General features: G+C 34.8%; 2 protein-coding genes, 2 long non-coding RNA genes and 1 pseudogene across 4 annotated transcripts; 2 read left to right on the top strand and 3 right to left on the bottom strand.

The window, feature by feature from the left end:
• Positions 1–7012: 7012 nt before the first annotated feature.
• On the bottom strand, positions 7013–10719 carry LOC120195748. Its single transcript, XR_005523110.1, has 3 exons — positions 10708–10719; positions 9112–9116; positions 7013–7144 (listed from the first exon to the last, which is right to left on the bottom strand). It is a non-coding gene; the product is annotated as an uncharacterized LOC120195748 (long non-coding RNA).
• Positions 10720–16579: 5860 nt separating this feature from the next.
• On the top strand, positions 16580–17080 carry LOC120195657. The gene is made up of 2 exons (XM_039197612.1): positions 16580–16733; positions 16833–17080. Exons 1-2 carry the CDS (start codon positions 16580–16582, stop codon positions 17078–17080), a joined length of 402 nt encoding a protein of 133 aa, XP_039053543.1.
• A 21569-nt stretch (positions 17081–38649) lies between these two features.
• LOC120195656 lies at positions 38650–48342 on the top strand (annotated as a pseudogene).
• A 480-nt stretch (positions 48343–48822) lies between these two features.
• Positions 48823–62535, bottom strand: LOC120195689. The gene is made up of 3 exons (XR_005523090.1): positions 62521–62535; positions 61745–61747; positions 48823–49050 (listed from the first exon to the last, which is right to left on the bottom strand). It is a non-coding gene; the product is annotated as an uncharacterized LOC120195689 (long non-coding RNA).
• On the bottom strand, positions 49146–51452 carry LOC120195688. The gene is made up of 2 exons (XM_039197627.1): positions 50634–51452; positions 49146–49221 (listed from the first exon to the last, which is right to left on the bottom strand). The coding sequence occupies exon 1, from the start codon at positions 51210–51212 to the stop codon at positions 50661–50663; it is 552 nt and encodes a 183-aa protein (XP_039053558.1). The 5' UTR covers positions 51213–51452; the 3' UTR covers positions 49146–49221; positions 50634–50660.
• Positions 62536–72089: the final 9554 nt, after the last annotated feature.

The raw sequence follows: 72089 nt of genomic DNA, 5'->3' as shown, positions 1-72089 counted from the left end.
TTCAAAATATCATAGGTAAAATCTGAAACGGGGACACCCAATAGTTTTTCAAATTTTCATTTTTTTTCAAACCTTAAATTATCATACATGTTCCCACTTAATTCCATCCCCATTAAATTCAAATCAAGCAAGAGCGTCCAATCAATTACATATTTCATATCTATCGAATGTTAGTTTTTTTAATAGAATTTTCCACTATTTTGCTTATTTTTTTATTATTGTAAATTTTTAATGGATTTGCTTAAATGTTTGGATATGTACGAGTTTTTAATAGATGGGTTGTTCATAGTCGTAAAATTTATGAATGTTTATTCATAAATATATGAATTTTATGAACGACTTGTTCACAACCTTTAATATTGTTGTGATTTTTTTTAATATTTTTGTTCGAATTGATTCTTTCTTTGGATTTATGTCAGAGTATATGTTCCCTTTTTATTTGGGTTTCTAGTAACAAACTATGTTGATATGATGTTGAAATTCATATATTGATTTGTATATGATAAAAATTTATACTGTTGAGTAATGGAGACTTCTTTTTATTTGTTTGTAGTTGGAGAATTGGTCCCTCTATTTGTTTATCCAAAATTGTTGGTTTATGTGAATTGCTTTATTCAAATCAATAAATAATTAGATAAAACTATACTTAATGAGTTTGAAAGACCTCTTATATAGTTTATTTTAGTAAAATTATTAAATACTCAATGTAATTTTTATGTTTTGTGTTTAGTTGAAATCCTCTAATGGACAAGTTGAATTGTCCAAACACTTTAGTTCTTCTCAACGAGATTTTAGTTCTTCTCGACAAGATTTCATGTATGAGGTAGAGCATAAAAAATGTTATTTCAATAAATTGACTCTTTGACAAACTTCATGGAGCGATTTAAACCCATGAAGAAGATATTATGTATGCTAATATTTTTCAATAAAAAAATTGATATTTTAAAATTTTAATTGACTTGTAATAGAAAATTTGTGATGATTTAGGCTTAATAAACTATTTTATTGATTTAATAAAAAAAATGTATATTTTAGTCGGTAATGTACTTTTGTCCTTATTGTATCATGGATGTAGGTATCTTAAACGGTATGACGGTAACATGCTAGGCCAAGCAAGTTACTTACTATGAAAATTACATGATAATGAATAGAATTTAATGAAGGAGAATACAAGGCTTAAAAGATAGATTACGAATTGTGAGACTACTTCTATTAATCAAATCAACAATGTTTTTTTAGAGGAGAGTGGGGGTGTGCAAAGTGAAGCAAAAAAGAATGAGTGTTGAAGATATTTGAAATAATAATGAATCAATACGAATAGTTAAGAGTTTAAGTGAGAAATCTAAAGCATTAAAGAACTAAAAAGATTTTATAAAAATAATGAACATTTGCTATCTGTTATATGTTATATGAATTTTTGTAGAAATGGTACTTATAGTAGCAGTTTAGGGTTTAGGCATAATTATAATGTAATGTGTAGAAGTTATAGATATTTTCTGGTGTTTATGTATGTTTCTTTCAGTGTTCAATTTTATTTATTAAGTGGTTATGTATGTTGTTAAGTGTTGACTGCTAATTATTAAATTTAATTATTAAATTCAATTATTTCTCTAAGCTTTTAAGTTAGTACCCAGTTAGTAACTCAATTGAAGTGATAAACACGACAACTGATCTTCAATTGCAGTGATTCAAAAAAGGAAAGTTGTTTCATGCATTCTTCGATCCAAAATTAAAAAGGAACCTAACAACAGCTTAGGAATGCAATTAAACTTGTTTTTATCATACCCTGTCAACATTCATGCATCGAATAGTTGCAAAAAAATATTCTGAAGAGATGAATTAATTTATAATGTTTTTAGCTTACTTTAGGTGAAGGGATTTTACAAAGTTTAGGTATATTCTTTGTTATAAAGTATTTAATAAATCTATTTTTTATAATATTTTAATTGATATTAGTCTTTTTGTCTTTGATAATATTAATCCAAATTCTGAACATTCGATTTTATAATTTTTATTATGAGAATAAAAAGAGAAATAACAACATAATAAACTAAATATTTCACATTTTATTACATGCGTGTGTGCATATATTATACAATATTTTATTAATAAAAGAACTCGAAAAATAATTAATCTATGGAAGATATTTTTATAATAAAAGCATAAAAATAAAATTAAAATAATATAAATTAGAATTTAGAATATATGATTAATCGAGAGCGTATAGACAAATAAAAAGAAGACCCATCAGATTGTGCAAGTCTAACCCAAAAAGTAACGCTGTAAAGCTAGTCCAATTATATATATATTCTTATGTTAGTTCATATTAACGTACAAGCAAATGTCATATCCAAATATGTCACCTATATTGTCAATTTTGTCCCACTAAAAAGTTGGAATGAACGTACAACTTATAATTTGTATGTTTGCTATCCATAAATTCATGTATAAAATGATTGATAATATTTAACATATACAAAATAAGATGTTGATATGAGCTTTATATCCCTTTCCAATCATGATACCCAAAATTTATTTTATACCAAAAAGTATTCCATATCAAATTAGGCAAGTATTTGCAATACAAAAAGAAATAATAATAAAAAAAGTAATCATCACATAATTCATTTCCTTATCTTTAGTGCAATTGATTCTTGAGTTCTCATCGACTCTTCAATTTATTTCCTATTCTTGTTGGGATATTTATCTTTTGGGAAGATTTAACATTGTCTTTTTCAAATGACATTGTTAACTTGTACCTCGATTATCTTGTTTAAAAAAATATCTTCTTTTGCTTAATTTAATCAAGTTGTTTTTACCAGTAACAATGTTATTTGACACGGGGAGGAAACAACAATTGTATTACCTAAAACTGTTGAACTCTATAGAACATAAAACTTGACAGTCTTCCTCTACTCTTTCATCACAACAAGAGAAACCTTAACAATTTTTATAGCTCCACCTTTACTAGAGAATTTGTACGCTTTTGAATCTAGGGTACCTAACGAAATTATATTTCTGCTCAAATATGGGACATGTCTTACATTACCATATTTTTTAACAATCCCATTGAACATCTTATTTTTTTATTGTGCTAATACATGTGACTTTACAAGGGACATTATTTCCCAAATATATATCATATGAAGATACATCTTTATATGTCACACACCAGTCACAATTGGGGCTCATATGAAAAATGCTACTACATTCAAGTATACACTCACAATTGGTTATAAAGTTGTCGTTAGTCGCAACTATGAGTTCTCCGTCATTGTACTCCTCCACTACATTGGCCTCGTCAGATTTTCCAAAGTTCTACTATTCAACTTCTCTTTTAATATTATTATGTAACTTGTAACACTCTATTTTAATATGACATTTACTTTTACAAATGTGACAAGTTTTACCTCGATTAGAAGATTTCGATCTGTCGTTTCCTTTACTACCATAATAACTCTCGTCTTTTCTTCCACAATCTGAACTAGTCCATCCATACATCTTGACACCCTTTGTTTGGGGATTGGAATAAGATATAAGATGTTTCTTCTTGTTCAATGGTTGCAAGCCATTGTACACTTTTCAAGAGGGAGTGCTTCCCAACATACAAGATTGTGTCTTTAAAAGATCAACAGGAAGGAGATAGAGAACATAGGAGAATTAGCCCTGACTATTCTTGGTCTTAATTCACTTTTAAAGTCTTTATATTAGAGATAGTTTCCATGAATGCAGTCAGTTTCTCTTCAAGAGAATAACCTTCCACCAACTTGAGCGAATAAAGATGTTGTTTTAAGTGCAACTTGTTGGTCAACAATTTCTGCATGTATAAGTTCCCCCAATTTCGCCCATAAAGAAGCAGCCATTTCTTTCAATACATCATACAAGATTTTATTTAATAAATATAAATGAATTTGAGATAGGACCTTACAATCCTTTAGTTTTTTTTCGTTTCTCCAATATGAAGATATCTTCTTATCAAAATCTTCCAATACATCATCTAAGTCCAATTATGTAAGGACATTCTAAATCTTCACCTACCACAGCGAGAACATGGTGTTTCAATCCAACAGTGAAATATCATACTTCATTGTTTCCATAAATCTTGAACTTGAAGCTATAATATCAAATTCTTATAAAATCAAAATGGTTATCTACAAACAAATAATAATGGTCGAAAACTAAACAAAAAACAACAAGATTAATGCGAAAAACCCAAAAGAGAAAACCATGGGTAGAGGAGAAGAACTTCTCTAATATGAAAGAACAAAATATAAAAGAATTTTCTAGAAAGAAAAAATAAATATCTAACCATTACCCTTAGTATCTATTTATATGAATAAATACTTTATTACAAAGGAAACTTATAAATTATAAATATACTTAAAATAGATTTTCTACATAAAAGAAAAATAATGTTTCTACTTCTAATCAAACTAGGTTTCTTACTTTTCCTAATTAATTTCAATAGTTTATGCCACTTTGAATTCGATTTAAACTCTTTTAGCTCCTCTATGACAAAAAATATATATCTTACTTTCAACCGCTAAAAGTTTGCAAAGTGAAAGATACTCATGTATTTCTAAAACAATAAACATATAAGATTCCAACATTCCATAAATTTATATCTTACTTTCTCAACTACAAAAACTTTGAAGAAAGTAATTTGGAGTAAGATGGCATATATGAAAAAGCCTCTTCTGAAAGAGTAATATATTTTTAGTAATTTCAGCAATTATATCTACAATTCTTTTTATAAAATGAGAATTAAATATGCATATACATCATGCATTTACAAGTAGATTTTCAAGTTTTAACAAAATTCACCACAAAAATTGTAATACGATTCTCAATAAAAGCTGCAAAATTTTCTAATTTAAACATCTTGACAAAACAATCGTACTTACAAAGACTTGGCATGTAGGCCTTGAAAAGGCTTGGTTCTTGTTTTTTTCTTTTTGTTAAATAATTCATCAACAACTATGACATCAATCTTCAATAGTGTATATTTGTTCTCCTCCCATTCACTTTCAGTTGTGGACTTGACAATTTGTTAAAAAGCAAACTGATATACTTTTGTTCCTTTCCTTCTAGTTTAATTTGCAAACACATGTCGAGAACAATTCTTATGGTTTACTCATAGAAGAATATAATTTATAGCAATTTCAATACCATGTCGAACAACATATGAATAAAATTGAGATACATAAGTAAAAATCAACATCATATTGTCAATATATATATATGTGTGTACATTAAATATAAAATCAGTAATATATACATAAGAAAAATAACATCATGATATATGTCTATTAAATTTAAAAATCAAAAGTCTATACATAAGCAAAAATCAGTAATATATGCACAAGAAAAAAAATTAACAACTAATTAGCATATTAAATATAAAATTTAGCAGTATATATGTATATTAAATGTAAAAAATAGTAGTATATATGTATATTGAATATAAAAATTAATAGTATGTACATAAGTAAAAAATCAACAATATATAATAAAAAATAAATAGTATATATATGTATATATATTTTAAATTAACAATTTATCAGTACTAAAATTGGTGGGCTATGGATGAGTATAATAGGGTACCATGAAGAATTGGGTGGAGTTTGGAATTGTTTTTCCTTCAACTAAGCCCAAATGGTATTAAAAAGGGAATTTTAAATTTAATATTAAATGTTAAGACTCCATGTAAGAAACTAGACGTCCAACATTTGAAAGGTTGAAAATTAATTAAGAGTGGTGATGCAATCGAAAATGAGAAAGCTGAATCTCTCTCCTTATTTTCCCTCTCAAGCTTGTCTTATTCTCTATCTTTTTCTCTCTTCTCTCTACCGTTTAAGTTTTTCAAAGGAAAAAGCTTTCTTCCCCATCTGTAGTTTACAATTGTCAAGTTAATATCCTTAATCAGCATCTCTAGGGCTTCCATTTAAGCTCTCAACCTTAACGTTTGGTCATGATGGCCATGGTAGAGGTTCTAGAAGGGTTTTGGGTTTTAAGACTCTAGGATGATTCTAATCCATTTTTAGAGTTTGATAATCATGCTTATATTCCTTTTAAATTTTTAGATGAGTTTATAAATTATTCATTGTATTGTGATTAGTTAAAGATATTATAGAAGGCTCCAAAAACAAGAAAAATGAGAAGTTTCTGGTTGAGTGAACTTGAGGTTCTTTTCCAATAGCTCGGATCAAGCTAATGCACCTATAACTCTCTTGTAATGCTTTTACGTCATTATGTTTATTATGATGGCTTGTATGAGTGCATGAACATTTTGGGTGCATTTATGTTCATGGAAGGGATGAAGTGCTTTTGATGTTTTTCATCGGTAAATAAAGTATTATTGTTTTTAAGAGTTTCAAAACTTTCCCCAAAGTTTAAAAACTTTCTATGCAAGGTATCTTCAATTACAGGAAATAAAGACTTCTAACAACTCTAACTCATCCTCAACAGTGATAAACGACTAGGAACTTATTCATCACTTAAAACAATAACCTAGGGACACTTGAAGAAGGTTACTTGACAAGTGTCATTTTACTCGTCAAAAATAAAACCACTTCTCAAATAAAATAAATAGAATTAAGTATAGTATAGTGAAATAGTGTCGATTCAAAGAGACTTAGAAATTCCTAATGTAGTGTTGTGTTGATCCTATTCCAAGCGACTAAAACAAAACAGTAAAATAAAAATGGGGGAGTTTTACGATTGAGAGAAAAAAAGAAAGGTAAAAAATAAAGATTAAAATCAAAGTAAAAGAAATGGAAACGTAAATAAAGTTGAAAACAATAATGATGAAATCACCTCAAGATAGCTTTGTTTCAATTTCGTTTGATCTTCGAAATGGATTTTTTCTCCGGGATTCATGTCGGTTACAATCTACAAGGCCCAACCCATTGTAACTTACCTTTCTCTCTAGTAACCAATCTTCCCAAGTCACTCTTCGAAAGTCGATTCTTGAATGGGCTAACCACAACTATTGTCATTAGAACAAATAAAATTAAGTATTGAAAAGACTCAACTCGGATTATGTTGTCTCGTCGAGAATCAAATTTGATCTCGATTTTCCTTAGCGGACCACCGCTAAGTGTGTCCACAGGAAGTCAAATTTGCCACAGGTTAATCCTTCCTCCTAACTATAAATTAATACAACAACCAGACCAACGAGCTCGTTTTGACTTTAAAGTGTTTTAATTTTGTAGGTAAGGTCGATTGCCAAACTAATAAAACAAAAAATTGAAAATGTTTCCTGAAGGTATTTAATGCTTTTCAATTCTCACATATGGAATTGAGTCATCACTAGCTCTCTACTAATAAAGGAATTAGCTAAGCATAGTGGAAACCATACTTAGCATAGTTTATAAAAATGTTAAAAAAAGTGTAACTAAGTAAAGTGTAAATGAAAAAAATGAATTTTAATTAAAACAAAACAAAGTAAACTCGAGATAAAAGATTATGTTAAGCCTTACCCCATTGAGGGTATTTATAGGCTTCTAAATCCTAAAGATAACAAGGAATTCAAAATAAAAATAATCCTAGAAAATAAAACATAATTCAAATGTTTCAAATTCAAACTTAAAAACTAAATTCCTAAAATATCTCTCAATATCGTGCTAACTAGGATGCTTCCAGAATCTTCCTCCTAAAAACTGCCAAGTCAGACCTACGTCGTTCCCATGTCTCCAGCCGCAACCAAAAAATAAAAAACTATGCAGATTGCGCCATTTTTCTGCCAATTCCAGTAAACAGTTCATTGCACAGAAAATAAACAAAATACAATCCAAATAAGCAGTGATAAAGTCATAAAATAGGAGAATTAGCAAGTAAAACACGACAATTAAAAATGCTCATCAAATTCCCCCTCACTTGTCTCATGCTTGTCCTCAACATACTTTGATCAAACTACTTAAGACCTTAATATACTTCCCTTCGTTCATTTCATAACAAAACAAATTATGAAAGACAAGCTCAAAATAATCATTTGAATCAAAACACCAATCAAGTGAATGAAAACAAATAAGATTAAGTCAAATAACATTGTAACTTCTAATCATTCATCAATAAAAAATTCAACCTAACTTAATTCCTCAAAAGGATTCATGCAATCCACTAAATTGTGTTTTGGGTGCAAATACGCTCAAAATCGAAACTAAACAAGAATTTCCATAGGCTTGTAACATAATTAAATCTCCACTACTTAATAGAAATAAAATGCAAAGATCATTAGGTCTTTAAAAAGAGTGTAATGGGGTATAGATAATGATAGGGAAAAAGCTAGAAATGAGGTTTATAATCGAGACAAAGAAATATTTTAGATAATTTAACCAAGTCCACGAGAAAAACACGATAAATGAAACAATCAAATATATACAACAAAGACATCAAACAACCATTTTTATTCTATTTTTTTATTTTCTTTTTTGACTTATTTCGATTTTTATGCTTTTTCTGTTTATTTCGAATGCTACTATTGTTTTTATGTTTTTGCTTCTTTTCTTTTATGGAACAAAGCTACTCACATTCTTCAATTCTTTGTCTCTACAAGGGTGAAAAGAGAGTGAAAAAAAAGGCTTGGGTTTAAGATTAAGGTGAAAATAAAGAAGTGGAAAAAGGCTCAAAATGGTTCACTAATAGAGAAGAAAAGATTATGCTTTTTTTGGGTTTATAATGATGCGATTCCTAATGCCCAAATCATATAAAAGCATAAAATTTATTTTGTAGTCTCAAAATGTATTATGCCACAAGTTCTAGAGTTTCAAGATTTAGTTCGACACACTCAATAAAAAAAATTGCATAAAAATCAAGTAATATGTTAAAGGCTCAAAATCTCACCAAAATGTGTTCATCAATCAAGTTAGGAAAAATTCAATCAACCAAATCAAGGAATGTCACAATGAAGTCAAATTAAATTCCTACTCATGCAATTAAACTATCAAGAGTGTTCATATTCAGAATATTTGCATGAACTAAACAATCATAACATGCTAAAGATAATTGACGGAAACGAAACATTTCAACCAAGTATTCAACCAATTCAATCAAGCATACAATCAAACAATTTCACGACACAAGTAAAATGAAATTTAATGAAATATTTACCCCCTCTCTTAAATCGTATTGCCCCAATACGAAAATAAAATTGAAAGTGCAAGAGAAATGGTAAAGAATACTCTCCATGGTTATTGGCGATCACGGCCACACAACGGCTGCTTCTAGGGCGGAAGTAAGACAAAATCTTTGTGATGTTAACCTCAATGGAGTGGAGGCGATTATTGATATCATGCATTTTCTCTTGCAAGTTTTTAGGAGGTGGTTATGGAGACCGAGGAGGCGCATTATGGCAAGTGAAGACTCGTTCAGTACGTGGCATCATCACTCTCTGTGGAACAAAATAAGGTTGCGATGGCGGTTCTGGCAAGCAAACCGATCGAATTCAAGCATTATTCATCTAAGCCATCCACAGAGAACGCGTAAGTAAATTCCATAATATCAAAATTAGTAACACGAGAGGATGAATTTGTAATGTAGCGATCAAGGATTAAATGGTGATTGGATCAAATAACGATCTAGAATGCTCAGGCAAACCAAAAGCCTAAATTTACCTACCGAACATACACCAAAGGAATAAAAGTTCAGTCTTACTTAAAATATCGAAAGAATCATTCCAGACTTAATAGTTGTAAGCCAAGAAATGATGTATGTATCGTAAGGCCGAGTCGTGAAGGTGAATCACCTTGGTCGAACGTGATTCGAAGGGTTTGTCGTCGAAACCAGTAAGCAAAGAATATATCGAATACATGTAAAATTCTTTCGGCATCTCAGCTAAATCAGTTAGATAATCTAGACTCGTGACATCTAAATATAAAATCGACATTCCTGTTCAATTCTATTATTTGCAGATTTCGATAATTCATTCGGTAACTTACCCGTGACCAAGGAACTGAAGCATGCACCATCATCAAGCTTTCGTCTGTGAATTGTTATTGGACAGGTAGTTCAATTGTTGAGATCGACAATCAAGATGATTAACAACCAAGTTCTTGCTCCTTTTTTAAATTTCTAGATCAAATTCTCGGGGCAAGAGAATTGATAACTCTGTAAAAATATTATGTTTTGTGTCTTTTTACTTAAGTTAATTAGTATCTAAAAGCCATTGATTTAGTATTTTAGTTGTATTTAGGATATATTTTCATGTGGTGGATATGTTTTGCCAAGGTAAAGTTTATCTGAGTAATCTGATGCTGCTGAGGAGAAATGTTGTTTGTTAGTTGTGATGATGCATGAAATGAGTAAAGGAGAAATCATTTGTCGAGAAATATTATTTTTCTAGGGCCAGCGGAACATACGAAGACGACAGTGAGAAACAAATTTTCTTACTAAGGCAAGTTTTATCCTGCATGTCTGACACAACACAAAACGAAACTATTGACGTCACTTGGCCAGCTGTCCAAACTTTTCTGGTCACTTCACTTTATATTTTTTGTTACCATGACAATACTTTTCCATCTGTTCATATCATTTGATATTGTTTGCTTTTATTTTAGACAAGAATCTTAGTACTAATTAGTGACACTTAGTTCTACTTGTAGGAAACATTAAAAATTCCCACCAATCCTTGTGGAGACGATAACTCACTCACTACTATATTACTTGCATCGATTGTGTATACTTTCACAGATTTGCATGTCACAACACTTACATTTACACACGATCATGAATCCAATGTATCAATCTTGGTTTTGATTCTTTATTGTTCATCAAATATCTCAGCGCTGCATGATCATAGAAGAGATAAATTTAGTTCCTATGAAATAAGATCGAAATTTCTCTAATACAAAAACAACAACAAATAATTCTTTTTATGTAGTTGAGTAATTGCGCTAGCCAAATGTAGAGTTCTTGATGCGTAGGTAATGATGTGGGGTTCTTTTTGAATTATTTGGCCAATAATAGCTCCGACACTTAAATCTGAAGCATCGCACAAAATTTTGAAAGGCAAATCCCAGTTTGGTGGTTGAACAATCGACGCGGATACGAGTTTTTCTTTCAAGATGTTGAATGAATCTTTACAATCCTGATCAAACTCAAAGATAACATCTTTTTAAAGCAATCTACTTAATGGTTGTGCCACTTTGGAGAAGTCCTTGATAAACCTTTGGTAGAAACCTAAATAGCCAAGAAAAGATCAAATTTCCCTCACCTCAACAAACTTTTCCATCTATTCATATCATTTGATACTGCTTGTTTTTCTTTTTACACAAGAATCTTAATACTAATTAGTGACACTTATTTCTAGTTGTAGCAAACATCAAAAATTCCCACCAATCCTTGTGGAGATGATAAGTCACTCACTACTATATTACTTGCATCGATTGTGTATACTTGCACAGTTTACGTGCCACAACACATATATTTACACGTGATCAAGTTTTTGGCGTCATTGCCGGGGATTGGAAACTGGACTAATTTTGATAAATTTTACCATATAACTTTTATTTTCTTGTCATTTCTTTTAGTTAGTTTTACGTGTTTGTTTTTCTTATTTTCTTTTTTAGGTTTGTGTCATTACATGACCAAGAGATCTACTGATGGACCATTAGTACCATTCGAACCTGAGATCAAACGATTGTTCAGACAAAGGCAATGTGCTTAGCATGCTAGAAGCAATATGAATCAATTGCAGTTTCAGGCTAATAACCCTATGTAAGATTAAGCAGATCCTAATGTCGTAGCGAATAATGTTCCCCAAAATACTTCAAAACCATGAGTGATACGAGATCACATAAATCCTATTCTTGATGATCTCAACCCTGGAATAGTGACACCAAAAATACAGGCAACTCACTTTGAAGTCAAATCGATTATGTTCAACATGCCCAATTCTATCGGTTAGTTTAAAGGCTTGCCTAATTAAGATGCTAGATAACATGTATGTGTTTTCCTTGAAGTGTGTGACTCGTTTAGGAAACAAGGAGTGCACGAGGACGTACTGAAGAAAAAATTATTCCCTTACTCTTTGCACGATTGAGAGATAGCTTAGCTTAGTGCAGTCCCTTCCGGTTCAATGGAATCTTGGGCTAACTTATGCAAAAGTTTTCTACTTCGATATAACTGCCCAATATGAACACCCAGCTCACAATGACATTGCAAGTTTTTTCCAAGGTGATGATGAATCTATGTACGAATGATGGGACAGATATAAAAGTTTGCTTCGTAAGTGCACTGACCACGAATTCCACCACTGGACTCAAGTCGTCATGTTTTATAATAGAGTCAATACACCAACTCGTATGATATTGGATGCCTCGATAAATGACACTCTGCTTGACAAATCACCCAAGGAAGCATTTGATATCCTCGATTTGATAGCCAACAACGACTATCAATTCCCATCTGTAAGGCTTGGAACGGGCAGGAAAATGTCTGGGGCATATGAAATTGACGGTAAGGATTCAGTTTCTGCCCAACTTTTTGATATAACTAATATGTTCAAAAATTTGCAGCGTTCCAACGCGGTTAAAGAAGTCAAGTCATCTAGCTCAACATGCATTCTTTTCCATGCCAACCATCATGAGAGTGAATGCCTAGAAAACCATGAGTCCATCAATTTCGTGGGTAATTTAATAGAAGCAACAACAACCCTACTCTAATACATACAATCATGGATGGAGATAACATCCAAATTTTTCTTGGGGTAATTAAGGGGACAACAACAACCATGTAGGTAATTTTAGTAGGCCATAGCAAAATGCCTCTAAACATTCAAGTTTTCAGCATCAACATATGCCTTGGCAAAATAATAATAAGGGTTCTGCATCTTCCTCAAATTCTAACTCCCTTGAAGCTTCACTTCAATAACTTATGGCCTCGAGAAAAGATTTTATGGCTTCAACAAAGACCATGATACATGAACACTTACCGACAATAAAGAATCAAGGTGCTTTGTTACAAAGCCATAGATCATCATTGAGAGAGCTGAAGAATCAAGTGAGCCAAATTGCCACGACAATACATTCTCGCCCACCAGGAATTTTATTGCCAACGCAAAAGTTTCATCCCCACTTGCAATAGATGAAATTAGGCCCTACCACCTTTCCCTTAGTAGTTAAAGAAGCATAATGATGAGATCCAGTTCAGAAAGTTTGTAGATGTCCTCAACCAGTTGTATATCAGGATTCCACAGCTCGAATCCATTGATCAGATGTCTTCCTAATCCAAATTCTTGAAGTAAAATGTCACGAAAAAGAGAAAAGTGGAAAGAATAAAAATTGTTTCCACGAAGACAAAATATTGTTCGGTAATGAGTAAACTTCCAATGAAGCAAAAAGATCCTGGAAGCTTTATTATACCATGTTCCATTAGTGACAATTATGTTGGGAGAACCCTTTGTGACTTGGGGTCAAGTGTAAATTTGATGCCTAAGTCCATATTTTTAAAACTTTGAATGGGTAATGCTCGACCAACTACCCTGATTTTATAACTGGATGATCAATCACAAGTTCATTCTGGGAAAAAAATTGAAGATGTTATCGTTAAAGTGGAAAAGTTTGTCTTTCATGTAGATTTCCTTATTTTAGACTGTTAGACCGATGAAAATACACCTATTATTCTTGGGTGTCCCTTCTTATCTATAACCTCATTCTAATAGATTGTGAGAAGAGAGAGTTCATGATGAGGGTTGCTAATCAAAGCGTCACTATCAATATCTTCGAAACTCTTAAATATGTTGATGATTATGAAGAATGTCATTGCTTTAGAAATATGGAGTCAAATGAAGAAGACGGGCATATATCTTTGGCCACAACAAATTTTTACATCTAAAAGAGTATGATACTCTGTGCCAAGATAATATTTCTCAGAATGAGACATTTAAAAAAAATTCCACAGTGATATTTTAGAGTTAGAGGGATAATATAGTTTTGGCTCAGTCAAATTTTTTTAAAATGATGCATACAAAAACATTTGCCTAGGCAAAATTTTTCGATTGAGAAAAATGAAAGATTTGCTGAAGATAAAGCAAATGTGGAGTTCGAGGATTATTTATTGGAGGAGGAATAGTCTAACTTACTTCAAGCTAGACCATGTATGAGATTCAAACCCCTTGACTTTAATGAATTTATTCCTCTAAAACATTCGTTACAACATGTACCTACGTTAGAACTTAAACCTTTTCCATCATATTTGAAATATGCTTATCTAGGTAGTGATGATACTTTACCAGATATAATTTCTGCTACTCTAACAGCCGAGCAAGTGGGTAGTTTGTTGAATGTTTTGTTACAGCACAAAAAAACTCTCAGGTGAACTATGGTAGACTTGAAGGGAATCAACCCTACCATATGCATTCACAATATTCAGCTAGATGATTGTCATAGCAATTCTGTGGAACCCCAAAGGATACTAAATCCAATAATGAAAAAAGTGGTGATGAAGGAAATCGTCAAATGGCTAGATGCTGGGGTGATCTATCCCATATCTGATAGCTCTTGTGTAAGTCCGTTCAATGCATGTCGTCAAAGGGTGGTGTGATTGGGGTAAAGAATGAGAATGATGAGGTTTTGACTACACGAACCGTCATAGGCTGGAGGATTTTTATGGATTATAGAAAGCTCAACAAGGCGACAAAAAAATACCACTTCCTCTTCCTTTCACCGATCAAATGATTGATCAGTTAGTAGGCAAGGCATTTTACTATTTTCTTGACATAAATTTTAGGTATAATCAAATCACCATAGCACTTGACGATCAGGAGAAGACCACCTTCACATGCCCATATAACACATATGCCTTTACGAGGATATCGTTTGGACTACGTAGTGCCCCGATAACTTTTCAGATGTACATGGTAGTCATTTTCTCAGACATGGTGGGGGACTTCTTGGAGATATTTATGGATGATTTTTTCATCTTGGACGATAACTTTGACCAATGCCTTGGTAATTTATCTAAAATGGTAAAGGGATGTGAGGAGTCCAACTTTGTGCAAAACTGGGAAAAATGTAACTTTATGGTTGCAGAAGGAATTTTGTTGGGACACAAAATTTCTCGCCAAGGCATCGAGTTTGATAAAGCCAAGGTTGAAGTAATTGAGAATCTACCTCCACCCATCACTATGGAGGGCATAAGAAATTTCCTAGGGCATGCAGGATTCTACATGCATTTTATCAAGGATTTTTTTGAAGATTTCAAAGCCTTTATGTCTTCTACACCAGCAAAATCAGTCGTTCGTGTTCAATGAGGAATGTTACGGCGCATTCATGGACCTGAAGAAAAAACTTGCCTCGACACCAATTGTTGTTCCACCTGACTAGGATGCCCCATTCGAGTTGATGTACAATGCAAGTGACTATGCAGTATGGGTAGTGCTAGGGTATAAGAAAAGGTAAAATCTTCCATGTTATCTATTATGCTAGTCGTACCCTAAATGATGCATAACTTAATTATACTACCACTAAAAAAAGAATTGCTTGTCGTAGTATTCATTTTTGATAAGTTTAGGGCATACCTTATAGGCACTAAGGTCATTGTACACACTGATCACTCAACCATTAAATACCTAGTGAATAAAAAAGATACCAAGCCTAGGCTTATTATATGGATACTCTTGCTACAAGAATTTGATTTAGAAGTGAAAGATATGAAGGGTACCAAGAATCAAGTAGCAGATCACTTGTGCAGGCTAGAGAACAAAAATATTTTTCCATGACATGAAGGACATTCAAGAGGATTTTCCTGATGAGAAAATTTTATTTGTTGCGGCAGTGTCATGGTACGCTGACATAGTTAACTTTCTTGTTAGTGGTATTATGCCTCTATATTATCTATCCAAGGCCGAAAAAAGTTCAGACATAATGTACACCAATAGTTTTAGGATGAACCATTCTTATTCAAACAATGTGGCGATAAAATAATCCGGAGATGCATCCCCGAAGAAAAACAAAATTAGATTTTTTCTTTGCCATACATCCCCGTGTGGAGGGCACTTTGGTGGGATGAGGACTACTGTAAAGGTCCTCGAATCTGGTTTCTACTGGCCAACCTTATTCAAGGATTTGCACGATTTTATAAGTCATGTGACCATTAACAACACACTAGGAATATATCAAAGAGAAATGAGATGCCATGGTAAAATATTTTAGAGGTTGAACTCTTCGATGTATGGGGAATCAATTTTATGGGACCTTTCCCATCATCATTTGGTGATCTGTACAAATTCTTGGCTATAGACTATATGTCCAAATGGGTTGAAGTCATGGAAACACCGTGCAATGACTCCAAGACTATACTGAAATTCTTGCACAAAAATATATTCACTCATTTTGGATCACCATGAGCAATTATCAGCGATGAAAGCACTCACTTTAACAATAAATTAATTACTAAAGCGTTGCAAAGATACGGGGTGCGCCATAAAATTGCCATGGCATACTATCCATAGACAAATGGGCAAGCTGAGGTCTCCAACCAAGAGATCAAGTATATCATTGAGAAGGTGGTCAACCCAAAACAAAAAGATTGGTTGCCAAAGCTCAGTGAGGCATTGTGGGCGAATTGCACGGTATTCAAAATGCCACTCGGGATGTCTCCATTTAAGTTAGTATATGAAAAGGAATGTCACTTGCTCGTGGAAATAGAATACAAGGCATTATGGGCCATCAAGAAACTTCATATGGATGTGCATCTTGCTGGAGAAAGGCGATTGTTGAAGCTAAACGAGACGGGTGAATTTAGAGCTCATGTGCATAAGAATGCTCATCCTTACAAAGAAAAGACAAAGAAGTGGCATGACAGAAAAATTTTACCTCAGTAATTTTTTTCAGGCCAACAAGTACTACTGTATAATTCAAGGCTCAAGTTATTCCCAAGCAAGCAGAATTCCAGATGGTCAGGACCTTTCATAGTGCATCAAGTGCATAGCCACGACGCTATTAAAATCAGAAACTTGGATGATGGGAAAACTTTTAAGGTGAATGGTCAAAGACTGAAGGTGTATAATGGAGCACCAATCCTGCGTGACAAATCGGCGTCGCTATTCCATGACGCCCAAGAGTTTGCTCCTCTTCCCTGAACAAATTTTATTACCTAAGCAACATAATTTGCATTCTGTACATAAATAATTTTCTTTATCTTACTCTACATGAGTGCTTTATTCTTATTTTATTTTCTAATATTGTCTCTTTTAGTGATCTTTGTACACGTGGCAGCAAAGGGCTACGACTAATAATGGAGGGAAGCAAAACCCTAATAAATTATCCAGGTAAAACTTTTGAGATGAAAAAATCCTTTCCCTTAATTATTTTATTCCTTTTTATCCCATAAAAAATAGTTGGCATTAATTACTCTATCTTGTTTTTTCAATTTTCACTTATTTTCCCCCAGATAACCGCCCACTAACCAATTTTTTCCTCCAAAACCGCCTACTTTACTCTTTCACTATTTCTCTTTCAGTCACTTTCTTCTACATCTTTTCTTTTGCCTTTGACTTTTCATATTTCCCAAAAACCTCCATAGTTTCCGTCTAAAATCCTTCCTCTCTCCATTAAACTTGTCATCACGATAACATGTATTGATCTAAATCAAACCCTGTCGCTTCCACCTCATCCGTAACAGCAACAAACTTCCAGTGCTTCCAAAGTGTTGAGGCCGAGAAAATGTTTAAGACATTGCAGCAACACCAAGTCTACCTAAAAGACATCTTTGTATTTCCTAAGGCCAACGATGAACCTTTCAGGCAATAGGTGATAGACATCATCCGGTAACACAACTGGGAGAAGTTTTCCCAGAACCTGAAGGTGGTGGCTCCAGTATTGGTCTGGGAGTTCTATGTGCACCTGGGAAACCCTTTCCAACACTCTATTTGTAATCGAGGAAAGTTCATTTGGTTCACTCCCTCTGTCATCAACTGCTATTTTAAACTCAGCAAGGTTGAAAACCACCATAACAAATTCTTTTCCAAGGCCAACTCTGAAACTTATGATGGTGTGTTGGGATACTTATACTTTGGCTAGGAAAAATTCAAATGGAACGCCACTAACCAGAAGCATGTCAATCGCCGAACCCTTAAGTTGGTCACGAAGTTATAGAATCACTTCTTGAAAGGCAAGCTGATACCCACGTCTCACAACACATTTGTGTTGCTACGGTAATTAATACTGCTCCATTCCATCATCCACGGGCGATCGATTGATGTGGGTGAAATTATCTTCGAACATACCCATGAGAGCAAAAAATGGGCAAAAGGTAACTTGCTTTTTCCAAATCTAATTTCGACTCTCTATAGGAAGAATAAGGTCCCCGATGAGCCATTGGAAGAGTCATAAAATCCAATGAAGGCATCAGTTAGAAGATGGTGTTGAGCTAATAAGTTTCAATGATAATGCTAAGGTGAGAGATTATAACGTAGTGCTAAATCTGTTGTCGATTCCATAATGGCCGCTGTAGTCACCACCACTCGATAGACGAGAGAGCGGTTAAAATGCTTGGAAGGTCACATATATACATTCTTTAATATGTCAAGGGGAGAGATGAACAGTTTAACGCCTTCTTCAAGGAACTGGTACCAGTTACTAATGACGACCTACCACATTTTCCTGTGGAAATATTGTGCAAGTCAGTACCACATGCGGTAGCATATTTTTCACCTCAGCACAAAACGCTCAGCCCGATTCCCCAATTGATCTCACCCCTCTCACTATACGTGTCTCTCCAAACCATGAAACAGGCCAAGGCTAGACAGATGAGTACCTCAACTCGATATTTTCCTCCTCAAATCACATTCAGGAAATTTAGTCAGAATTGTTCAAAGACAAAGACTTTGCCCTGCCACAATTTTTGTTGAACCAATTTGTGAATTGTCAACCACTGAACAGCCAACATATTTGAACAATGAACTAGTTTATGAAACCAAAGCGAGCTAGCCCTAATACGCACCTACTGAGACCCCACAACCAAAAAGATGCCACCACCAGATAGTCCTCCCAGGACCTAGCATCACATCAAGCGCTCAACCGGTCATATTGCTTTTCCATCTCCATCATCGTTCCCATAAGAAGAAACAGGATATGGCAGCCCTTCTCCTCTCAAAAGAGGCTGAACCTGAGCATCTAATAGAACAACCCCACCCCAATAAGGCACCACTTTCCGTTTGCATTTGCATAACATTTTAGAGTAATTACTTTACCTTTTTTATGGTTTGAGGACAATGCATCTGATCGCTTGTAAATGTATATGCTAAGGCAAGCATTTCTGTGCAAGTATACACAATCGAATCAAGTAATTGGGTAAGTAAGTATCGTATCCATAGGGATTGATCTAGAAATTTATCTTCACCACAACTAGAACTAGTGGTCACGAGCTAATTCCTATTGCCTTGTCAAACTAAAAAGTTAATAGTAATAAAACAAGGAAATATTATAATGTATGATTGCAGACAATTTTGGTCGATGCAAAATAAATAAGTAGACTACTGAAAAAAAACAAAACAAAAAGACAAATGTGTATTTAAATATAATTCAAACAACCTCACATTTTCAGACTTATCACAGAGCACTTACGCTAATCTTTTGTATTGACAACAATTACTCTAAGTCTAGAATGAATTATTATAACTTACTTAAGATGGCCGACAGGATTACTAGGTATTTTTAGATGGTTTCTATGGCAATACTACTCAGTGTTAACTACAACCCTTGGTTTCTCAGACCTGTTGTTGTAGCAATACCTCTCAGCGTGAACTATAGGTGTTGTCTATCCTACTTTAGTGCCTATCCCTTTTAGTCGATTGAAATCGCTCCTTATCTCTAAGGTAGATAAGTTAGAACTTCACCATCTCGGATTCATTTTATTGTTCACGTAGATCTATCTTAATCCTCTCGAATATAAGAATTAATATCTAGACAAAAGGAGATCTCTCGATGCTCTTACATTGCGAAGACATGTTTTACCAAAACCCCAGGCGATCTCTCGATACTATTACAGTGTCAAGGTAAAATATTCAAACAATGAACAAAACAGTCATGAATAAAAACATAATTCATCATTCGTAAGCATAAAAAAGTCAGTCCAAGATTCAACGTTTAATACAACCTCAATATATAAAGAAATTTAGAACAAAGGAATAACGACTCCCAAAACCAGGGGTTCTGTTATGAAAATTCTGGTTAGCACCGTGCCTGCCTTGGTGATCAGCCTCTCTCGAGACCTGATCATCGCTCTGCTATAATCTGGCTATGGAGGACATCAAGGAAGGTTGGCTGGTAAACAGTGGGAAAGTACTACAATTGCTCGCTCACGCCTTAAGTAAAGTTCTTCTCTCTTCTTCCTTGCCTCCTCTTTTTGGCCGCTACGGCTGGTTATTTATAGGGAAAAATCTCCTAGGGCTTCACATGATTGGAGATTCCTTAAATAACCGTTTTTATCTTTTCCAGACTAAAATAAGAAAGACGGCTGGCGACTGTCAGAATATTTAAGGCTTGCTTGCACGTGATGTAGGTCATCTAGCCGAAGTGTGACATAGACAGTTTCGTCATACCAGCTTCAGACTCTTCATATAAACCTTACCTCGGTGAGATAAATCTACTCCTCACATTCTTCTTTCTTCCACTGGCCCTTGCAAATTATGTTGTCACAACTGAAATGTTCTTCTTCTGTAAAGTTCATGCACATACATAATCCACACAACCCTTTCTCATCAGCAGCATTAGTTAAACCAAATAAATCTTGTCGAAGCAAAACTTATCCACCACAAGCAAATATAACCTAAATGCAACTAAAATGTTATGCATACTTTGTTTAGACAAGCAATAACTTAAGTGAAAAGACTAGAAATTGAGTCTTTTTACGGAGTTATCACACCCCAAACTTAAGCTATTGCTTATCCTCAAGTAATGTACAATAGCTAGAAGAAAATTAAAATGGTCATGGCAAAGCAGTGTTAAGAAAATCATATGGTTTGAGATTTTAACCCTCAGCAAAAATAGTTAGCCTCAACATGTTCGACCGTCATATCAGTCAAGTCCCTTCCCTAGTCAGAATACCTTGCTATTGTGTGCGCGTGATTGTAATCAGTCTATGCATAAAGGTAAATAGAAAACTTAAAGTAAGCACTTCTGGTTTGTCAAGGCATCAAATTATTTGTCAGGCTTAGTTTATTCTCCTAGTTATTTATCAACTTTTTATTCCCTTTTTTTTCCAGGGAGTCAGCTCATCACACTTACCGTCCCACACTCTAGGTGAAAGGGAGCATACCTTCCACCCCTAAGCTAGTTAGGCAGAGTCATCCTGTAACTACTTTCATTCACTCATATGCCTCGGCAACTTTTAATTTCTTATGGAGTTTTTCTGTTTATGCCTTTGCATAGAGGAGTGCCCTTTTTATTTTTCAAGTTTTAAACACTAGGGAGTTCCACCTTAACCTTGAAATATTTTTGAAGTCTCAGCAAGAAGAAAGTTCTTTCCTAAAAATTTTACAGATTACCTTAAGCAGGGACTGCCTACAATTGTGTTTGTAAATTTCAAAGAATTAGGCCTAGGGTTGGTTCTCTTCCTTAGACAGTCTTACAATAATTATGGCCTAAACAATCAAATTATGCACTCATCATCAAGCATCCATAATTCATTCCAAAGAATAGTCTTAACTTGCTTATGTCATGACAACTAAAATTTCCAACCAATTATCATCAATTACTTTTTATCAAAGTATCGTAAAATATGGCATAATACCTCCCCAAACTTGAGGGATGTATTGTCCTCAATGCATGAGAACTAAAACTACATGAATCTATACGCAAATGTGAAAAGTAAAAAAATTAAAATGCAAACTTATTGTGGTGGGTAGCTTGACTAGACGCCCTCGTTCGACGTCGTTTGGGAGGAGAGTCTACTGCTACTATCATCGAAGGTGATGGATGAAGGATATGGCCTGTCGTTCTCTTGATGCGCTTCTTACTGGTCGAGGCTCATGCTGGAGTTGGTTGCTCGGTAATATGAGTCGGTTGTGCAGGAACTGGTGCTAGATTTTTAACTGCTTATGGGAGTGGGGGTGCTTGATTGACTGGGGATTGTATGGGACCTCACTCGGGTTGCGTCAGGTATGGGGTAAAATCTTCATCGGAGAAGAATTTGGGAGGGGTCTCTTGACTACTCTCGGAGGTTGAGAAGGATTAGGAGCTGAGGAATTCTTCGGTGTCGTCATGGCCAGCATCTGGTACAAGCAAAACATGGGTTGCCAATGGTGGAATATATGTGGGTACTTCTGGATGGACATTTGGTCGAGGTGTGGAATGTGTTGCCGCCTACATTAAATTTGAGAATGACGCTAGAGAAGGGCGGCAGATTGGCGGTTGTGATCGGGAGTAATTCCTTGAAGAAGGCTTTGCGTTGTGCGTCCCTTGCCTTGACACACTCTAAAAAGATCTCCATGTGATCCTCTAAGCACCCTATCTTCTTGCTCATTTCTCGCGTGTGTGTAACCACTTCGACCATTCTGGCCGCAGCAACCGATTTTGCTACCCTCTCCAAACCTTCATGCGGGGCATTTTCATTGAAACTCATCAGCTCAGGTACTTTCTTCTTGGTGATACCCTCATTGGATTTAATAAAATACTCAAAGGGCTCCTCGGAGACCTTCTTTTTCCTACACATGGTAGCTATCAAGTTAGGAAACAATAAATTTCCCCGATTTCTTTTGGCACACTCATGGATTTGTTCGAAGATGAGTTCTCCAACATCGATATTCCTCCCATATATTATCAAGTGTAATAGCATCAATCTTCTCATGAGCACAGTTGTGTTGTGAGATGTTTGCATCTGCTTGCCCTTGATAAAATTGTTCCACAACTTAACGATCGGTTTAAGGGCTCGGTGATCGACTCTCTTCCTCGTTGGAGCATTCCCTTCGAACTTAGCCCACCCGAAGCATAGATCTTCAAGAACTCCGATGTATGTTTCTTGATCTTCTTCAGTCACAAATTTCTTGTGCTGCTCCTCGACTTTTCCCAACTTGAAGTATATGTTCAGTGCTAAAGGGGGAAATCAAAGGAGCTTCCCTCGAACATACACCGTGTGGTTAGACGGGTCTTCGAGATGGGCTTAGAACTCCCTCACCATCGCTGGTGCTACGGCTTTGGGATGGCGAGCGAACTTCTAACAATTGTGTTTCTTAATCACTTTCATTACCTCTGGTCCAAATGGCTTTTTATCCTCTACTGGAAAGACAAACCGATCTTCCAAATACACTTTTCTTTTTTAGAGGATTTTGAAGCATGTTTCGGCTTCGGCTATTTAGAAACGCTTCTTTGGCAGGGTCACACCACCCTTTTTTGGCACACATCACACCGGGTTAACCCATGAACTATCTGATATAGGATAAATGACTCTCGCATCCAACCATTTTATAATTTCCTTCATGACTACCTTCTTCATGATTGGGTTGAGTCTTCTTTGGGGTTCTACCGAAGTGTTATGGCTATCTTCCAAATTGATCTTGTGTATGCATATGGTAGGACTAAATCCCTTCAAGTATGCCATTGTCCTTCCTATAGCCTTTTTATGTTGCGACAAAACATTTAACAAACTATTCTCCTATTCGGAGGTTCGATTGGCAAAAATTATTATGGGTAAAGTTTCATCTATTCCTAAGTATGCATACATCAAATGTGATGGAAAAGTTTTAAGATCTAATTTTTGTGCAAGTTGGGAAGATGATTCTGGAGTGTTAATTTCATCATACTCTAAGGGTTCGAATTTCATACCTCTTCTATTATGAAGAAGCCTCGATTGATCATTTTTCTTTCCTTCGTATCTTGCATTGGTGTCATTTTCAGGGCACTCATGGTGTTCTTTATTCATATTTCTATTGTTAGGGATATAATTTTTAGAATCGCCTTCTGAAAATAATTCGCCTGGGCCAAAGTTTTCTTGTTCATGCATCTCGGTTGAAGTGTCATGGTATAAAGCGTTGTATTCGTTGAGCCTTAGAGATTCACAATGTACAAGGATTGTTTTTCCTCTACTTTCTAATGCATTGATATTCCTCTGAGTCGTCCACATATTTCATGGAGTTAAATACATTGATGGTGACGCTTTGTTCTCCTACTCGCATGATGAACTCTCCCTTTTCACAATCTATTAGGATTCTTCACGTGGCTAAAAATGGTCGTCCAAGAATGATTGGTGTGTTTTCATCAGCTTCGTAGTCCAAGTTAAGGAAATCCACTGGGAATACGAATTTGTCCACCTTTACTATAACGTCCTCTATATGACTTCGGGTCGCACATAAGACTGATCGGCCAGCTAGAGGATGACTGTGGTTGGACAAGCGTGATATCCTTCGAGATTCATAAATATGGACTTTGGTATCAAGTTCACACTTGATCCCAAATCAACAAGAGCTCGTCATACAAAGTCATTACCAATTGAGCATGGTATTATAAAACTGTCAGGGTCTATTTGTCTTGGCAGGAGTTTTCTTATTGTAGAACAGATTTATGTTGCCATGGAAACACGTTCTACCTTCCTTTTCTTCATAACGATGTCCTTAAGAAACTTGGCATACGAAGGCATTTGCTCGATGGCTTCAAGAAAGGGCACATTGATATACATGTGGTCCAGAACATCAACAAATTTCTTGAACTAGATGTCATCATTATGTTTCTTCAATCGTTGAGGGAATGGTGGTGGAGGTCGAACATTATCTGTTGTTGGTGTTGAGGAATCTTTGGCCTTGGCCATGAATTTCTCATTATCTAAACGACGTTTTTCCGAGCCTTCACTCCTTTCCTTCTATTCAGGCGATTCATCTCGTTCCTTATTTTCAGCTCGATCCTCTGGTTGTATTATGCCATAGCAAGGACTGTTTAGGTTTTCTCCCCCAAACTTATCATTTTGGTTGACTTGTGTTCCACTCCTTAGTGTAAGTACATTGCATTGCTCCTTTCCATGATGTTTAGTGATCTCAATATCACTAGGGAGATTTCCTTGTGGGCGAGAATGTAATGTCGTAGCAATTTATCCCACTTGATTCTCCAATGCTCTTAGAGATGAACTATGACTTTGCAAAAGTATGGCTTGACTTTGTATCAAATTTCCTTGATTTTTAATTATTGCAGAATGCTCATGCATCAAGGTCTTTGTTGAAACCATGAAATCTTTTGTCGAAGCCATAAATTCCGGCAATGATAATTCCAAGAAGTTAGTATTGGAATTAGTGTTCGAGGAAGAAGCTATACCTCTATTGTTTTGCCAGGGTTGCTGATGATGTTGATTCTGAAAATGTTGATGATTCAAATTATTCTGATGTGGCTTGTAATTTGCTGCTTGATTGCTCCATGAAAAATTCGGGTGTTGTCTCCAACCAGGATTGTACATATTTGAATAGGGGTTATTATTACTTTGGTTATAATTTCCCGCAAAATTGGTTGACTCATGATTTTCTGGACATTCACTCTCATTATGGTTGCGGTGACAAAATATGCATGCGTTATTGGTCACCTTAACTTCTCTTACCTCATTAGAATGTTGTAAAATTTTCAACATATTAGTTTTGGTAGAAAGTTGAACAGCTACCGAATCCTTACCATCTAATTCATTTGCTCTAGATGTTTTCTATCGGTTCCTAATCTTGTATTTGGGAATTGATAATCATTAAATGTTATCCTATCGAGGATGTCAAAGGCTTCCTTGGGTGATTTGTCCAGTAAGGTGCCGTTTGTTGAGGTATCTAACATCATTCGAGTTGGCGCATTAACTCCATTGTAAAACATCACCACTTGCGTCCAGTCATGAAATCCATGGCTGACACATTTGTGAAGTAGACTTTTGTACCTATCCCAACATTCGTACATTGATTCAACATCTCCTTGGTGAAAACTTGCAATGTAATTGCAAAGTTGTGTATTCATATTGGGCGGATTATATCGAAGTAGGAAACTCTTGCATAAATCTGCCCATGACTCCATTAAACCAGAAAGAACTCTGTTGAGCCAAGCTCTCGCTCTATCGCGTAGGGAATAAGGGAAGAGTTTCAGTTTAAGCACGTCTTCATGTACTGTTTGTTATTGAAACGAGTCATAAACTTAAAGGAAAGCACGAATATGATGTCTAGTATCCTCATTGGGTGAACCACTAAATTGGCCAATAGAGTTTAGCATATTAAACATCATCAGTTTAAGTTCAAAATGAGTTGCTTGTATTTCAGGTGCCACTATGCTTGGGTTGAGGTCATCAAGAATTGGGTTCAAATGATTTCGTATCTCTCTTGGTCTTCTAACTTGAAGATTAATTGTTGTATCAAGGTCTCCTAGATCCCCCATGTTGTTTACATTTGAAGTTGGTTTAAATGTTCTCTTGTTCTTTGGGCACGTAACCTTTGTCTGAACGATTGCTGAACTTCAGGGTCAAATGGTTCCAAAGGTTTATCAGCAGATCTCAGGTTTATGCAATAATAGAAACCTACAAAAGAAAATGATGATCTATATTAGACTAGATAAATATAAGGTAAAAAGAACTTGTTATGGCGAATAAAAATTTCGTCAGTTGCCAATCCCCGACAACGACGCCAAAAACTTGATCGCTTGTAAATGTATATGCTAAGGCAAGTAATTCTGTGCAAGTATACACAATCGAATCAAGTAATATAGGCTAAGTGAGTATCATCTCCGCAGGGATTGGTCTAGAAATTTATCTTCACCACAACTAGAACTAGTGGTCACGAGCTAATTCCTACTGCCTTGTCAAACTAAAAAGTTAATATTAATAAAACAAGGAAATATTATAATGTATGATTGCAAACAAGTTTGGTCGATGCAAAATAAATATGCATACTACTGAAATAAAACAAAACAAAGACAAGTGTGGATTTAAATATAATTCAAACAACCTCACATATTCAGACTTATTACAGAGCACTTACGCTAATCTTTTGTATTGATAAAAAAGCAAAGACAAGTGTGGATTTAAATATTATAATGTATATGTCAGACCTGTTATTGTAGCAATACCTCTCAGCATGAACTACAGGCTTTTTCTATCTTACTCTAACGTCTATCCTTTTTAATCGATTGAAACCCGCTCCTTATCTCTAAGGTAGACAAGTTATAACTTCACCATCCCGGATCCATTCCATTGTTCATGTAGATCTATCTTAATTCTCTTGAATATAAGAATCACTATCTAGACAAAAGGCGATCTCTCGATGCTATTACATTTCCAAGACATGTTTTACCAAAACCCCATATGATCTCTCGATTTTCTTACAGTGTCAAGGTAAAATATTCAAACAATAAACAAAACAGTCATGAGTAAAAACATAATTCATCATTCATAAACATAAAATAATTGTCTAGGCAATACAAAGATTAACACCAAGTAAGATAGTCATGGCGCTATCAAAAAACTTCATCCAATATTTAACGTTTAATACAACCCCAACATGTAAAGAAATTAAGAAAAAAGGAAGAACGACTCCCAAAACCAGTGGCTCTGTTGTGACAATTCTGATCAGCGTCGTGCCTGCCTTGGTGATCAACCTCTCTCGATACCTGATCACCACTCTGCTACAGTCTAGATATTGAGGACACTAAGGAAGGTCGGCTGGTAAATGGTGGGAAAGCACTGCAGTTGCTCGCTTACGCCTTAAGTAAAGCTCTTCTCTCTTCTTCTTTGCCTCTTCTTTTTGGTGGCTACAACTGGTTATTTATAGGGAAGAATCTCCTAGGGATTCATATGATTGGAGATTCCATAAATAATTATTGACATCTTGTCCAGACTAAAAAAGGAAAGGCGGCTGACGGCTGTCAGAATATTTAAGGCTTGCTTGCACGTGAAGTAAATGATCCAGCTGGCGTGTGACATAGGCGGTTTCATCATACCCACTTCCAAATCTTCAGATAAACCTTGCCTCAGTGAGATAAATCTACTCCTCACATTTTTCTTTCTTCCATTGGCCCTTGCAAATTATATTGTCACGACTGAAATGTCCTTCCTCTGTAAAGTTCCTGCACATACATAATCCACACAACCCTTTCTCCTCAACAACATCAGTTAAACCAAATAAATCTTGTCGAAGTAAAACTTATCCACCACAAACAAATATAACCTAAATGCAACTAAAATGATATGCATACCTTATTTAGACGAGCAATAACTTAAGTGAAAATACTAGAAATTGAGTCTTTTTACAGAGTTATCAGCATCCCTCCAGTTTAAGGGAGGAGTTGTGCTTCACACTTAGTTGATTGCATTGATAATTATTGGTAGAAATAAATTTTTTCATGGCATGTGTTATGTTAGGATAGTTGTTTGGAATAAGTTGAGGATGCTTGATTATGAAAGCATTTTTTTATTGCCTAGGCCAGAATTATTTTACTTAACTGTTGAAGGATAGAACTGACCTTAGGACTTGACTCTTTGTGATCATGTTAACACGATTGTATATTTTCTCTACTTAAGGTGCATAGAAAATTTTTAGGAAATATTTTTTGTGCGTCGTGGCATTAAATGATTGAAAAAATTATGTTGAACTCCTTAGTGTTTTGAATTATGTTGAATTACAAATAAATGTTTTAGCATAACTGTAGAGGGACACTTCTCTGTGCGACGGCATGACTTGGAAACTCCCTTAAATAAATGGTTGTCTCATCTCATGAGTGAATGAAACCAGTCACGGGATGACTCTAACTGGCTAGCTCTGGGTGGAAGGTATGCTCCCTTTCACCTAGAGTGTGGGACGGTAGGTGTGATGAGCTGAATCCCCTTGAAACAGTGCTTAAAAAATATTTGAAGTTATATGTTGAATAAATAGGAGTGAAACTGTGCTTAATGAATAATTTAATGACTAGGCAAAAAAGAAGAACTTACTTAGGAGTTTTCTAATTTCGTTAAGCAATTTACTTTTTCTACCGTCCCCACTTGAATGTCCTTGGTGCCCTCCATAGCCGAGCTTGAGAGGCTGGTCACTGAAGCAGTCATGGTGGTGGTCTAAATGTCACGGTAGAGCTCTGTTTAGGGAGTTTTTCTTCCTTTTATTCTTTATTTTTGTATCCTTTAAGGGCTTGTACTTAAAGATTAAGTTTTGGGATGATATTTAACACACCATAAATTGTTTTATTTGGTGTTGGATGATGCTGGGATGATATTTTATTTGATTGTTAATGAATGATGAAGTTTGTTTATGCTAAGTTTTGTTTTGTTCACTGTTTTAATCTTTTGCATTGACACTACAAGAGCTTCTGGAACTTTGCCTGGTGCCACGGCAGAACATTCCTAGTCTCTGTAAGTGCTTTTGAGAGACTACCATTTATCTAGGAGTTGATGCCTAATTTCGAGAAAGTTAGGTTAGATTTATGTGACAAAGGGAACTAATTCGGGATGGTGAGGTTCTAATCTGCCTTAGAGATAAGGAGAGGGTTTTATTCAACTAAAAAATGTAAATTCTTGAGTAAAATAGGTTAAAAGCTATAGTTTACGCTGAGGGGTATTGCCGTAGCAACAGTTTGACAAACCAAAGGTTGTAGTTCACACTAAGTAGTATTGTCATAGAAAAAGTTCTAGGAACACTATAGTAAATCCTGTCACGCAAGATAAGCGTAGCATATTAAATCATTCTAGACGTGGAATAAATTCTCGTCGTAGAAAATCCAACCTAAGTGCTTCGTTAGAACCCTGATTGTGTGAGGTTTTTTAGAATATATTAAACAAAACATTTTTATTTTCCTCGACAACTTTTATTTGTTTATCTTTACATATTTTTATTGTCTCGACCAAACTTTTATGCTCAGTTCACTTTATAATTTTTCTCGCCTCGATAATACTTTTCCATTTGTTCATATCATTTGATATTGTTTGCTTTTGTTTTTAGACAAGAATCTTAGTACTAAATAGTGAAACTTAGTTCTAGTTGTAGCAAACATAAAAAATTCCCACCAATCCTTGTGGAGACAATAACTCACTCACTACTATATTACTTGCATTGATTGTGTATACTTGCACAGATTTGCATGCCACAACACATACATTTACACATGATCAAGAATCCAATGTATAAATCTTGGTTTTGATTCTTTCTTGTTCATCAAATATCTCAGAGTTGCATGATCATAGAAGAGATAAATTTTAGTTCCTAGTAAATAAGATCGAAATTTCTCTAATACAAAATCAACAGCAAATAATTATTTTTCTGTAGTTGAGTAATTGCGTTGAGCCAAATCTAGAGTTCTTGATGCTAGGTGATGATGTAGGGTTCTTTTCAAATTCTTTGGTTGAGCATAACTCCAACACTTAAATCCGAAGCATTGCACATAATTTTGAAAGGTAAATCCCAGTTTGGTGGTTAAACAATCGACGCATATACGAGTTTTTCTTTCAAGATGTTGAATGAATCTTTACAATCTTGATCAAACTCAAAGGTAATATCTTTTTAAAGAAATCTACATAATGGTTGTTCCACTTTGGAGAAGTCCTTGATGAACCTTTGGTAGAAACCTACATGGCCAAGAAAAGATCAGATTTACCTCACCGAAGTGGGGTATGGTAGCGAGCAAATTATATCAGCCTTTTCCTTGTCTACCGCAATTCCCTTAGATGAAACAACATGCCCAAGAATTAACCCTTTACTTACCATGAAATGTCTTTTTTCATAGTTAAAAACCAATTTAAATTCAATACAACTCTTAAGCATATAAGAAAGATTAGAAAGACATTGGTTAAAAGAGTTATCGTATATTGTAAAGTCATCCATAAACACTTCAATACCGTTCTCGATATGATTGAAAAAAATACTTAACATGCACCTTTGAAATATTGCAAGAGTATTGCAAAGTCCGAAAGGCATTCTACGGTATGTAAACATTTGAAATAAGCAAGTAAATGTTATCTCTCTTGGTCCTCGGATGCCACCAGAATATGGAAAAATCCTAAAAACTATCAAGGCAACAATAATGAGATTTTCCTACTAATCTTTCAACCATTTGATCAATAAAATGTAAAGGGAAATGGTTTTTTCGGGTTAAAGAATTAAGCTTCATATAGTCTATAAAGACTCTCCAACCATCTAGTATTTGTTCCATAATCATCTCACCTTCTAAATTTTTATTACTGTAATGTTGGTCTTTTTTGAAACAATGTGAATCGGACTTACCTAATTACTATCAAAAATTGGGTAAATAATATCAGCGTCAAATAGCTTTTGAATCTCGTCTTTCACTACCTCCATTAGTGGTGGGTTCAAGTAGTGTTATCCTTCTCTTGTCATTTTTGTGCCTTTCTTCGTCTTGATTTTATGCATACACGTGGATGGGCTCTGCCCCTTAATATCGACTATAGTTCATCCAATTGCCTCTTTATTTGTGAATAAAATAACAACTAAATCATTTTTCTTCATTCTTTAATGGTTCGCTTGAAATGATGATCGATAAGATACCATTTTTGCCAATAAATGTATACTTAAGACGCATCAACAATTGCTTCAATTCCAACTTAGATGCTTAAAAAATTGATGGAAGATTTTTTACTTATACGGCATTAAACGAAAATTAGGAATAATAGAAGAAATGATTAAAGAAATTTCTTCAAACTCCCTATCGTCGAATTCCTCTTTTTGCAATTCTCTACAAAAAAACAAATAGCAAATTAGTTTCCAAACATTCATCGACTAATGCATTGACAATATCAACAAAGTTCAAGCTCACCACATTATTTGGTTATTTCATAACCTTTTATACATCAAATTTGACTTCTCTGTCAAATTCCATAGTTAAAATACCACTTTGGACATCAATATTCGTGTATGGTGTGCTTAAGAAAGGTCGCCCTAGAAGAATTTTGGATTTGGTATTATTGTGATCATTCTCCATGTCAATTATATAAAAATCAGCAAGATGTTAAATCATTTACATTTACCAAAACATTTTCTAATACTCCATCAGGGTAGATAATTGATCGATTGACGAGTTGAACAGTTACCTTTGTTTATTTTAATGGTTCGTTGGAAATTTTATTGTAGACAGAGAGTGGCATTATGTTGATGGATGAGCCTAAGTCACACATGGCTCGCTTGATTCCGACATTTCCAGTTTTGTAAGGTATGACAAACATGCCTTGGTCCTTGTACTTCGGTGGAAGTCATCTCTGAAATATGGCAGAAACATTTTCGCCAAGGTTCACTTTTTCATTCCCGGTTAATCGCCTTCGATTTGTGCAAAGATCCTTAAGATATTTGGCATACTTGGCTATTTTTTGAATCATTTCAAGAATCGAAATATTGATTTCCATTTTTCTGAATGAATTTAAGATTTCCTTCTCTTTAGCTTGCTTGTCTTGCTTCACTAATCTAGAAGGAAAAGGAGATGAAACTTTCTAAGGGAAGGAAAAGAAAAAGAAAATATGTGATTACCTGAGATAGGGGAGGTGGTGTCTCGACTTCTCTCTTTTTTTTTCTGATGCGTTATCCTCCTCTGGGATTCTTTTTTGGTGATGTGTTATCCTCCTCTGGGATCTCAGGTGAGATAATAGTGCCACTTCGAAAAGTTATTGAACTGACATTCTACCTCATATTTGTTTCGATTTGCAAAGGTAATCGGCCTTGAGATTCCAAGCAACCAACTATTTGAGCCAATTTACTTATCTTCTTGTCGATTTCTTGAAGGAGGTTTATGTTTGAGTTTGAAATTTCTCTTGGGATAAGGCTAATTTTTCGACAATTGTTTCAAGGGAGGATTTTTCTGGTGTTTAGATAGGAAAAGGAGGAGGTCTCAGTTGATAAAATAGGTTAATTCTTTGATTGTTTTCGTAACTTAGGTTTGGATGATCTCTCCATCCCAGATTGAGGGTGTTGCCATATAGGTTATAAGGCCTTTGAGAAGGTCCTGAAAGTTACCTACGACATTGACATGTGCCATGAATTCATCTTGTAACATTAGGCAGTAATCCATTAGATGGTTTGGAATTGTACAAACTCTACAAACTTTTGTGGCTCAAATACTTCCTGAAACAAGTGAATTAACTATGTGAGTTAATTTATCCAATTTACTTTTAATAAAAACAACACTTACTTCATGAACCTATCGGTTAGGTTCACATGAGGAACCGAATTGCTATGAATTAGCCGCCATTTTGGAGATTAAATTTCTTGTTGCATCTGGTGTCATTTTGACGAGAGCGCCAGCACTAGAAACATCTATAATTTTTCCTCCACTGGAACCATGCCACAGACAACTAGCAAATAACTTTTTAAATTTCTCCCAATAATCGTAGAGAGTCTCTCCTTCATCTTGTCGAATTCCCAAAATGCTTCTCCTCAGCTCACTTGCTTTCGCCACTAGAAAAAGTCTATCAAAAAACATGTGATAAATTAGCCCATGTAGTAATGGAATTCAGTGGTAAATAAAATAACTATTCCTTAGCAGATCCGACTAAGGAAAAAGTTTGATTTGACCCTCAGAAAGTCTTTGGGGCTTCTCATATTTGAGCAGACCATGTGAAATTCCACGAGATGTTTACGCAGACTCTCACTGGGAAGACTTTGATAGGTAGGTAAGAGATGGATTAATCCCGTCTTGAGTTGATAAGTGGTCTCACCATTAGGAAAAGCCATATAGATTTACTATTGTACAACGAGAGATGGGGCTAGCTTTTTAATCGTTCGATGCGCCATTGGCTCTAGTTTAGGTGCAGGGTCTGCGACTGGTGCAATTGGAGTGGCGTCAGGCATTGATTCTTTGTAGGATGGTGTTTTGGAAGTAGATTCCAAATTTGATTGTTTCTTGTTTTGTTCTCTTTGTTGTTTTTTCCGTCGAAGCATTTGGCAATGGGTTCTACGAGCTTTCGCTTCGATCTTTGGGTCAAGTTCTACTAAATCTCCAGAATTGCCCATGGTCATAAATCAAAAATAAAAAAATAGATCAGTAATTTTCGAATTCCCCGGTAAGGGCACCAATTTTGACAGGTGTTGTTATACTCGTCAAAATAAATCCTCTTCTCAAATAAAATAAATAGAATTAAGTATAGTATACCGAAAGAGGGTCGATCCAGAAGGACTTAGAACTTCCTGATGTAGTTTTGTGTTGATATTATTTCAAACGGCTAAAACATAACAGTAAAATAAAAATGAGGGGAGTTTTTGCGATTGTGAGGAAAAAAAAGGTAAAGAAAGTAAAGATTAAAATCAAAGTAAAAGAAATGGAAACGTAAATAAAATTGAAAACAATAATGATGAAATAGCCTCAAGCTAGCTTTGTTTAAATTCCGTTTGCTCATTGAAATGGATTTTTCTCAGGGATTCACATTGGTTATAGTCTACAAGGCCCAACCCATTGTAACTTGTCTTTCTCTCTAGTAATTGATCTTCCAAAGTCACTCTCCAAAAGTCGATTCTTGAATGGGGTAGCCACAACTATTGTCTTTAGAACAAACAGAATTAAGTACTGGAAAGGCCCGACTAAGATTATGTTGTCTCGTCAAGAATTAAATCCAATCTCAATTTTCCTTAACGGACTGCCGCTAAGTTTGTTCACAGGAAGTTGAATTTTCCACAGTCTGATCCTTCATCCCAACTATAAATTAAACATCAAGACCAACGGACTCTTTTTTATTTGAAAGCGTTTTAGTTTTGAAGTTAAAGCCGATTGCCAAACCAATAAAATAGAAAAGCGAAAATTTTTCCCAAATGTATTTTAGTGCTTTTCAATTCTTACATATGGAATTGAGTTATCGCTAGCTCTATACTAATAAAGAAATTGGCTAAGCATGGTGGAAACCATACTTAGGATAGTTTATAAAAAGGGTAAAAACGTAAAGTAAATAAAGCATAAATGAAAAGGAAAAAGAACTTTGATTAAAACAAAACAAAGAAAACAAAGTAAATTCGAGATAAAAGATGATGTTAAGCTTACCCCATAGAGGGTATTTATAGGCTTATAAATCCTAAAGATAACAAGGAATTCAAAATAAAAAAAATTCTATAAAATAAAAGAAAATTCAAATGTTTCAAACTCAAACTTAAAAACTAAATTCCTAAAATCTCTTTCCAGATCGTATTGACTAGGCTACTTATAAAATCTTTCTCCTAGAAACTACCACGTTAAACCCGTGTCGTGCCCAGCTTTCGTGCCCATGTCTCCAATCGCTGCCAAAAAAGAAAAAATATGCAGATTATGCCTTTTTTTCTTCCAATTCCAGTAAACAATTCACTGCATATAAAATAAATGAATTACAATCCAAATCAGTAGTGATAAAGTCACAAAATAGGAGAATTGGTAAGTAAAATGTGGCAATTAAAAACAACTAAGATACCGAGAGAAAAGAGTCTTCAATCTTTATTCCTTCATTTTCTATTATACATAGGGTATAAAACCTTATTGAATATCTTTTGTAATTCTTTCTTGTTAGTTAAATCTTTGTAAACACCTACTTTTTGACATATTCTTGTTTACCCAAACATCATTTGTAAAGGGTATAAGTTTTGGTTGAGTCTTAGGAAAAACTAGAGTTGTAAATTTTACACTTTAGCCTAGAAAAAGTAAGAAAAAATTAGTGAATTTTTAGGGGGGAAAACTTAGTGTGGAGCTAAGTTAGTGAATGTAGACTTCATTAAGGAAGTTGAACCACTATAAATCCTTGTACAAAATGTTTATCTTTCTTTGCTTCCACACTAAATTTGTTAAATGTTAATTCACCCTCTCTTAGCTTATTTCGGTTGATCCATAAAGCCTCGATAATTATTACAAGTTATTTGTATGACAATGAACTTCTGAGCTCAACATTCGAAATTTTTTTTTCATAGGTCTTTAAGAGCCAGTTCGAGGAGCTTCTCTGTAGAATGAGGATTCCAAATTTAATCAAGCTATCAAAGTACGTCTCAAGTATTTTAGTAGGTATATATTTCATAGACCTTATATGTATTAGAGTCATAACTCTCTTTTGACAAACTTTGTATATTTTACGATGAATCATTGGGAGCTCCCCTAATAACTGGTGAGATGTCACCGCAATGGGTGCAAGCGAACACCTGTCAGAATAAAGATAGCCTTGTGGCTAAAGATATCGATTCCATAGGAAACGATATTGAAGATCTATTATTGTTGTCAATGAAATTTCTATTAAATGAGAAGAAGAAGATATATGTTAGTTAAGTTGTATGTGGTTGTAAATAAATGCAACGATAACAAAATAAATGAAATACTAAGCAATGGATAGAAGTAAGAACTCATCAGACTTTCACGCAACTGAAACACACAAGTAAACAAGTAAATATATTTTGATTTTTAACATAAATAGCACAAGCATATCTACCAAGCAAAACAAATGTTTGACTTCTATTAAGACTCAAACCAAGTTTGTTTCCCTTCTAGGTTATAGACCTAGTTCATTGCACCCTTAGTTCTGCCCAATTCTTAAGTGAATTCTACCGACAAGGATTGTTCCTAGAGATGTCACTAAAATGACACTTCCATGTTCATTACTTTCCAAAATCAATAGATTAATGCAAACAAAAGAAGACTTTATACAAATACCAAATCAAAATGATGTTTAAGACAACTTCCATCCTAAAAAACATAAACACATGGTAATCAGAATAATAGAGTTTAAAAAAATAATCTTAAGAAACTAATATCCCTATTAATAATCTAAGAAGTGATCCTTGTTGCTCGGTGTGATACGCAGCTTCTTCCTGGTGCGACCGGTCATCAGAGATTCCCCAGAGAGGTCTAGCACACCATGGACATTGCATTGAAATTCTAGGGAAGATGATTGGAGATGATCAAAAAGAAAGGATCCCATGATAGATAAAAAAAAGGGTTCCTCGGTCAGGTGTGTATTTCCTCTTTTATAAGCAACACTGAGGTACATTTGTCCTTCATGTACAAGATGTGATCCTCCGTACAGTTATCTAGAATAATGACCAACAACGACCTAGATTCTAGAATATCATATTCCCATTCAACGGTTACGATGACATCTTGCTCTGTATACATGGATACGACAATCATTATTTCCTTCAAAACTTAGGCATCAACATTAAACACAGGTCTTTCGACCTTTTAAAGCACGGCAGAGGTGAAATTGACTTTACAAATGTAAAATACAATGTGATGACATTTAACTCTAAATGTGATGCTATGACAACAAAATGTGGTGACAACTATGATGAAATGCACAACTTAGAAACAAAAGCATTTTAATGTATGAACAGAATTACATATTTTTTACAGTACTATCTCACCCTCACACTTAAATGTTTTCTTGTCTTCAAGTAAACAAAATAATGCAGTCACGAAAGCAATTTTAAGAAAGCTAATTTGCATTCACATTCTTGCTACTTGAGTTAAACAAGCTCGAAGTAAACAAGTCACAAGAATTAAATTCACAACTGCGCCGGCATTCACATAAGTATATAAATACATTTCATACAATCACAACATTATACTCCAATTTGAACATTTTCGTGAAATAAAATAAATTGTTATTTAGAAAAACATGCATTGTGTTGTTCAATTTAAAATACGAAATGAATTAATTAACAAAATAAATTTGATTGATTTCAAGTTCACATTTTGTAAAAATGTCGTATCGGATCGCATCACTTCGACCAAGTGAAGCTTTCCACGCTCATTCTACAAATCAGTGTTCTTGAAAAACATTCAAATATCATATCACTAAATAAGGAAATAAGATCAGAATAAATATAATTGTAAAAATAAAAATAAAATAGTTACAATATAAGAAACTATTCATTTAATGTTGTACATTAAAATACATAACATATGAAATAAATATACATACATAAGGGACTAAAACAAAACAACAAATTATTACACATCCTAATATAAATAACCATATAAACATACTTGGAAATTTAAAGGACTAAACTGGTATTAACAGAAACTAGAAGAGCCTAAACAGCAAAAATAGAAATTTCAAATGTCAAAAATAGAAAAAACTGAAATTTGAAGGGCCTAATCAACCATTATAAACAAATCAGAGCCCTAATCTACATTTTAAACAAATTCGGACACTAGAAATGAAAATAACCCTAAAATGAAGTTTAGGACTAAAATGCAATAAATCATAAATATGAATGTCGAATCATAATTAAACCAAATGTAAAACAATGACTAAAATGATAGATTTACAAATATCATAGCAAAATTCGAATAACATTAAAAAAACACAATACATTAAATCAGTGACTAAAAATGAAGTAATAAAAACATATCATACTTAAGTATAAATAACATTGAAGTACAATGATCGCAGCATAAATATATACATATATGTGCTTAAAGGCTAATAAGGACCAAATTGCAACATTCATAAAACAAGCTCTCAAAATAAAAAGAAACAAAACTTTCATTAATAAGTGAAAATACCCATAAATAGGGTTTACCCATAAGCAAAATGGTGCACTGGTCCTCCTCGAAACGATGTCGTTTGGTGTCGAATATAAAAGCCCAAATTCACACCCAAAATATCATCAACCCTCATTTTCTGCTTCAATCGCCTGAATGAGAGAAAGAGAGAGCTCTCAAAAGCCTGCGAACAACTATTGTATCGGCCTCTGCTGACCAGCGGCCACTGCCGTACGCCAGAGTCGGATGAAAGAGAAGAAGATGCCATCTGAAGTGTGTCTTGGCCCTGAGAAAGGATATGGGCCCTGTTTGTCTTGAAAATGGCCCAAACGTTGCAGATCTCCGAAAAATACCAAAGGGTTTCTTCGGCTTCGACGACCGCGTGAGGGGGAATCACCCAAAGGTAACCCCTTTTCTTTTTTTTCTCTCCTGTTTCTCTATATCTTTTCCTCTCTTTTTCCCCTCTCTCTTCTCTCTTCTCTCTTCTCTCTTTTCTATTTTTTATCCTTTGTAACCCTTGAATGCCTCTGTTTTTTTTCTTTTCGGAAGAAAAAACTCTTCAACTGGTTCCCCCACTTGATTTATGGTTCCCTCTTCTCCTTTTTCTTTTTCCCGAGAGGATAGGGTATGAATACCCTATCTCTTGCTTTATTGACACCCAAATATGCCTCGGGATATCTTGTGATGCTTATTATTATTTTTAATTTATTATCAATTTCTTCACTGTTGATATGATTAGGTGCAACTATCAGTCACTGTTGATGATAACATTGAGTGGTAGGACATTCGATGGCGGCTCGATGGCTTAGCAGTGGTTCATGCTTCGGTGGGAGCTGAAGAATCAAGTGGTAACTGAGCGGATGGCTTGATATTTTAGGGTTTTAAAACCTTGGATTATGAGTGATTTGGATCGTTGGATGGGTCCAGATCAAATGGCCAGGAGTGAGGCAGCGCTGGAGCTTGAAGGGAAACCCTAGTTGGGTTATCAAGTGGGCCGGTTCGAGTCGGCTCCCGGTGCTAGGTCGAGTCTGGATCGGGTCCAGATCCTGGGTTGGGTTGAGTACTGGTTGCATCTAGGTTGGGTTGTATCTGGGCTTGGGTCTTTTCTTGGTGCTTGTAATATGGGCTTGAAAGTGCACTGGGCGTCGGGTGATGGGTCAACTGGTTAATTATTTTAGCTATTTGAGTTGAATTTTGGGGTTTGCAAAAAATATGTATATTTTTATTAAAATAATAATAATAATAATTAATAATATTTTGTAAACCCTGACAAAAACGGGTATCTACAGCTGCCCCTCTTTTCACATTCTTATGTTAACAAGAATAGGGAAAAGACATAAAAGACAACAAGTTTTTGCTAGATTCTCTTTTTTTATTGGAAATTTGAAAGTGTTTGTTGTTGGGGACGACACTGCTCATACGTGATGAAGAGTTTTGGTCATCTAAAAGTAACACGACTCATATATGATGAGGAGATTTGGTATGTGGATGACGCGGTTCCTATGCGATGAGGATGGCAAACCATCTTTAGGGGGTGTTAACATGGTTCCTGTGCGATGAGGATAGCTGGCTATCTAGGGGTGACACGGCTCCTACGTGATGAGGAGGTTTGGTCGGTGGATGACACGGTTCCTACATGATGAGGATGTAGGCCATCTTTAGGGATGATAACACGGTTCCTACGTGATGATGATGGCTGGTTATCTAAGGGTGACACGGCTCCTACGTAATGAGGAGGTTTGGTCGGTGGATGACACGGTTCCTAAGCGATGAGGACGGTAGGCCATTTTTAGGGATAATGGTTTCAAGAGAAACTGACTCACAGATGATGCTTCAGGAGAAGCTATCTCAAGAGAGACAAAATTTGTTTCTAGGGAAACGATCTCAAAGATGGGTGTTTCAAGAGAAACTGTCTCAAGAAAGATAAAATTTGTTTCAAGGGAAATATACTCAAATATTGGTGTTTCAAGGGAAACTATCTCAAGAGAGACAAAACTTTGTTTCCAGAGAAACAAATTCAAAGATTTTTTTCAAAAGAAAATGTCTCAAGAGAGACAAAATTTTGTTTCCAGAGAAACAAACTCAAAGATTTTTCTTCAAAAGAAACTATTTCAAGAGAAACAAAACTTTGTTTCAAGAGAAACAATTTCAAAGTTTGTCTTAATAAAGATTATCTCTAGTGAGACAAAGTTTTTTAGCGAAAATTACCTCAAGCAAGACAAAATTTGTTTTTTAAGAAAACTTGTCTCAAGCAAGACGACCCTTTGTTTCGAGAGAAACTATCTCAAAGGCTATCGATACTCTTCTTGTTCTTGCATGCAAAGGAAAGGACTTCAAAAGATCTGATCGTTCCCTTAATGATGTTGAATCTCCAAAGATGCCCCCAAAATTCAATGTTAAATCTCCAAAGATGCCCCATCATTCATCATTTTTTGCTTCAACACTGATTCTAAGCATGAGCTTTATGTCTGAGAGCCACATGTCAACTACTAAGATCCACTCCAGAGAGATTGTCTTGTTTGGAAAATGTTTTTCTTCTTCTTTTATTTTCAAGAGTCTGAAAATATCAATTAAAAGAGTTGAAAAATGTTTAATCAAGAGTTTGAAAATATTGCCCCTTTCTAGGTTTTACAATTGAGTTAAATCATAAAACAAGAGTTTATTGGATATCAAATAATTAATTACACTTTTAATTCTTCAATAAATTATAGTTATTTGACAAGTGTCAAGATTATTGCTATCTTTGAGGTATGGTTTAAGTAAGGAAATGATAAAAAAGTCTCAGGTTGTTATCTTTGGTCAAAGGTTTGGCATTTTCATTTCTTTGATGTTCACTGATATGATGGAGTAGCTTTTATGCTAATCTACTAGAAGTGTTTTCCGCTTCTCAAATCTCCTGATCACATTCGTGTTGTGCAATGCCTTATCAAGGGATTTGTGATATCGCCTTCTATACAATAGTTGTACAGTCTTTATATTTGAGTCACCTTTTCAGGCTTTCAACTCAAATCCTCCTTTGGTTTCAAGACGTAATTCAAAATTTACGTCTTGAACCCCCTTTTTTATTATTTTTGTTCATCCATCATGCATTAAATATTTTAGAAACCTTTTGTAAATAAAAGATTAATCCTAATGGGTGGGATGAAATGTGAATATAGTCTCTTTTGTTTAGAAATCCATGTATGATTAGAATGGACATTTAAGGCACGTAATGCAGGTTATGGTTCATGGTTATGAAAGAAAGGGATGAATATGCCCAAACAAGTGTTTAAGGGTACTTGAACCAAGGATCAATTCATTCTTTTGTCTTCAATCTTGTCTTGTTCGATTTGAATTTTCCCGTATGTGTCCTTTTGGATGTTCTATGATCGCCTGGTGAACTGATTTTGGAATTATTGTGCTTGATCAATCTCATAGTTTGAAGCTTGATGCGTCATTTGACTCGAGGGAATCTTTGTATGTGCTTCTTATCTTTTTTCTTTCTTTTGTTCCTTTTCTTTGATTTTTGCTTTGATTTTTTTCTTTGCCCTTTATTTTTTTCTTTTCTTTTTTTTCTCTTTTGTTTTGATTGGATCTTCGTACTTGGCATTTGGTTCACCTTTTGGTATCTCATCTGGACCGATGATCTTCACTCATACGAGCAGACTTTTTTTTGCCTTGCCCCCAAGTATGGAGGGTGATCCTTGGTTATGGTTGAATCAGAAGAAAATATAATTTAGGCTCAAATGAAGACACAAGGGATATATTTTCTCTTTTTTCGAAGGGATAATGAAATAATGTCGTTCATCATTTCATACACAGAAATCCTTTACAAAAAAGGTATCCCCAGGGGATATTCATAATTAATTTTTATTCACATGAAAATAATGTAATTAATACATGATAGAATTATTTTGAATTAATTTTTTCTTCTTCTTGCTCCCAGTATGCCTCAATTGTACAAGTTCATCTTCAGAAAAATCATGAGAGATGCCCTATGTTATTCTTGTAGGAAGGTTTACGTTCAAGTGAACATCTTGTACTCAATGCCTTTAGGTTTTATTGGTGGAAAATGTTGGTTTTGCATCTTAATAGATGATGGTGTAACTTTATTAGCTCAACGAAAGGGAAGGGTATGACTTTTTGTGTCATGAAAAAGATAAAAGCAATGTTTCAAAATCTCAAAGAGGGGTAATGTCAAAATTTGATTTTTTGGTAGTGACCATGAATTATTTCGGGTAAAGAATTGAGAGATTTTATTTTGGTTTTAGATTGTCTAAAAGGGTTTAATTTTGTCATATGTCAAAAATCCATAATTCATGAAAAATTAAGAGAATTCATAATTCATTTGATATTTGAAGAACTAAAGATTAAAACTCGTTCAATTATTAAACCTTAGAAGGTAGCACAAGTTCAATCATTGAAAGATTAAGAAAATATAAAAGACAAAACAATGCTCTCAACGCAAATGGTAGATGTAATGACTTCTCTTGCTTAGCATTAGGATACCTTGAATAAATCATATGATGGATTTTGATCTTCAGTGCCTTATAGTTCTCAGCGGAATCTCCAGAGCTTCCTAGGTGGCAACTTCGCACTGGATCAATATCATGAACCTCAGGACATGGAGATTCTTTTCTCTGATCATCCTGAAATGTTCAACCCTATGATCAGCTGAATAGGCTCCATCAGTACTGATTTCAACTTCTTTTAATTGTTTGAATTTTGCTTCTATTCTCAATATGGTTAGGACCACTTCATCGAATCCTCCAAGGATTAATTCCATGTTTTTATGAATGACGTAAGCGAAAATGCTTGAATGAATGAAATGCAGATGCAAAATACGAAGATGCAAATGCAAAATATTGATCCCAACGATGAATACTATAGAATAATTTTCACCAAAAATAAAAGTCTTCACATTACAAGACAGTCCACTTTACAGACATGCCTTCTCTTAGTTGCTGAGTCCGAACTGGGTCAAGTCTTTGTACTGAACTTCTTTTAGCCTTCAATGAATGTCTGTATATTCAAGTGCTTGATTGAAAACTTTTATCTCTTCTTAAGAAAATTTTCACTAGAGTATCCCATTGAGGATCAATACTTTTTGCATTATGTCATGACGAATCAATGCAATGCAAAAAATGATGAAAAATGACAAACAAAAGAAAAGAAATAAGTTAGTACATGTAAGATAATCAATAGAATTAAAAAAATGCTATCTACATATAAACATAACACCTACTCAAACATGATATCTACTCGAGCATGCTTTTATTAAATAGCATTCCTACCCAAATATGCTTTCTACCCAAAAATAAATAATTTCAAGGAAATGATCTTAACCGCATCGTATCTAGTTCGCATGCTTTACTCAACAAAATTTAAAGCAAAAGGAAGGGTTCAGAAACGCTCCTCCTCTGTGTACAATTAATTTGGGTACCTACTAACGGACAGAGGTTCGGTATACTATACCTAGGGTGGCCATTCTATGGTTCACTATATTCATTGTTTCGGCTCTAACAGGAAAATGGTACTCGAATTGTCCTTGATGTCAGTGCCCCCTTGGGCTACCAAACCCTCGATCCTCACCCATTACATGTTTTGAATGGAAAAAGTTCAATTCGAGGGGATTTACTGCCTTATACCCATACGAGGAATAAATCCCTACGAATGTATAAGGTATGTATCCCATGGGTTATTTGCTAAAACTCATATGAAGAATAAATTCTTACGAGATTAAAGCATTCACCCCGACTTATTTGGATCGAAGCTCGTGTCTAGAGCTTATGTTATGCAAATGTGCATGATGTGTGTGAGGAGGAACGTGCCTACCTTTGACTCAAAAAAATTGAAAAGAAAAGAAAAGAAAAAAACTCGACAAAAACTTAGATAGAGATGAAAGAAAAAATTCAAATGTTAATATGAAAATTTAAAAATGAAGCAATTAAAAACTTCAATAAACAGATCATAAGTTAACTAAAGACACGAACTCATAGTTTCCACCAAACGACAATGTGTAAGCAATCTACAACCTGACTCTCCAAAAAAATATCTCCAGCAGAGTCGTCAAGCTGTCATAACCATTTTTTAAAAAACACTATTAAATATTATTTTAAGAACAATTTGTATGACTTTAATTTGGAAAAATTGGTCAGTTTTGGATTGGTTTGAATAAAATGGAAAGAGAGTCGCCATTGACCTTTGGGTTAGGTAGGTTAAATACCCAAAAACGTCTTTTAAAACAATTTTTAGAAAAATCATTTTTAGACGAAAAACTGGTTTGCATTTACAAAGATTTGACGTAATGGGTCTGGGAGTTGGTTGCGTGTGGGGAAGGGTAAGCACCTCCATAACGCCCAAAATTGGTAATCAATCGCTACACGTTGTCATAATATTGGAAATTATGAATCGAATATAAAGTTAAATTATGATTCATTAATTGAATATTGAATAATTTGGTTCGAATTAATAACTTAAAGAAAATCCTTTAACTCGATAAGAAATCTTGAAATTTTCTATCTTCCGTCGAGAAATCCATTTCAACTATTTCTCATTCGTAAAAAATATTCCTCCTAGGTTATTAAAAAATTGTGAATCGAATATAAATTGACAATCAACATTTGCTTGAAATAAAATAAATTGTTATTTAGAGAAACATGTAAGGTGTTGTTCAATTTAAAATACGAAATGAATTAATTAACAAAATAAAGTTGATTGATTTCAAGTTCACATTTTGTTAAAATGTTGTATCAGATCGCATCACTTCGACCAAGTGAAGCTTTCCACACTCATTCTACAAATTGGTGTTCTTGAAAAACATTCTAATACCATATCACTAAATAAGGGAATAAGATGGGAATAAATATAATTTTAAAAATAAAAATAAAAATAAAATATTTACAATATAAAAAAACTATTCATTTAATGTTGTACATAAAAATACATAAAATGTGAAATATATATACATACATAAGGGACTAAAACAAAAAAAATAAATTATTACACATCCAAATATAAATAACCATATAAACATACGTGGAAATTTAAAGGACTAAACTGGTATTAACAGAAACTGGAGGGACCTAAATAGAAAAAAATTAAAAAGGTCCAAAATAGAATAACAGAAATTTAAAGGGCCTAAACAACCATTAAAACAAATCAGAGCCCTAATCTACATTTTAAAAAAATTCAGACACTAGAAATGAAAATAACCCAAAAAACAAGTTTAGGACTAAAATGCAATAAATCAGAGACATGAAGGCCGAATCATAATTAAACCAAATGTAAAATAGTTACTAAAATGATAGATTTACAAATATCATAGCCAAATTCGAATAATATCAAAAATACACAATACATTAAATTAGTGACTAAAAATGAAATAATAAAATCATATCCTGCTTAAGTATAAATAACATTAAAGTACAATGACCGCATAATAAATATATACATACATGTGCTTAAAAGCTAAAAAGGACCAAATTGCAACATTCATAAAACAAGTGCTCAAAATAAAAAGAAACAAAACTTTAATTATTGACTGAAAAAATGATACAAAATCAGAATGACCCTAAATAGGGTTTACCCATAAGAGAAAATGTTGCGCTGGTCCCCTTCGAAACGATGTCGTTTGGTGTCAAATATAAAAGCCCAAATTCACGTCCAAATTATCATCAACCATCATTTGCTACTTTCATCGCCTGAAAAAGGAGAGAGAGAGAGAGGGGAGAGAGAGAGAGCTCCAAAGAGCTCTAAGAAATCGGCAAGCAACTGCCGTATCGATCGCCGCTGATCGGAAGCCACTGTCGTACGCTAACATCAGAGGAGAGAGAAGAAGACGCCATCTGAAGCATCTCTTGGCCCTGAGCAAGAATCTGGCCTCGATTGGCCTGAAAATAGCCCAAAACGTTGTAGATCTACGAAGAAACAAAAGGGTTTCTTCGGCTCCGACGACTGCGCGGGGGGAATCACCCAAAGGTAACCCCTTTTCTTTATTTTCTCTCCTGTTTCTCTGTATCTTTCCCCTTTTTTTCCCTCACTCTTTTCTCTTTTTCTATTTTTTCTCCTTTGTAACCCTCAAATGCCTCCGTTTTTTTCTTTTTGGGAAAAAACCCCTTGAACTGGTTCCCCCATTTGATTTATGGTTCCCTCTTCTCATTTTTCTTTTTCCCGAGAGGATAGGGTATGAATACACTATCTTTTGCTTGACTGGCACCTGAATATGCCTCGGGATATCTTGTATTGCTTATTATTATTTTTAATTTGCTATCAATTTCTTCACTGTTGATATGATTTAGGTGCAACTATCGGTCACTGTTGATGATAACATTGAGTGGTAGGACATTCGGTGACGGCTCGGTGGCTCGGCAGTGGCTCATGCGTCAGTGGGAGCTAAAGAATCAAGCGGCGACTGAGCTGATGGCTTTATATTTTAGGGTTTCGAAACCATAGGTTATGAGTGACCTGGATCGTTGGATGGGTCCAAATCCAATGTCCAGGAGTGAGGCGGCGTTGGAGCTTGAGGGGAAACCCTAGTTGGGTTGTCAAGTGGGCCGATTCGAGTCAGCTCTGGGTGCTGGGTTGAGTTTGGATCTAGTCCAGATCCTGGGTCAAGTTGAGTGCTGGTTGCATCTAGGTTGGGTTGTATCTGGAACTTGTCTTGGTTCTTGTTATCTGGGCTTGAATGTGCATTGGGCCTCGTGTGATAGATCAGCTGGTTAATTGTTGTAGTTGTTTGGGTTTAATTTTGGGATCTGCAAAAAATATGTACATTTGTATAATAATAATAATAATAATAATAATAATAATTAATATTATTTTTGTAGACCCGGACAAAAACGGGTGTCTACAGACACGTTTAGATTGTTTGCATGTCAAAGTTTTTTGGGTTTTCATTTGTTTAATAACATTAATCCTTATTATTGTTTTATTACTTATTGTTTTCATTCTTCTTCCTTGGATTTGTAAAGAACAATCATTTTTACAGATTTCAAGAGTTTCTGTTCTAAAATTTATAAGATTAATTTATCAGTTGGAGTCTATGACCATTTTCGGTATTCGAGATTATCGGGATTTGATCTTTGTTCATTGGAAGTTAGAGTTCGGTACCAAAAAGTTCAAGTTTTTTTAAGCAGTGCAATTCTTTTAAAGGTTGAAACTCCCAAAGATGAGTACAAAGATTCAGAAGACAGGAAACGGTTATGGTATTTTCCTAATCATGATTTCACTCTCATCATCCTTTGGACAAAATTCCTTGTTCATGGTGAAGAAAGAATGATCAATGATACATCATCTGGCATTTTCGATTTATACCTCGACAAAATTGATGAAGCATGGAGACAATCTCCCTGTTCTCGACTATGTCATAATCTCCGATGCACATAGGTTCTTTGGACCAATTTACCTACACGATAGTACCAGTGTCGTCGGATGTGTATACTGCAATACCTCGAATGTGACGGATTATGGCGTTGAATTTTCCCTGAGGTTGGCGTTTCGATCAGCATTGAAGCACATCAACAATTGCCCTAGTCCGGACATTTTCACCGGCACATTTTGAGGATGGGGCATGGAACACAGGGGGAAGATGTAACAGGACAGTCCCTTTGAGTGAATCGGAGATAAACTCAAGCGGCCCTGAATGGGAACTGAGGAGCCTGCAAATGGAAGAGATCGGAAAGGTGGGGATAGAAGGTGGTAAGCTCGGGAAAAGGTTTGGGTTTTGGATGTGATGAGGGCGATGATGATGAGACCGGATGGTCACCCTGGTGAGTTCTGGGGAAATAAATGGATGAAGGGTTATAATGACTGTTCATTGGTGCATGCCAGGTCCCATTGATGTGTGGAATGATTTTCTCATGGCAATTCTGATAAGAGAAGCTTCATTTGTTTCTTAGTGAAAGGGCTTTTAGATAGGGATCATCTACATGATATATTTTACACCTTAATAATTTTCTTCATTTTTTTCTTCTTGTCAATACAATCAATTAATTATATACTTTTCGTTGTAATTTAAGACTAGACTCAAACTTGAAAATCAATCTACTAATTATTAAATTTAGTTATTTAAGTTCTATTTTATAACTTGACTCAAATTTTAAAACAAAATTCAAGTCGAGTTTATAAAATTACAACTCGAAATCAATCAGAATCATTTTTTTCAAGTAACAAAATATCAATTTTTCGACAAGTTTTGCTCGTCCCTAACTAAAACCACAACGGGTGTTCAAGAATTTTTTAGTAGGATGTTTTTTAAGGTTCTTTGTATTAGAAAACCCCGATTCTTATCCTCAACTTCAACTTAGATTTTAATTTCAGATAAGTTGGAAATTACTTTTAACTTTTTTTAATAGTTGAGATGATTATAATGATATATGTTCAAAATCTTTCTTAACCATTAACAACTTACACATCCTACAAACATAGTTGTTCAAACTCAATACCTCTAAGGTGAATACACTCTCTTCTAAAATTATGAATCAAATGAGACAGCTAAAAGGAAGAGAATGTTGCTAACTGTATTTTGCCTATTAATGAAATCAGAAGCAACATCCAAACTCTATTGAAATTATCAACTTCCAACGAACGTGGAATTTCTCCTACTTGAAGTGGCATTTTGCAAACATGCCAAACTACAAGAGTTTTTTCCCCTGCTTCTCCATTGTGTTGAGACCAATAATAAGAAAGAAAAAAAAATGAAATTTGTAATATAGACCAACTGAGTATCACAGTCAACTACGAACTCGAAACTTATTTCACTTGGCTCATGTAGTCATCCTTTCAAGGTGACATTTAGTAGGGGTCTGGAACTCGAGTCCCAGCATCTGGCTTCTGTACACGAAAGAAAAATCGAACCGCATATCTTGTTATAATCTCCAACAACTAGAACCTGGAAATGATTAGTGCAATAATGACAAAAAAAACAATGGCAACTTGTGTGCAAACATGGTGTGGGGCAATAAACCAAGTAAAAGACAAGGCAAAACAGGCAAGGAACTTGGAAATGATGATCAAGACGGTCCCGATAAAGGGACATCAAAAAATAAACAATTTAACAAAAAACATTAAAGGGAAATGATGAAAGAACAACACTTGATTATGAGTTTCCTTCTAATCATGGAATGCAAAAAGATAAACAGAATATTATCAAAATCTTGCTATGAAAGACAGATTAGGAGTAAATGTGAAAGACTTGATTCTCTAACCTATGAACACTTTCAAGAAGGAAAGGAACTAAAATATCTAAGAATCAGGCAATCTCTCTATAGCAAATCATATCACTCTGCAAGTCAATTCATGCTATTTGAATACATTTCCATTAAAAGTGTGTTCACTGCAGCTGCTGGGCGTGATGTGCATGGTTCAGGATCCCACAAAGAGTATGTAGCCGACTAGACATACCAGTCTACCATCAAGATAGGACTAGATTACAAAATCATGCAATAAATCTTATAAGAGAATATTTATCTTTGGCTCGGGTTTATCTGCTTTGCTTAGCCAAAAACAAGTATTTATCAATATGGACACTATGGCTGACAAACGACATAGTGATGGCTTTGACTAATGAACCACCAACATGTATGAACTAATGGTTACAATTCTAAACTAAGACACAAACAGTAGATGACACTGTCAAATCCTCAATTCATAATGTTAAACATCAAAAAAGAAAACTCTTAAGCACCCAAAGCCAATTAAGATGATCTTTTGTTTTATATAGAACCCAAAGACCAAAAACTCCAGTCAAAAGGATAGATGTCCATAAACAAAATCTCATATCAAGATCCTAGTAAAAATAAAGAACATACTTCAGCATTCACTTCCTAAAATCCAAATTATAAGTTTGGTGGTGAAAATATGAATATAACTACATGTTTTCAGACATCTAAACCAAGATAGCACATCAATAAAAGCCATGAACCAAATATAATTTTTCCAAATCCAGTACATAATCTAGTCATATCATGATTAAACATTTCCTCGTCAATGTCAGAAGTGAGACTAACATAGAAGAGATTATGCAATAGTAACACCTAAAAACTCAGTGCATTGATGGGATTCCTTACAATATTCACAATTCACCTATACATAGAGGACATAGGACAACAATTTTGGGCCAATCCCTTCTTATCCCAATTCAATGGAGAATCTGATTATTTAATGCTAAAACATACTATCAACGAGAAGAAGAAAAATCATAAGAAACGAAGTTGCAATTGAGAATCCAACATTCATATTTCAATTATAAAACCTACATTAACAACTTCTGAAATTGTAACCAAAAGAGAAGCAAGAAATAACGTTTGCCATTAATGACCCTTTAAGATCTCACGCCTCTAATGTATTTCCAAGTCCAAATGAGAAATGCTCACGAACAGGTGGAAACTCCACCAATCCAATATCCATTGCGTACCCAGAAAAAGGCAACTTCAACTCCCTCAACAAACAAAATGCCTCCGCCATTCTTGTTTTTGGAACTTCTTGAGCCACAGCACAACAGGGAATCCAAGCGTCAGCTTTGAACTCTTCTCCAATTTCAATCCCTTCCTTTTTAATAGCCTCACATAATTGAGCCTGGAACTGTAGGAGGGCCATTGTTGGAGCTGGTGCGAGAAAAAGAACATTTTTTTCATTTGGGAAAGTCCCAATGGAAGAGAAAGATAGAGCCAATGGTTCTTGCTTTGAAACAAAGGACTTTACAACAGATTCGAGCCTCGCAGGGTCGAGAAAAGGGCTTGAGAAAAGGGTAATGTGAGGCCTGGACTCGATATCAATTAACTGAGTGCTGATTTGCCGACGAGCCAAAATATTCCAAGTTTTCAAGACTTGGTTTTCAAGTGCTGGATCGAAGTAAAGCTCAATCGAAAAGTTTTGTGACATTGAAAATTTTGGGGAAATAGAAGGATCCCAAATTTTGAATGGGAGATCTAAGAGTACCCAGATGATGAAATTGTAACCTTAACAAGAATTGAAGGTAACCCAGAAAGAGAAAAAGATTCTAACCCTCAAGAAAACATGGGGAATGAAAGATACCCAGGTTAGATTTGGTGTTCTAAAGCCAAAGGAGGAGGAAATAATGGGGGATTTTATGGTTTTCTTAAAGAACCAGATACTGAGAGAGGGGTCTTATTTATTTATTTACAATTTGTGTGTGAATAATTAGAATATAATTAGATTTTGTAATGAAAAGAAAATATTTTGTGTAAAAGTTATATAAAGAAAATTTAATTTAACAAAAATAATTATGATTTAAATATGTTAAGATTATAATATTACTTTATAATTTTAAAATTAGTTTTTTTTATGATTTCAAGTTAATCTATTGATATTTAGGATAAAGTACATAAATAGTCTCCGACCATTTAAGGTTCTTATATTTTGATAGTCTAATTTTTAAACTTACAATACAGTCATCTAATTTTTAATTCATTTTCAATAAGGTCTATTCCGTTACCTCTGTTAGTTTTTACTTATGCATTAACTCTTTTTCTTCTTCTTCCCTGAGAAACAACCGTATCTTCCCCAAACTTCCATTTTTCTTCTTCTTATTCACTTAGAAACAACATTTATTGAACACCCATATCTTCCCCAAACTTCCATTCTATGCTTGGCTTCTCTTACACGTCCAAGATGTAAATATTTATTGAAAAAACCGGAAAGGACAATTTGAATGCTTTATATGCCGATGACTTTAGGGGTTCTTTCTTTTGAAGCAAGTGTGAGATCTCATTTAGAAATAGTGTCATGTACAAGTACCTAAGAGAACATTAGGATATTCTTCTTCCCTTTTGATATCGACTTGCTTGGACCTTGTGTAGACTTTGGATAAAGTTGTAAGGGTGATTGCAGCTGATCAATTTTAAATTAGCAGGGGAAGAAAGTTGTCATGAAAATATTATCCATTTCGTCTTGTTTCATGTACTTGTTACTATATATGATAATCTATCTCCCCAATATTTTGGATTATAGCAATGCCAGATGGAATTACTTTGAGGCGTTCTTGCCTTCTGTTGAAAATCATCTGGTCTCTTTATGTCAGCTCAGATGCTTAAAGGGAAAAAACAATCAGTCCTAGATTCAAATTTGAAGATGAAAAAAAATAGAAGTTTTAACACGCATGCAAATTGAAAGCGCTAAAGAATTAAAATTTATGGATTATCAGAAAACAAAAAACAAAGTTAAGACCTTGGATCGTTTTCTAAGGATAGGAAGCGATGTAGCGAGAGAAGAAGGGGTCGTTTGGAAGAGGAAGAGCTCCGTCGCATTTCAACCATCGCCTTGTTTGGAGGAAAGAAGGGAGTTTGGAGGATTTATTTACTCTGGTTTTTTTTTTATCAGAATAAAGGGACAACCTTTGGATCTACGGAGGAATAAAGGAGTGAAAATCATCTTGTGATAACTGATTGGGTGCCTTGAAGATCCGATTATCAATTACCTTCTTGTGTTAGCAAAATTGTTGTCCGAAATTCGGGAAAAGAACTTGAGTAGGTTAGGAGTATCAATAAGCACTCACAGTCTGATTAGAGTTCAATCATATGACATTTTGCTGTTGACCCAAAGATGATTCTTTTATTAAAGTTTTGAATGGACTCCAGTTGTAGGAAATCGAAGAAGAAGAAGGAGGAGGAGGTTGACGGAAGGCAATTGTCATGTGAGATCCAAGTAACGGAACGTAACGGAAAGAACCATAATGAAAAACGAAGTAAAAGTTCAATGATTGTATTATAAGTTTTAAAAATTTAATGACCAAAATGTAAATTTTGCTAAACGTTTGGAGACTATTTATAGAATTTACCCTATTGTTTATTTAAAAAAAATCTGCTCAAACTTTTCAGATTTACGTTAATTACTGGTAACCGTAAAGTAAAGGAAAAATAACTCTTTTATTCCTTACCATTATAATCCCTATCAATTTGACCATTAATATTTGGAAATATAAAAAAAATATTAATTTAACAATATAATTTTTTTAATTCTCTATATTTAGAATTTTTAAGGTTATATCGATAAAAAAGTATAAATACATATGATTAAAAAGTTATTTTACTTTTTTATAAGTACTAAGTTAGTAATAATGATAAAATTAAATAAAAGTGAATTCACCAAATTTTTTTTATTAATCTAGGGTGATTATATGTGGTAGTTTCTATTATATAGATTTTCAACCATTTAACAATGAACACTCAAATACCTTGTAGTCGTTAGTGCTCAAACACATTACCTTTAATAATAACAATTATCTCTTTAACCATCGAAGTATTTTAATTCGTGTAAATTGAACAAAAATTTTAAATACAAATAAGAGAAAATCGCCTCAGTGACCAAAAATGCCTTATAATATACGATTTTAACTAACTTTTTTTGGATTTGCCAAAATGACCAACAAAATCGCAATGCGAAATAAAAATCGCAACGCGATCTCCAGAATCGCAAATCAGTTCCCAGAATCGCAACGCGATTATGAAGAATTTCAATGCGATAGTACAAATTCGCATTGTGATTTTCCAGAATCGCAACGCGAATATGAAAATCGCAACGCGAACATATAAATCGCAACGCGATTCTGACTATCGCAACGAGTATCCGTAAAATCGTAACGCGTATCCGTAAATCGCAACGAGTATCCGTAAAATCGTAACGCGTATCCGTAAATTGCAACGACAATACGTAAAATCGCAATGCGTATCCGTAAATCGCAACGACAATACGTAAATCGCAACGCATATCTGTAAATCGCAACGAGAATACGTAAATCGCAATGCGTATCCGTAAATCGCAACGACAATACGTAAAATCGCAACGCGTATCCGTAAATCGCAACGCGATTTTTAAAGCGCCATTAGAATCGCTACGCGTATTTTATTTTCAAATTCCAAACACGAATATTAATTATAGGAACACTGAACCGTCCACAGTATATCCCGTAATCGCAACTCGTAACCTAAAACCTAAAATCACAACTCAGTCTCATCTCCATCTCTCATTCTCTACGGTGAAATCCATCCCCATCTTCGAAGATTTCCGTCCCCATCTCCGGCGAAATCCCTCACAACCATTCACGGTCAGAAATCCCTCACAATCATTTAGAAATGGAAAATCAACCTCCGAGGGTTAGTTTTTTTAATTATTTTTATTTTGAAATTTTTGCATTATTTTAAGTTTTTTCATACTGAAATTGATGATAAGTTTACTGGTAATTTCAATAATAGATTAACTATTTCACTTAGATTTCTTATTAAATTCATTCGATTGCTGCCAATACTGCTAAATTGTTTAGTCTTTAACCCTGTGAAGTTAGTATTTGTCTTTGTTTTGTCTTTTGGTTGAAGTAATGCAATCCATTAAAGTTTCAATTTGCAGAAGAAGAATAGTTTCTAAACTTAAAATCGCAACATGAAAATGAAAATCGCAACACGAAAATGACTATCGCAACGAGAGAAATGAAAATCGCAACGAGAGAATCGCAACGCGAAATGAAAATCGCAACGAGATAATCGCAACGCGAAACCAAAATCGCATTGCGATTTTCATTTCGCGTTGCGATTCTCTCGTTGCGATTTTAATTTCACATTGCGATTCTCTCGTTGCGATTTTCATTTCGCGTTGCGATTCTCTCGTTGTGATAGTCATTTCCGCATTGCGATAGTCATTCTCTCGTTGAGATTTTCATTTCAACCAAAAGACAAAACAGTGTTGCAAATTTTAGTTTCAAGAATAAACTACTACTCTTTATGTTTATTGTTTTTGGTATATCTTCACAGTGTAGTTTTTGGTATATCTAACTTGGTATGTTTATTGTTTTTGTAGAAATTTTTTTCGGCTTCATTGACATTAAGGAATAAAGTTAGCCTAGCCACTACAATTGCTTCGAAGCTTTCACCTGCACAAAGAAAATTGTTTGAGGAAACCTGCTTCAGGCCATGGCTGAGAGTACAGCATCCGGGTGGAGATGCTAATTTGACCCATTTGTGGCTTTAGACCATGACTAGCGATCTACCCGACAGTATACAACGTGGTGAGGAAGAGATATGGTTTCATTCTCCACCGGCGTATACTTGTTTTGGGCGGAAGGAGTTCTGCTTAATCACTGGTCTATGATTCGGACACGATGATGTAGGCCGGTACACTCGTCATATCACCCGCCCATCATGGTTATCCTGGGTTTTTCCTGATGAGTCAATAGAGAAGCCGAACTTACACGTCGACGACCTGAAGAAATTGTTTAATAAGAAAGATGGTTTTACTCGGATGAATGACGTCGATGTTGTCCGAGTATGCCTTCTAGTACTTTTTTATGCCTGCTTTTTAGGCAGAGAGGCCAGACAACCTATTCCTCAGGAGCTAATATTATTGGTAGAGGACCTAAATGCATGGAATCTGTTTCCGTGGGGTTCGTATATATGGAAAGCTACCTGGACTAAGTTGTCGTCTGCCTTTGATGACCGTAAAAGTTTGCGTGGCGATGGGTCGAAATACACTTTGTCAGGCTTTATTTGGGCCTTTAAGATAAGAATTTCTATATAATGTTTTCAAAATTATAATTAATTATTTAACAATTACTAATGTTTGTTATTATATTGTTTGTAGATTTGGATATTCGAGGCTTTCCCCAGCATGCGGACATATGCATTAAAAACTTCAAATGATATTCCTAGGGCTATTTCCTGGAAGAGGAAACGTCTGTTGGATTGGGAAGACTTAATATCATATGCGACAATAAATAATGTAAGTTAACACAAATACTATCATATATAAACAAGTTATTAATAGTAGACGTTTAACTTTGTTTGAGTTTTTATATTTTTAGGAGGTCAACACTCCATTACAGAGACTGACACCCACGGAGGCTGGGCTTGCCACTGATTGGTGGCAAGCTAGTCAGCGTTTTTTTGATGGCACGAATGATGAGCAGCTTCCACTTCCTTCACTTCGAGAGCCATCACCTCACCCAGAGCCATCACCTTATCGACCCGACTATACACCTCTACAACGAGAGCCATCACCTATCCCGTCACATCATTGAGCCTCTTCTCCACCATCACCTCATGATAGGTTACCGGCAAAGATGCCACGACTTCTATCTCCCTGTTCTCCACCTCCACCTCCACGGGATGAGTCAAGGGAGTTACGTGATGAGGTCAATGCCTTACGTGAGGAGATCAGTACTCTACGCGATAACGATGGTGCATGGCGTGTGGAGGTGTCTACTTTACGTGGTGAGGTTGCCGCTCTACGTGAGATGGTAGTATCGTTGCAGAATGAGGTTCATACTCTACGCAACGAGGTAAGTTTAAGATTTTCCATATTTAACTTGATGATAAATTTACTCGTAATTTCACTTAGATTAACCATTTCACTTAGATTGCTTAGTAAATTTATTCGGTTGCTGCCAATACTGCTAAACTATTTATTCTTTAACACTGTGAAGTTAGTATTTGTCTTTTGTTTTGTCTTTTGGTCGAAGTAAATTTATTCGGTTGCTGCCAATTCTGCTAAACTGTGTATTCTTTAACACTGTGAAGTTAGTATTTGTCTTTGTTTTGTCTTTTGGTTGAAAGTAAATTTGTTCGGTTGCTACCAATTCTGCTAAATTGTGTATTCTTTAACACTGTGAAGTTAGTATTTGTCTTTGTTTTGTTTTTTGGTTGAAAGTAAATTTGTTCGATTGCTGCCAATTCTGCTAAACTGTGTATTCTTTAATACTCTGAAGTTAGTATTTGTCTTTGTTTTGTCTTTTGGTTGAAGTAATGCAATCCATTCAAGTTTCAATTTGCAGAAGAATAAATAGTTTACTTTCGCAACACGAAACTTAAAATCGCAACGTGAAAAATGACTATCGCAACGCGAAGTGAATCGCAACGAGAGAATCGCAACGCAAAACCAAAATCGCAACGCGAAACCAAAATCGCAACGCAAAACTATAATTGCGTTGCGATTTTCATTTCGCATTGCGATTCTCTCGTTGCGATAGTCAAATTCGCATTGCGATAGTCATTTTCGCATTGCGATAGTCATTTTCGCATTGCGATAGTCATTTTCGCGTTGCGATTTTAAGTTTCAGATTCTATTCTTCTTCTGCAAATTGAAACTTGAATGAATTGCATTACTTCAACCAAAAGACAAATACTAACTTCACAGTGTTGAAAATTTAAGTTTCAAGAATAAACTACTACTCTTTATGTTGTCATTGAACCTGCACTAAACCTATATGTTGTCCTTTTAAATGTTTATATAAGTGCTTACTTGTAGAATGTTATCTGATGCATTTTGTGAACAATAATATAATAATTACTTGGGTGAATACCGTGCAAGTTTGAAATATATTTGTCTTTGTTCTCACTGTTTAATATCATGTTTGTTTGTTTACTGATTTATGTATTAATTTGTTTTTAGCGACCCGCTAAGGTGGATGCTCTACGTCGGGTTTTTCTTGCAAGACGGAGTTCACGCATCAGACGGCGTGCACGTGCCATTACGTCTCCGTTCACCCCAATAGTACGAAGAATCCGTAAGAAAAAGCCCGACTCACCTGTCATCGTTCAAGAGGCCTCCCCTATCGTTCAAGAGGCCCCTATCATCCCTCAAGAGTCCCCTCCCACCGTTCAAGAGGCCACTGTCATCGTTGAAGAGGTCCCTTCCAACATTCTAGAGCCCGATTCACACGGCGTAATATATCGAATTATTGAGAGGCCCCCTCACGTGCCGAACATGATGGATGACTGTTGGCTTTCGTATAAGTTACCGGCCAGTACCATTCCGGCAGATGAAGTGGAGAGGAAACAACTACAGGAAACAATTCTGGATAATACCCTTTGGGCTAAGACCGCAGTTGATTTTTATCTACATGAGCGGAGCCAAGGGTGTTATGCTGACATATACAAACTCAACGATGATATGCATTTGTTGATTGAACGGCCTTGGTGGGGTGTATTATTAGGGGTTGAAGACAACGGCTATTTCGATGGGGGGTAAGTCTTATATTTCTTATATTTCAGTTTGATTAATTTTTTTTAAATTTATGTAATTCACTAATATATGTCTTTTTTTGTAAAACAGCATACTGATGCATGGGTGACACGTCTTCTAATTGTAAGGAAATTGAAGACAAATATTAAAAAAACGCGATATACAATTATGCCGACGTCTTTTCACGTAGTTCACTAGAAGAATCAACGACAAGAATCATATGTGTTGGCTAATGGACAAGCTAAACTTTATCCTGCATGGTGGGAGGTCGATAAGGTTATTATATTTGTTTAAATATTTTAAAGGTGTTCATAAATAAGTGCGCAATTTGAATTATTACATTTCGATACAGGTGTTTATCCCTGTTTTGGACCGTACTCATTGGCTTCTCGTCGAGCTTCAGCTCCATCCCTAAAGACAATAGTATATGACAGCATGATAAATTACATATCATTGTCTGATTTGAGAGATATGATTAAGGGATGGAGCTCTCATTTGGCTAAATTCTTGGATGCAATTGATTATTGGACTAAGTCTAGAAACAAAAAGCAAAAGAAGTTCAATGTTACAGTTATCAGAGACGAGACCGCGCCACAACAAACGAAGGAAGCCAGAGGGGATTGTGGTCCTCTCGTATGCATGTGCTTGGAGCGTTTGACGACAGGAAGTACACATTTTCTACCTCCCACCGATAGAGATAGAGGTGTAGTAGACTTGTGGTTTCGACATTTTATGGCTAGAGCGATATATGCGAGACGCTGCCTACCTGCATCCGCGTTATGAAAGTGTCCATAAACAATTTGTAAGTCAAATGCAAGTGTTGTTAAACATATTTACTCTTTTTGGTTTGAAAATGTTTGGTTAAGTAGCTAGAATTCAATAATTTGCTGTTTGTAGGTTTTAGATGTGTAGAAAGTGTTGTTGATTCAATGTTTGGTTTCTGCAGGTTAATCCTGAAGTGAGCTGCGTGAAATGGATGTATGGGTGCAAAAGTTGATTTCATTATTATTTTTTGATTGTTTAATTGATTTGTAAAAGATGATTTGTAAATGTTGATTTGTTTAATTGATGTGTACATAATATTTGTGCTTGTTTAATTGATTGAAATGTAATAGTTGATTTGTTGATTTCAATCTGCATTATGTTGAATGCAAAACAGACTATCGTAACGCGGAAATGACTATCGCAATGAGAGAATCGCAATGCGAAATGAAAATCGCAACGAGTGAATCGCAATGCGAAAATTAAAATCGCAACGCGAAACTAATTTCGCGTTGCGATTTTCATTTTCGCATTGCGATTCACTCGTTGCGATTTTCATTTCACATTGCGATTTTCATTTCGCATTGCGATTCTCTCGTTGCGATAGTCATTTCCGCATTGTGATAGTCAATTCCGCATTGCGATAGTCATTTCCGTGTTGCGATAGTCATATTCGCGTTGCGATTTCCGCGTTGCGATAGTCAAATGAATGTCTAATAAGTGATAACAACTGAACTTATCATAGCAATGTTCAAACTCAAGTTACAAATACATGCCTAACTGAAAATGTTAAAAGTTCACACATAATATACACATAATACAACGTTTGCATTTAAAAATCACCTAAGTTAACAGTCCCAAAAGGTGAAGCCAGTTCTGATTGGGATTTTGATGAGGATCCATATTTTGGTAGAGGAAAAGATGATTGTGATGGCACTGGTGATCCACATGTCAACCTTGTATGACCACTTTCCTTGCACCGACTACATGTCGATCTCTTTTTCTCTTCACCCTTAGATGGTATACGATCGTGACTTTTTGGTCGGCCAGGTAGCCTTCTGTCCATGGCTGGTGGAAAAACTGTTTGTAAGTCATCTGGTATGTCCCACTTAGAAGGATGTAGAATAGGGTAGACAATCTCGCCATAAGTCTGTCGATATACTTCTGTAGTGTAGCAATCCATAGCGTATGCGCTTGAATCATCTTGGTTTAGATGAAGAGAAACTTTTATAACATGGCCACACGGATAACCATATGTTTTCCATTTCATACAACTACACGTCTTTGCATTTAGATCGACAAGCCCATTTAAGTTATTATCCAGTACTTCAAACAAAGTGTTTGAACATGGTTCAACTCTCCATGACGTTGACTTCACAACAAGTTTCGTTATCTTTTTTTCTATCCATGGTGTAACACGATGTTCCAATGTTTCTGTAAATTTAAATAAATAATACTTAGTAAAATATATGATAAGTTACGAATTTAAAGAAATAATACCTGCATGGTTTCTTTTCTTGTAGTACCACTGTTGAATAGAGGCTCGAAAAAACTCCATTAACATAATAATGAGTAATTTTCGGGAATGACGACTTAGAGCGTTGATTGATTCTGCACTATTAGACGTCATGAAACCATATCTTGCTCCAAGTTGATGTACTCTTGACCATCTTTCAAACCCGACATCTTCTAGTGTTTGAGCACACTGAGGCAAAACACGTCTTAAACAGTTTATATGCTTATTAAAATCGACTTCCTGATAAGCTTTTACAGCCTTCCAGTATGTCCATTTGTGATTTTTTATACCAGCAGACCTTGATTTTAGATTTCTATACAAATGAACACCACAAAGTCCATGAAAAGCATCTAGGAAACACCTTCTAACAGCGTTGTCAATTGAGTTTGCCCTATCGGATATGATTGTCAGATTGCTAATAGGACCTATGCAATCCCTAAGATGCCCCATAAACCATGTCCATGAATCAGAGGTTTCAGATTTGCCAACCCCGTAAGCTATTGATAGTATCCCATTGTTAGCATCCATGGCTACTGCTAATAAGTTTACTCCAATGTATCGACCTTTTAAATGTGCTCCGTCAACTATAATAATTGGGCGCATGCAATTAATAAACGAACGAATCTACAAAATCATATACACAAGAAATATAATCATTTAAATGCGAAATGCATGTAACTAACAAAAATGAGTCAACAAAATTATATTGATTTACTAACCGCAGCACCAATGGCAACAAACAGCAACTCAAAGTGTCAATCTCTATATGTTTTGATATGAGTTACCGACCCAGGATTTTTCAGCTTTAAATTGTGACAATAAGCCGGCAGTTGGGCAAACGATGCTTCTGGCGACCCCCTCAACAATTCCAAGGCATAACATTTGGCTCTCCAAGCTTGAGAATATGAGATACTAATCTTGAACCGAGCATTCATGTCAGTCATAATTTCATGTCCCTGATATACCCTACAATTCAAAAACATTAACTCAACCAGAAAACCACCCAACACCTTTTTGTTTGCCTGTCTATGGTGAGGAAAAACTTGGGTTCTTGAACATGTATGTTTATCAATAAAAGTCCTAACTTGAAACATTTCGCAATCTTTTATCATCTTTGTAATCATACGCCACATACAGTTTTTGTCAATCATACACCTTGTTTCGAAACGATCTTTGCTTGATTTGTTAACTTTTAGTTGATAGCCATCTTCCACACATTTCGTATACAAAGCTATCTTCAAGTCTTCCTTTGTATCAAAAAATCATCTTTCTTGATACGAATAATTTTTGTGTAACAATCAACTGCTATCTTTGCCAACTCTTCTTCCGGTATCTGAAGTAATTCTGGCTATTCCAGTTATACTCCCGTGGCATTTTCTTCGGGGACTTTTCTTTGGGATTTCTTCTTCTTCTTTTTCTTCTTCAGTGTTATATGAATTACAGAATGGATGTTCAACATGTTCATTTACAGTCGTAACTTCCTCCTCATTATTATCAACAACATCTTCCTCGGCAATGGCTGTTTCATCATCAAAATTCGGGTATTGACCAATATCAAAATCATTACATGCAGGGTCTGTTTCTTCTTCTAAAAAACCATCAAAATCCGAGTATTGACCAAGATCAAAGTTCGGGTATTGACCAAGATCAAATTTCGAATACTGACTAGTACTCACAATTTTTTCTGTTGGCTCATCATCGTCTAACTGGTCAATACGAAAACCGAAATTTGGTGCTGAAAGTTTATTGGGATTTGGATTAGGGAAAGGTTGTGAGTTTTGAGATTGTGTTTGGTATTGGAAATGTGGTGAAACAATATTTGCTTGGTGATGAAATTGTGGTGGAACCATTAAATTTTGAGCACCATAAACTGGGGTTGAAAAACTTAGTTGATTACTACCCGCTACTAACCCAACTTCACTATTTCTAGGTTCAACAACATACAATGTAACATCATCACTTGAAACACTAATGTAAGCAATGAATCGTTCAACATCTTCATTGTCGGTTAACAAATAAACTTTACAATTTCTCTGATAAGATAGCCTAAATCCACTTAGGGGCTCTAAATTCAATTTATTTGCAACATGTAACATTAGAGTTTCATAAGTTAACTTTTTTAATGACAGTTTTAGTTGAAGATTCATGGGTAAAGGCATATATTGTAAAACACCATGAACATTCTCCCATGACCCTCCAAAACACAAATCTATCATGATCAACATTAGATGATTTCATTATTGTAAATTAATTTACTAAACAAACGAGCTGCGAAACTAAAACCTGTTGTCGGATGAGGAAGGATGTCGTTGGATATAGGAACGTATGTCGCCGGAGAGAGTGATAGATGGAGATGGAATGAGTTACGATTTAGGGATTTAGGTTATGAGTTACTACTGCTGCGTAGTTATATACCCAAAACATTTGTGTTGCGAAATTAAAACCTGTTGCGAATTCAGAAATCGAGTTGCGAATTTGAAATTCAGTATTGTGATAGTCAGAATCTCGTTGCGATTTACAGATTCGCATTGCGATTATAGATACGCGTTGCGATTTACGTATTCTCGTTGTGATTTACGGATACGTGTTGCGATTTTACGTATTGTTGTTGCGATTTACGGATACGCGTTATGATTTTACGGATACTCGTTGCGATAGTCAGAATCGCGTTGCGATTTATATGTTCGCGTTGTGATAGTCAAAATCGCGTTGCGATTTTCATATTCGCGTTGCGATTCTGGAAAATCGCAATGCGAATTTGTACTATCGCATTGCGATTCTTCATAATCGCGTTGCGATTCTGGGAACTGATTTGCGATTCTGGAGATCGCGTTGCGATTTTTATTTCGCATTGCGATTTTGTTGGTCATTTTGGCAAATCCAAAAAAAGTTGGTTAAAATCGTATATTATAAGGCATTTTTTATCACTGAGACGATTTAATATAGAAATTTAATATAAACATTAAAATATAATGATTATATTTAAAATTTCAAAATAATATAAAAGTATTGACACATTTAAATCAATTATTATAAGTGAGATGACAAAAAATTATTTATAATCCGTTAGTATTGATGAGGATTATCAATGATAATTTTCAATTAACTTTAAAAGTGTAAAAGATAAAATATTTTTATAACATTATTAATCATCAAAGAAAAATATATTTTTTATAAAAGCGGTTAGTTTTTATTAAAAAAAATGAAATACCTAAAATTACAATAAATGTTTACGACAAACAAATTATAAAATGAGATAAAAATAATGAAAGACTACTAACAAATTGTAAATCAAAATCGAATGAAGTTAAAAAAAAATTCAATAATGCAAATTGTGTATCCAAATTAAATCTAAGGGTCCAAAGCATGAAAGATCAGTATGATAACAAATAAACATTATCTTGTTACTTGTGGTATTGTCAAATTCAACCTTTAGAAAACTGATAAACTAAAATATCTATCAAACGATCGGAAATGTGCTATAGAGGCAAAATTATTGAAAACTAAAGAAATAAAAATGTGATACAAAAATTAAAGAAAAAAACTAGAAATATTGAAGACGAGGACTAGTACAAAGATTGTTGTCATCTTTTATCAACCAATAACAAAAAAAAAAGATAGATGACCTTAAAAAGTTTTAGAGAAAAACGATTATTTTTACACCATAGTTGACCGCATATCATTAGTAAAATAATGCTATAATACGTAAAATAATATAAAAATAAATAAAATATTTTTGACAAAATAAATAAATTGAAATTATGACCCCATCAAAATAATATAAAACACATCATAATATAATATGATGCCCTAAAATAAATATAGTATAGGAGTTAATTACATCATAAATATAGTGTAAGAGTTAATTACGAAGAATATGAAAGAGAGAAAAAGTAAAAGTAATGAGAGGAAAACATTTCTATGTTTGTAGCTAAAATAGTCATTCCGCAAGTTTAAAAAAAATCTCATTTTTATCTTCAATTGGACTAATTCATGAACTAATTGAGCCCAAATGTGAATCATGTCCCATCATAATAAATTTATTTAAGTAAGAGTTATCACAAATCTTGAAAAGTAACTTTAAAAAGTATTATATAAAAGTGTAGTTTAAAAATTTAACTGTTTAGAATTTACAAAATACAATTTAAAAATATAACATTTAAATTATATTTACATTTATTAATATTATGATATATACCATATGTCAACTTAAACTATAATAAAAAATATAAAAAATATTTTAAGATAACTCATTAATAATATTTTTATATATAAAATATTTTTTTAAAAATATATTATGAAATAATTATTTAAATACTTGTTTTGACAAAAAGAATATTACAAAAAAATTAGTAATTAAAATAAATTATTAAGTAATAAATTATTTTTTAAGGATGTTAGTATTAAATTATTATGAAATAATAATTTAAATACTTGTTTTGACAAAAATATTACAAAAAATTAGTAATTAAAATAAATTATTTTTTAAGAATACAACAACAACAACAAAACTATATTCCCAAATTCAATGGGGTAAGGGGGAGGTAAGATAGTAGGCTGCCCCCAACGCCAGGTTGAGAGCAGCTTCCGTGGAAGACCTCCGGTAGTCAGAAAATTTAAAAATAAAGATAAAACGCAATGCATGTATAAATAAATAAATAAATACATAGTTGAACAATTTTCATATGCAGTCTTCTTATGTGCGTCTGTAATGAGAAGTAATCCCTGCAAATAAATCCCTGTGTAAAAATCTCTGCATATAGACAGAAACGTAAGGCCCGACTAACTTTAAAAAGAGGAAACATGAAGAGAAGGATACACATGAGTCAACGATAGCAAGCTACGAGAAGGAATAAAGTCAACTGGGTTAAAACTTAAACTAAGGCAACACTAATCCGCTACCCTTGTTATAAGCCTTCATAAATTCCAATGACTGAAACGTATAAAAAGTAGAAGTCATGGAAATTACTACAAAGGCATAAAAGAAGACAGAGATGATACACCCAATGGATGTGACCCGCACTACCGGCTACCCTGGTCTTAAGTCCTCATACTTTCCTATCAGATGTCATGTCCTCGGTAAGGGCTAAATCCTTCAAATCAAATCTTAAGCAGTCTTCCCACTTCCGCCTTGGTTGTCCTCTCCTTCTGGCACCGTCGACTGAAATCGACTCTATCCTGCTGACCACATCCGACGGTTGTCGCCTAAGAACATGTCCAAACCACCGTAGTCTTCCCTCCCTCGGATACAGGCACCACCCTCAAGGACATCCTAATTGCAGAGTTTGGTGTCATATCCCACAGAGTCCTACCACATGCCCATCGAAGCATTCTCATTTCTACGGCTTCCATCCTCCTTACGTGATCCTTCTTGATTGCCCAACATTCTGATCCATACAACAGCGCTGTTCTTATTTCCATTCAATAAATTTTTCCCTTAAGTTTTAGAGGCACCTTTTTGTTACATAAAACTCCAGTAGCAACCCTCCACTTTAGCCATCCCGCCTTTATACGTTGTGTAACGTCATCATCCACACCCCCATCTTTATGTATCATAGACCCTAGGTACTTGAAACAATCCTTTGAGGGGAGAACGTGTCATTCTATGTATATTTCTACATCTTCATCGTTTTGGTTCCCACTGAAGTTTGAACATAAATACTCTGTCTTTTCAATATTGATCCTTAGACCTTTTTCTTCCAAAGCAGTCTTCCAGGTAGCCAGTCTACTATTCAGCTCAGTTTTTGTTTCAGCAACTAAGACAATGTCGTCAGTGAAAACCATACACCATAGAACACCGTCTGGTGTCGCACAATAGATGTCGTCCATAATCAAGGCGAAAATGCAAAGGCTAAGAGCCAACCCCTGGTGGAGTCCGATTTCTACCGGGAATACCTCGGTGTCGCCAACTGTAGTCCTGACGTATGTAGTAGATCTACGGTACATATCACGAATCGAGCAGATATAAGCAGTTGGGATCCGTCTCATTTCCAAGGTCTTACAGATCGTATCGCGGGGAACGCTATCATACGCCTTCTCATGCTCAATGAACGCCATGTGAAGATCTCTATTTTTTACCCTATATTTCTCCATAAGCCATCGAAGAAGATTAATCGCCTCCGTAGTAGACCTGCCTGGCATAAAGCCAAATTGGTTTTCTGAAACCTTAGTAACCTGTCTTAACCTAGCCTCTATCACCCTTTCCCATAGCTTCATGGTATGGCTGAGTAGTTTAATACCTCTGTAGTTGCCACAACGTTGGGGATCTCCTTTATTCTTATAGATTGGTATCACCGTAGACTTTCTTCACTCCACTGGCATCTTGGCAGTCTCTAGAATAATATTAAAGATGTTGGTCAACCACTTAACTCTCTCTTCTCCTAGGGAAAACCACACAGTGATAGGAATTTAATCTAGAACGACAACTTTGTCCCTCCCCATTTTTTAAGAGCCAATTTGACTTCCTCAAACCCAATCTTACTTGTAGGGCAGTAATTAGTCGTAGTATAATGGTCGACTGACCCATCAATGGTACTATCTCTACAGGGAGAGACACCGTCATTAAATAAGCCAAAAAAGTAACTACCCCAAACCCTCTTAATATCATGATCTTTCACTAAAAAAACACCATTGTTGTCCTTAATAAACCTAATGCTACCTAGATATTTTTTCCTATTCTCCCTGGATTTTGCTAGCCTGAAGATGTCGTTTTGTCTTTCCTTGGTGTTAATCTCTTGTACATTTCCTCGTATGCCTTATCTTTTTCTTTAGCCATCGTATTTTTGGCTTCCCACTTTGCCTCCTTGTATCTTTGTTTAGTTCTCAATCTTTCTTCATCTTCATTGCATTGTAGATACTCATTGAAGCAAGTTTGCTTTGTCTTCACCTTATTTTGGACTTCGTCGTTCCATCACCACGATTCTTTATGCTCCTTGACCTTCCCTGTCGACAGCCCAAGGGTGTTTTTACCCACCTCTCAGATGGAATTTGCCATATTTTTCCATAACATATATGCATTATTTGAGTTTGTAGTTCCAAAACCTGTATTAGACATAACCTTACTCCTAATGTCATCAGCTGTCGCTCTATGTAAGTTCTTCCAAAGGATCCTAGGTTTACCAAGTTTAGCCCTCCTATGAGTGCTCCGCCCATGGCGTACGCGGAACACCAAAAGCAGCAATATGTGTTATGTTGCACATGCCTCTTCAGGAAATACCTTACAGTCAATGCAAGCTGTTGAAAACATTTTGATGTTTCGATATAACAAATTAAGTTAAATGAATTTTAAGATTTTACAAAAGATTTTCTAAGTATATTCGATGTAATTATTCGAATATCAAAATATTACTTCAAGTCTTTCAAAGTTCATTTTAATCCTTACTAAAGTGTAAAATTGTGTTTTATACTTAAACTATTTTAAAACAATTTTACAAAGTATTTCGAGCCTTAATCGAGCCAAAAATATTTTATTTTTAAAGGGTTTCAAGAAAAATCAGATTGTCCAGGGGGAACAGATTCCCCCCAGGGGGTATCGATTCCCCGGGAACAGATTCCCCCCAGGGGTATCGATTCCCCGGGTACATATTCCCCCTGCATGGTTTGGCTCCGAGAAATAATAGATTACTCGGAGGGAACCGATTCCCCCCTTGAGGGTACCGATTCCCTCACTGTTCATCAGCCCAACGGTCATAATATTTGAATATTATGAAGGGGTATCAATTCCCTATAAAGGGGTACTGATTGCCCCCATTCTGGGCAGCCTATTTTTGCAGAAAAATCATTCCCAAACGGCTCCAAAACATCCCCAACGGCTAGATATGACTTCAAACACATTCCAAGCTATAAATACAAGCTAAGGACACTTGAAGAAGTAAGAGAACAACTATCCAAACAATCAAACACAAGAGAAGAGTTTTTCAATCTTATTTCATCTTTCTCTTGTAAATATTTTGTTCTTGTGAGCTCAATCTTGTAAACACCTACCTTAGAGAGGTTTTCTTGTTTACATTTCTTATCCTTTTGTAAAGGGGAAAGGTTCTAGCTAATCCCGTGTAAAATCTAGGGAAAGGTTCTAGTTTATCCCAGAAAAACTAGGGAGTTTGTAAGGTTACTCTTTATCCTCAAAAGAAAGAACAAATTAGTGAATTTGTTGGAAAATCCTTGGTGAGGAGCTAAAGTAGTGGACGTAGACTTTGATTGAGAAAGTCGAACCACTATAAATCACTGTGCAATTCTCTATCTTTCAATTTCCTTACTCCCTAAACACAAAACCGTTCCGACCCCTCTTTGCAAACCGTTCCGGTTGTCGATTTGAGCTTTCAAAAATCCTAACAATTGGCATCAAAGCCTTACTCGTTAAGAAGGTTTAACCACCTTGAGACGATCCTAGAAGAAGCTCTACCAATTCCTGACGCAACCGACAAAGAAATGTCTTTTTCCTCCAATGCTTATTATCTTGAAGAATATCCTATTATGGATTCACAACCGGTCAACAAGCCACCCTTCTTCAACGGAGCAAATTATGTACATTGGAAGAATAAGATGATGTACTTCATTCAATCATACAATCTAGGAGCTTGGTACTCAATCATGGACGGTTACTCCTTTCCACCCGGCAAGTACAACGATTGGAGTAGAGAAGAGCAGAAAAATTTTCACCTTAATTCTAAGGCTATACATATTCTATTTTGTGCTTTAGGCCCAAATGAATATGGAAGAGTCTCATATTGTTCCAGTGCCAAAGAGATTTGGGATAAGCTCTAAGTCACTCATGAAGGAACCGATGAAGTGAGGGAATTAAAGAAAAGTCTTCTCAACCATAGCTACGAGAACTTCAAGATGAAACCCGATGAAGACATCAAAGCTATGACGGATAGATTCTCTATGATTGTCAACGGTCTCAATGGATATGGAGAAGTAATCCCAAATGAGAAGCTTGTGAGGAAGATGATTTACTCTCTTCCAAAGGAGTGGCAATCAAAGAAGACGACCATTATCGAAGCAAGAAACCTAAAGTCTCTCACTCTCGACGAGCTAATTGGTTCCCTTCTCACTCATGAGATGATGGTGAAGGAATATGAAGAAAGGGAAGAGAAGAAAAACAAGAAGAAGAAGAAGAATAATGAGGACGTAGGCATCATTGAAAGCTATCAATATTCAAGTGATGAGGTGGGTGAAGACGATGATGAACAAAAAGAAGAGATGGTCTCCAAGGAAGTGAAACATGAATCAACCAAGAAGAAGAGTCCCCCGGTATGTTTTGATTGTCAGAGAAAGGGGCATGTCATGTATGAATGTCCTCTTCTAAAGAAAAAGGGGAAGAAAGCATTTGTTGCATCTTAGAGTGATGGAGATGATTCCAATGATGAAGATGAAGTAGTCAACCTATGCCTCATGACCACTCAAGAAGAATACGAGGTATCTTCTAACTCAAATGAATTTAATTCATTTACTTTTGATGAGTTACAAGATGCTTATAATAGGTTGTATTTGGGATTTAAGACCATGAATTCCAAATATACGAAATTAATTTCAAAACTCAAAATTGAAAATAAATCGATTTTGAAAGCTAGAGTTGATTTTGAAAATCAAAATGAAATTTTGAAAAATGATTTAGAACTTTCAAAAATCAAAATAAATGATTTAGAAAAGAAAAATTTTGAGTTAGAAGTTAAGCTTGAAAGCTTAATAAAAGAAAAGAATTAATTTCTAAAAAAATCTATTATGTTTAAAAATGGCAAAATGCTCACATTGCCATTATCATGGTCATATGGAACATACTTGTCCTTTAAAGAAAGGAAAACATTTTAAAATTAGGCAAGTATGGGTTCCAAAAAGGAACAAGGGGCATTGTAACTAACGTTCAAGGATCCAAAGCAATTTGGATACCAAAATCTACTTAAATGTCTCTTGTAGGTGTGTGGAAGCAATTGTGATGAAAATGATGATATTCAAGATGCTCTAGCCACACATGAAAAAGGAATGGGTAACCTCTAAGCTTAATACTTTTAATTTTGGATTATTTGGTTGCTCATTTGATTTTAAGCATGCATGAGTTTTGGTTTTAAATGATTATGCATCATTGTTTTACTCTCATGTATGTTGAAAAGATGATTATGATGAACATTTTAAAATTGTAATGATTTTTCAGAATTTTTAGTTCATCATAAGAAAATTTTGGTCAAAATTTGTTTTAATGCAAATGATAGCTCTCTAACAATTGATATCAACTTTTGAAATACTTTGATTTTATAAATCTTTAAAAAAAATGACCTAAATTTAAATGTTTATGCATGTGGTTTAAATAAAAATGATATCCCTCTAATAATTGATAATTTTCATATGCATAACATTTTTAGAAAACTTTATGCATATGATCTTAAATTCAACAATTGGTATTGCATAAAGTATTTTAGTCTTGAATATATTGAATTTCATATGCTACTAACATGTTTGTTATTCTTTGTTGAAATTCAATTTTGTTTAAGTGTCAAGATCCTAAAAGAAAAATTTTATTTAGAATGCATTTATTGAGGGTGAGATTTGATTTTTTTTCAAATGATTTTTAAAATGTCAAATTTACTACTTACTCTCCAAAGTTATTTTGAACTTCAAATATTAGAGTCTTTTTGATTTAACAAAAAGGGGGAGAAGTGTGAAGGTGTTAAAGTGGAGAAGTGTTAAAGTAAGGGGGAGTAATTTCAAACTTGATTTCAAAATCTTAAAATTACTCAAATGCTTTGTTATATCAAAAAGGGGGAGATTGTTGAAAACATTTTGATGTTTCGATATAACAAATTAAGTTAAATGAATTTTAAGATTTTACAAAAGATTTTCTAAGTATATTCGATGTATTTATTCGAATATCAAAATATTACTCCAAGTCTTTCAAAGTTCATTTTAATCCTTACTAAAGTGTAAAATTGTGTTTTAAACTTAAACTATTTTAAAACAATTTTACAAAGTATTTCGAGCCTTAATCGAGCCAAAAATATTTTCTTTTTAAAGGGTTTCAAGAAAAATCAGATTGTCCAGGGGGTACAGATTCCCCCCAAGGGGGAACAGATTCCCCCCAGGGGGTATCGATTCCCCGGGAACAGATTCCCCCCAGGGGTATCGATTCCCCGGGTACAGATTCCCCCTGCATGGTTTGGCTCTGAGAAATAACAGATTATTCGGAGGGAACCGATTCCCTCACTGTTCATAAGCTCAACAGTCATAATATTTGAATATTATTAAGGGGTATCGATTCCCTATGAAGGGGTACCGATTCCTCCCATTCTGGGCAGCCTATTTTTGCAGAAAAAGCATTCCCAAACGGCTCCAAAACATCCCCAATGGCTAGATATGACTTCAAACACATTCCAAGCTATAAATACAAGCTAAGGACACTTGAAGAAGTAAGAGAACAACTATCCAAACAATCAAACACAAGAGAAGAGTTTTTCAATCTTATTTCATATTTCTCTTGTAAATATTTTGTTCTTGTGAGCTCAATCTTGTAAACACCTACC

The sequence above is a fragment of the Hibiscus syriacus genome, unplaced genomic scaffold (genome assembly GCF_006381635.1).
Source record: "Hibiscus syriacus cultivar Baekdansim isolate YM2019G1 unplaced genomic scaffold, ASM638163v2 tig00117017_pilon, whole genome shotgun sequence".
Taxonomy (NCBI): domain Eukaryota; kingdom Viridiplantae; phylum Streptophyta; class Magnoliopsida; order Malvales; family Malvaceae; genus Hibiscus; species Hibiscus syriacus.
Note: the sequence above shows the minus strand (reverse complement) of the source record. Positions and strands in the feature narration are given on the sequence as shown.

Coding starts and splice junctions, on each gene's coding strand:
- LOC120195657 (XM_039197612.1), top strand. CDS start 16,580: ATGCCACTCGGGATGTCTCCATTTAAGTTAGTATATGAAAAGGAATGT. Junction 16,734..16,832: donor GTTGAAGCTAAACGAGACGG/GTGAATTTAGAG, acceptor AATTTTTTTCAG/GCCAACAAGTACTACTGTAT.
- LOC120195688 (XM_039197627.1), bottom strand. CDS start 51,212: ATGTCACAAAACTTTTCGATTGAGCTTTACTTCGATCCAGCACTTGAA.